The sequence below is a fragment of the Antechinus flavipes genome, chromosome 2, assembly GCF_016432865.1.
Source record: "Antechinus flavipes isolate AdamAnt ecotype Samford, QLD, Australia chromosome 2, AdamAnt_v2, whole genome shotgun sequence".
NCBI lineage: Eukaryota > Metazoa > Chordata > Mammalia > Dasyuromorphia > Dasyuridae > Antechinus > Antechinus flavipes.
Window position 1 is genome coordinate 511,892,943 of NC_067399.1, and position 72,089 is coordinate 511,965,031.

At 33.8% G+C, this 72,089-nt stretch overlaps 1 protein-coding gene across 7 annotated transcripts; it reads right to left on the reverse strand.

Moving 5' to 3' along the window:
* Window positions 1–1,176: 1,176 nt before the first annotated feature.
* On the reverse strand, window positions 1,177–43,762 carry HNRNPC (heterogeneous nuclear ribonucleoprotein C). Of its 7 annotated transcripts, XM_051980402.1 has the most exons (10): window positions 43,615–43,762; window positions 38,799–38,957; window positions 38,435–38,460; window positions 20,115–20,388; window positions 18,243–18,357; window positions 17,559–17,606; window positions 2,783–2,943; window positions 2,031–2,144; window positions 1,642–1,802; window positions 1,177–1,542 (listed from the first exon to the last, which is right to left on the reverse strand). In XM_051980402.1, exons 4-10 carry the CDS (start codon window positions 20,353–20,355, stop codon window positions 1,459–1,461), a joined length of 924 nt encoding a protein of 307 aa, XP_051836362.1. In that variant the 5' UTR covers window positions 20,356–20,388; window positions 38,435–38,460; window positions 38,799–38,957; window positions 43,615–43,762; the 3' UTR covers window positions 1,177–1,458. The 7 variants fall into 7 exon arrangements, with proteins under 7 accessions (XP_051836362.1, XP_051836367.1, XP_051836365.1 ...); XM_051980407.1 differs by lacking the exon at window positions 38,799–38,957 and having other exon boundaries at window positions 1,642–1,799; window positions 18,282–18,357; XM_051980405.1 differs by lacking the exon at window positions 38,799–38,957 and having other exon boundaries at window positions 1,642–1,799.
* Between the last annotated feature and the right edge of the window lie 28,327 nt (window positions 43,763–72,089).

Genomic DNA, 72,089 nt, shown 5'->3' on the forward strand with positions numbered 1-72,089 from the left:
ATCAGTGAGCATTTTATGTATAATATTAAGCCAATCTATTTTGAGTTTTCCTTCACAAAATGATCCTGTCACCATTATTAGTAAATTGCAAGTATGAAAAAGACAAATGTACACGAAGATCAATATTCCTTGATTTAACAGGATCACCTACAAAGGAGAACATTGTAAATCAAGGACTTCTTTCTCCCTACCAATCAAGTGACACACCATTTTGTCCCTAGCTTTACTTTACTTTAGTCCTCTTAATCTCTTTTGCTGTATGGAGAAATTACTCTCTTCCTAAAGGAAATCAAGAGTAGACTTATAATCCTTAATAAACTTAATGATACCCCCCCCCCTTTCTCCTTTAGTATATATGATGATAATCTTATGCAAATTTCACTGTCCAATCTCAACCTTGTATCTTTTGGTTATTTACTGAGTGGTATTAAATTTACTGTAAAAATGAATTCTCAATATGCAATAAATAGTACACATTTGCAAAAAGATCCACATAACAAAAAATTCTAACGAGATGGTATATAAACTCTCTAAATTCCGTCAGCAAAGAACCCCCAACTCTGGGAAGAAGTTATCTACTCATTTGCAGCCTTCTGGGGGGAAAATAAATAAAGCAACAAATAACTGGCGTGTGCACCGGAGGGTATGAAGTGCTAAACCTTTAAGTAATAACGCCTAATAAAATTACAATAAGTTCAATAAACAATTATAAAACAGTGAAAAAATTTGTAATAAGAAAATCCAGGGGTTAGGGTCATGTTTTTCTTCTTCAAATTCCTGGTTTAATATTTTTTTATTTTGAGAAAAAAAAAGTTTCAAACATCAGGCTGTTGTTTCACATGAATAACCCACAATATCAACTTTAGAAAACAAAGTCTGTTTAAAAAAAAATATATAAGCACACACTAATTCCTCTTCTGAATGTACCTCTTTATGCATTTCTACTGACAACTGTCATTCACAAAAAAATAAAATAAAATAAAAACTGTTACATTTTTGTAGCCCCCCACATTATAATCCTAGGTAGGAGAAGACACTCAAAAGTTCTCCGGAACTGAATTAAATGAGATTGATTGCCTTTTCACTTTTGGAAGTAGCAATCAGTCTCAGGTTTGAATTGAATAGAGAACTGTGCTTACTCCCTGCATAACAAGAGATTCCTTTGGAGACAGCTGATAAAAACCATACATCCTTTTTATTGTTAAGTCATAAAGAGGTATCAAAATTAAAAGAGCAAAATTACAGGAGACTTAATATAACTACTAGGAGAATTGAAGGAAGTAGGAAAGGAACTAGGCGCAGGGCAGAATTAATGAACATGGGAAGGATAAAGTTGGGTACAACAGTGAACATGTGCTGGAAGATTCTAAGGGAAAGGATCTGGTGAAAAGTTTGATCAAAGACAAGCGCCTAGATAAAGAAATAATGGGACGAGAGTTCTAAAACCCCAACATGTGCTTAAGAGTCGTCCTCGCCATTGGCGCTGTCTCTGTCATCCTCTCCTTCTTCAGCTTCTTTTTCATCATCCTTGATCAACTCCAGCTACAAAACAGACAAAAAAGGACAGAGTTAGAAGCATTCCAGGTGTTCCTAGTACCCCCCCTTCCCCCGTATCTTTCTTTCCTTCCCCACAGTTTTCACCTGGTCATCCCCCCGATCTTCATTATCATCATCATCCAGTAGGTCCCCCTCCTCAGCAGAGTCATCTGCACCCCCCTCAGACTCCATCTTCACATTAGTCTCATCTTTCTTCAGGGAGCTGCTGCTCTGCTCCTCTTCTGACTTATCATTCTTCATCTCTACTGGGGATGAGAAGGACAAGTCTGTCTAGGGGGCAAGTAATGTCCACAGGATGTAGACAATCCCCAGATAATGATCATACAACTGCAGCACGAGTCTAAATCCTCCCACAAAAGTTCCCTTCCCAATTTCACAAAGTTTCATATCCCACTACTCCAGCATATACTTTCAACTACCTTTTGTGATGATAATAGTACCCAAAAACATCTGAGAGATAGAACACCATTTACCTGTTTGTTTGCTTTGTTCTTTCTCAATTTTTTCCAGGCTCTCCAATAAAGAATCCACTTTCTGTTTTATCTGGGTCAATTCCTTCTTAATTGTCTGAAGATCATCACCTTTCACTATAACCCCAAACAACAAACCATGAGGTTAGACTCAAAAAAGAAACTCAAAGTATTTATATAATATCATCCCCATAGGACTCTATAATTAGACACCAAATCATCATCAGTAGGCAAAGTCTGAGTTGGAATCAATTGAAATTTACATTAAGATAATGTGCTTTCTAATATCTAGCAACAGCACTTTCTCTCCTTATCAACCTCATTTTTATTTTATGGATTCTTGCTCCCCTTTTTTGTTCTCAAAAATACTATCACTTTCAGGACTTCAAAAGAATAAAAAAACCAAAAACACTTCTCTCAAAGCATTTAAAAATAAACACGATCATTTTTTCCCCTCTATACAAAATTTTTTAAAAATTAAACTGTGACCTCTCAGGGTGTAAGACTGTGGTAGGATTAGTTTTATTATTCTGTACTAGTATCTGTTTCAAAACATCCTGAGATGTAAAAACATCCTAATGTTGTAAAATAGATTAATGAATGAAGTAAGCACATGAAAGGAGTATCAAAATTACTTTTCTTGTCATCCGCTACAAACTGATTCTCCACCCCTTAAAATTTCTATTTCTAACAAAATTCAACATCCCAAGTAATTGAAATTAAGAAAGATATGGTTATCTGAAATTAAAACATACATTTGCCAGATTTAGATGAAGAGCCCCGCTGCCCACTCTTGGAATTAAAGCCACTTTTGCCTCTGCGGGAAGTGTTTCCTGACACACGTTGGCGTTTTGAGGGTACCACTGCACGAGCTATAGGAGGAGGAGGTGGTACACGTGCTGGATAGCTGTACATCCTGTAAGAAATAAATATGGTAAATTTCCATATTAATTTACTTTTTGTCTTCTCCATGGCTTTTCTGGGGCTTTCAGGAGACTTTTGTATTCTTCAAGCCCAGCAAAAATGAGTGAAAAAAAAAATTTCCATTTCTTATTTAATATAATACAATTCATAGACAAGGTACAAATCCAAATTAATTAGAACTTAAGTTTTCTAAAATCTTTTCATTACAGCAAATATTTATGCTAATTTCAGATATTTTAATTAAAATTTAATAAAATAAATCCTAAAGAGAAGGTATCAATGATTTCATCAGATAATGTAAAATACCCACTAAAATGGTCATTTAAATATGTGTATACTACACTATATACTAATTTGCATAAATGTAACATAACCTTTTCATTCAGAAGCAATTGCAGGTATTAACCAAATAGTAGTTATAAAGCCAGTTTGTGCAAAGTGGAAAGAGATTGGTCAACTAACCATCATTATCATATATCAACCACAGAGCATGTCAACTTCTATTAAGTTATTTACTATCATTTTTGAATGTCATCAGGCTTAAGGAATTTTAAACTAATTTTTAATTAACTAATTAATTAAGGCTGTGTTTATGGAGTGTTTTTACTTCAATGACCTAATACTCTGAGTTGTTGATGGAAGAAAATCTTAGTAAATGAACATTTTATAAATATCAGCTATCCTTCATTGCCAAAATGTACATCTTAAATTTTCTAAAGGGCAAAGAAAAGTACAGAAGTACCAGGGGCATCTAAGTGGCACAATGGTTAGAGCACCAGCCCTGAAGTCAGGAGGATGCGAGCTCAAATCTAGCCTCAAACACGTAACATTTCCTAGCTGTATGATCCTAGGCAAGTCACTTAAGCCTAATTGCCAGAGGAGGGGGAGGACGAAGAGGAAGAGGGGAAAATGAGGAAGAAAAGAAAAACAACAAGTACGTGTCAAAATGGTGACTTGCTGTTGCCCTTAAAACTTCTGATGAATTACGAAAAACACAGATGGGATCTTTTAAATTAATCATAAACAATTTATGGACCAGGAAGAATTGTTCAAAACTTGGTAATATTCTTAACTTCCTACTAGCCTGCTTTTCCCCTAAAATACCACAGAAGGCAAATATACCTCACAATAGGAATCAGAAAATTGGGGAGGGGAAAAGAGAAAAATAGAGGAGAAAGGGAAAGATAAAAAGTAGAGGAGGGAAGAGAGGATATTATGATTATGGAATCTTATGGAAAATTTGGCAAAAAAAATATGGCAAAAACAAATTTTGATTATTAAAAACATGGGAGTATTTTCAGAATCAAGTTAGTTGTCAGAGTAACCAAATAGACTATCTACAGGAAAGATCAAAATCAGTATCAAATTCAAAAGCATCAAGAAAACACTATAACACTACCACAACATAATCAATAAGCTACTGATAATAGTGAAATATAAAAGAAAAGTCATTGAGCTATTTCTTAAAAAGATTTATTGACATAAAACCAGAAACCAGTGGCCTATAAATCATCTCAGATGGAAAATTAACATAATTAACAAATTAAAAGATATTCTCAATTATGATTGTTTACAAATTTCCAAATTTCATGCTTTACTAAAAGCCTTTGACACAAAAACATGGCATTGGGGCCTTTTAAATATCATTTATCCTTTCATTAAAAGTACCTAAAGCCAAAAATTAGCATTATATATCATTTCCTCACTTATTAGATAGGAAAGTAAGTTTAAGAAAAAAAAAAAAAAAGAAATTAACCGCATAAAAGATAGTAAAGAAAAAAATAAACCAGTATCCATTTACTGGTTACATGATAGACTAATCAGTAAAGATAGTATTTGAGATAGTAGCTTCAAAAAAACTTTAATAACAGTCTGTTAAAGACTAGCAATAGAAAGCGAAATCCTACTTTACTAATTTCAAAATGGATAAAATATTTGAGAATATTTTACCAAAACCTAAAAAACTTGTCTTAAAAATTGCTTTTTATAGTTATGAGACATTACAGGAAAAGTGTTTTCCTGTTTATAACTTGTGAAAGAACAGTATGTTGTTTTTCAGTTTATAGTGTATTGTTGTTCAGTTTGTTTTCTCTGTGCCGGTTTTATCTACTGCTTTCCCTACTTCTCTAAATTTAAATAACTACTATTTCAGTGCTTACAATGCTTTTGCTATAGAGTAACCTTTCATTACATTTGTTAATCAGTTTGTTTTAATTATTCCCCAGTTGATGGGTACTTTGTTTCCAATTCTTTTATACAAAAAGTACTGTTTTGTTATGAAACTGATTGCTTTTGATTTTTTTGGGGGGGGAATGAATATATGTGCCAAGTAGTGGAATCTTGTGAGTTAAAGGATATGGAAATGGAAATTACACATTGATTTCTTTTGTCTTGATCTTTTCTCGTGCTTTTTTTCTATTATTTTTTTTAATCTTAATTTTTATTGCAATTGCCATTTTTTACTTCTCTATAGAGTATTTCTCATTTAATCCATACCAAGTAGCTCCAAAATTGATGTGGCTACATAGAATACACAGTAGCTATTTGGTGGTTGTTCTTTTTCCATATCAATGTATCTACTTCAAACTTTCTTTGGGTACATGTGTGCATGAACTTCCCCCATCCTCCCACTAAAAACCAGTATCATCTTTAGGGAATTGTCTGGCATGTACAATTCTGAATAAAAGAAAATTAACAAAAATTTCACATGCAAAAAAAATACTTCCTTGCAGATGGAACTTAGCCAGCCCAAGAATATGCTAAAAAAAGAAGGGAGCTTAAGTCACTTTTCAATAAGCCCAGAATTAGTGATCAATATATATTAGATAAGGAAATTACTGTAAAATCAAAATTACAGGCATAGTTTTTAACACCTATCAAATAATCTAACTAAAGGTGACATGATCTACAAAAAAAAAAAAAAAAAAAAAAAAAAAAAAAAAAAAAAACCAGGCAGCAAGATTGCAGACGATAGAGCAAAATGAATTCACATCTAGCCTCAAATACTCAACCCTTACTAGCTTTATGACCCAGGGGCAAGACACAGTCCTAATTGCCTCACACCAACCCCACCCCAACTGCTTCAATCAAAACAGCCATATATTTTCTATGAACTGATTAAAAAAAAAAAATCCCCGTACTACACCTGATTATACTGAAGAACTCATTCACTAAAGTATAAAAGTGATTAGCATTATGTCATACTGATGGCCCCAAGTGCCAGACCATCACACTGATATCATATTAATTATAAAAACATAAGGACATTTGAAATGTCACCATTATAATAAGGTTTTCGTAAATACAAGAACCAAAGTAGATAAAAGTAAATTTCAAGCAACCAAAAAAAGGCTTCTGTAGAAACTTGATTTAAGAAGCCACTTTAATATTAGTTTGTGAAGTTTCTTGCTTTATTTCTTTTTAAACAGATAAAAGAGGAATTAGAACAGAGCTTGTAAATATCTTTTAAATTAAAAAGGAAAAAGGTCCAAAGAATAGACAAAGATCAGAATGATTTACAACTCAATTCATATCCAATCAAGTGCCAACCCTTATTCCTTCTACCACCTGTACTCTTTAAGAATGTCCTTTTTTCCTCCATTCACATAACTACCAGCTCAGGCCTTTTATCTTTCATAAGAAACAACATTTCATAATGTTCATAAGAGAACATTAAAAGTCTCCTAATTGGTATTTCTACAAAAATAGTTTTTTCCTAAAGCTTCAAGTATGATCATGATCACAGCCCATAATTCATACCTCACATAAAACTTATCAATTCAGTAATTCTCTATTAACCTCCAGGATCAATAACTTGTTGGTACTTAAAGCTCTTCACAAAACAGGAATCCTTTTAATTTTCTAGTCTTTTTATAATCTTCTCCAATCAATTCAACAATCCTGATACAGTGGATGACTTGCTACTTTTCATATGACAATACCTTCCATTTTCATGTCATGACATTATATGGCTCTTCCTAACCAGTATGGTTAGAAACACACAGCTGAAGCACTACCTTTCATATGAGAGTCCTCTCTGAGACTTACATGGACTGATGCTAAGTGAAGTGAGCAGAACCAGGAGATCAATATACATAGCAAAAGCAAGATTACAGAATGATCAGTTCTGATGAATGTGACTTCTCAACATTGAGATGATCCAGGGCAGTTCCAATGATCTTGTGATGAAGAGAGCTATCTACACTCAGAGAGGACTGTGGGAACTGAGTGTAAATCACAACATAGCATTTTCATTTCTTTTGTTGTTGATTCATTGAATTTTATTTTCTTTTTCATTTTTTCCCTTTTTGATCTGATTTTTCTTGTGCAGCATGATAAATGTAGAAATGTGTTTAAACATATTTAACCTATTATAAGATTGCTGTCTTGGGGAAGGTAAGGGAGATTTTTTTCCCCCTTTTTTTAAAAAGCAATATATCATTTTCCTAAATACATGCAAACATAGTTTTCACATTCATCTTTTGCAAAGCCTTGTGTTACAGATCTCAAGATCTGTAACTGCAAGAACCCAAAGGTAATAGAAAGACCCATAGTTAATTTTTAAAAGGCTGTAACATTTCACTTAGTGAAAATCTTTAGCAAAAATATAATCCTATGATTGAGAAGAGATAAGGCTATTTCCTACCATTTATTCAAAAGGGTTTCTAGAATTTTTATCTTTAGTAATTAGGTTGTTTCCTTTTCTTTTTTATAAACTTTTCTACCCTTTCCAAAAGTGTCAAATTTTATTCTTTCTGATCCATATATTTCTTCAAATGGAAAACATTAACTGTTCTATCTTTCTTAAGCAATGGGGAACAAAAAGGGCTTCTGAAATCATGAAGATGTGGATTCAAATTCTGTCTGACATAATGGCTGTGACTTTACCAAAGTCAACCTCTGGGCATAACCCTCCCCCCCCCCCACTGAAATCACAAAATATTACAAGATCCTGAGCTACACTGATTGAAAAGAGCTCATTCCACTAATAAAATCATAGCTCTAGTTATTTTCTAGATTCTGATGTCAAAATACCATCTATTTTCTCAATTACAATGACTTAATGTACATTGTTATAAAACGGACTAATAACTCTTGGATTTGTAACAAGTTAGTATCACTTCCATAACATTAAATAGTCATGTGATTCAATAGATTACATAGTGTGATTTATAAGAATATCACATTTAGGCTTTGAAAATTGGGATTTAATACCTGATAATACCCCACTTAACTCCCTAATTCTCTCGTTCTACTTCTTCATCAAGAAAAGGAAGTGTCAATTGATACACAAGTTATATATTAATATACTATACTACTATATATATATGTAGTATATACTATTATATATTATGTTAATATACCCAATACTAATAGGAACTTTTATTAATTTCAGGATGGTATGGAAAATTTTCATTGGTCCAAAAATCAAAATAGGGTTAAAAAAAAATTAAGTTTACATGGCAAACTAACAATACAAATATAAGTCCTACTATGAATAAGGTTAGTTACTTGTATGATTCACAGATTCACAATTTTCAGTTAAAATAATAATAAAATTGAGCTATAAGAGTGCATAGTGCTTTATATCCTCAAGTAACTGTGTGTGATGCTCTTATTTTAGAAAAAAGAAAACTGAAGTTGATAAGATTAAGCAGACTGCCAAGAGGATCAAAAAGTAATAATTTTCTTTAATTTACACTTACCCATCCAAGAACTCACCACACACACACATCAAAAGAGAAACATCATCCATTTTTCATGGATAGGGGAAGAATAAATAACCAGAGGATAGAGGCAATTTTTAAAAATGAGGAGATGATTTCAATTACATGAAAATGCAAAGCTTTTGCTTAGTCAAAACTTACACATTTTGTTAAGAAGGGAACTGACCAATTAGGAAAAAACCTTATACCAAATATCTATGATAAGAACTTGATGTCTAAGACAAAATGAACAACGAATAGGACTGTAAAATCAAAAGCCATTGTTGTTCAGTCATGTCCAACTCTTCATGATCCTATTTGTTGTTTTCTTGACAAGCATACTGGAATGTTTTGCCATTTTCTTCTCCAATTCACTTATAATTAAATAATTATTTGAAGTAGTAATTTTTTTTTTTAACTGAAGCATTTGGAGTCAAGTGATTTGTCCAGGGTCATACATCCAGGAAGTGTTAAATGATTGAGTCCAGATTTCAGGGCTGGTGCTCTATCCACTGCACCATCTAGCTACCACTTAAAGTAATTATTTCATTTAACCAGATCTTACAATTTCAAAACCAAAAATGAAATAGCATGCTTGTGGATAGCAAAGAATTGGAAGCATTATAGATACCCACTACTTTGTGGATAATATCTAAATAAAACATACATAAATGTAGTATAAGAAATGACAAACATGATGAAATCAGAAGCATAAAATGATGTAAAGTACAACTAATAAGAGCCTCTACATACACCCCCCTACACAAATTTAATGCTGCAAAGAACAAGCATAGCTTGATAAATTTATAAGAAGATACTCCCCCAAACTCACCCTTTTAAAGGTGCACAAACATTACAAACTGAATATTAATCAGTTATGCCAATTCCCATTTTCTCTCTTGTTCTTTTTTCCTTTAAAAAATCCTATTTATTAGGGCTGCTAGGTGGCTCAGTCAATCACTTAACACTTCGTGGCTGTATGACCCTGGGCAAGTCACTTAACTACCAACTGCGTCAGGGGGAAAAAAAACCACTTTGTTATATGACACAGTTCTCTGGGAGAAACAAGGAAGATACTAGGGAAACACATCGGGGTGGAAAAAAAAAAATCAGAAAAAAACTTTTAAAATGCCTTGTGTCAGAATAAGTCCCTGAAACTGTATAATAATAATCTAATATCAAGTCACCCCAAGAAGAAATTCAAATCATGTTGGAATAGTCTCTGAAACAGTGTATATAAAGTATCAAGTCAGTCCAAGAAGAAATTCAAATACCTTGGAGTTTAGCTGAAAAGAAAATTTAAAGATGATATCATAGTGAAAGAGCACTTCCATATCCTTCAAGATTTTCCTGAACTAATTTTTATTTAAGAGTACTGCATATATGAGAGAAATCCAGTACAAAAATGATTACTGATCCCTAAAGATACCACTAATTAAGTATTACTTTTAACTTCACAGCTGAGAAAATAGAAATTCAAAGGGGTTAAATTCCCAAAGTCAAAAAGATTTTATTAGAAAGTATTGTTCTAAATTCTCTTCTAAGTCTCCCTGACTTAGAGGTTCAATATTTTGGTAGGATCCCTTCTGGTCCTACTTTTGCAAAGATATTATACAAAATGGGAATTGGCTTTTAAATGTTTTGAGTACATTAATGATTATTTCAATCCCCCTTACCCCTCCCCCCAATTTAAGTACTTTAAATAATCTGTTTCTGGTTCTATTAATGTAGGAACTTTTTTTTTTTTAAACAAATAATCTATCATTGTCAGTTTTACTGGCACAGGATTGGGAAAATAATTTCTAACATTCTTCCTTCATTTGTTGTGAATGCTCCTTTTCCAGTTTTGATAGTAACTACAACATTTTTTTAAAGACCATTTAAAAGAAAAAGACCTCTGATCAGTGAAACATTCCACCAATTCCAGAAACAATATTGAACAACTCATCACTCATCTGATAAGAGAAATCAAGGACTAAATGAAGATATACATTTTTGGAAATAGCTAATGTGGAAATCTGTATTGTTACTTGTATGTAAAATTGTCACGTTCCCAACTCAATGCCCAATTTTTAAAGGTCATCTTAAACATTAATAGGATGAAAGAAGTAAGAATATAGCAACTATTTTTAAAATGAGGAATACTGAAGAAACTGTCATCAAGGAAAATATGTTGAAAGATGAACTGGTTACAAAGGAAGAAATTAGATGACAAGTTTCAATAGCTCCACTGATCTTACTACAATGTCAAGAAAGTACCCAATATCCAGAACACTGGGTAGCTCTTTTCCACAAATTTCTAGCTTAACCCAACTGATGAGATCACAGATTTTCCTAGGCTTAGATCTGATTACTTAAACCATTCCAATTATGGTGTGATGGTAGTACGCATAAGACATCTGTTAAAAGCTTATTGCTTTCCTTCAATTACATTTAATTAATGCCATTGTTTGACCCATTTCTATATGTGTTTTGCCTATAAATCTTGAGGACAAAATGTTGGCATAATTTAATCTATATTGCTTAGGGCAAAAAATTTTGAGACTGATTATGGTAATGATTGGCCTCTAGGGTGTTACCATATCTTTTGCCATTGTATTTCACCTATTTGAATTAGGATAAGCAGTTTCAACAATATCATCCAAAGATTAATATCTAGTTGCTACCTTCTATCTTATATAATTACTGTTCAATTCTTTCTTATGGTCAACCCATTATTATGGTTCCAAAATTCATTTTATTTTTCTATTTTATCATATATGAACACTGGGTTATGGTAAAAATAATGCTCGTGTTGTTCCCCTTGTGATTAAAAACAGGATTTTAAGGTTAGAAAGGACCTCAACAGCTATCTACTCCAACCTATACACAGACATATTATACCTGTTTATGTAATCATCTAACCTCTGTTTGAAGACATCCAAAGAGACTGAACTCACAACCTCTTATACTGAATTCCACCATTCTTATGTACTCATTCCACTTTCTGTTTTAAGTTTTTCCTGACTTGAAATATATAAATTAATTTAATCCATAGTTTTTGGTGACGCTTTCTGGACTCTAAAAGAACTTATCAGCTAGCACTCCTTCAAATATTTGAACAAAAATGAATGATATATAATTACAATAATCAAGTTTATCCATAAAGTTTTATCTCTTTTCAAAGATTAGGGGTGTAGAATATCATATATACTATCAGACTTAGTTTGCCAGTTAGGTTTGCTAAACTGCCTTTCCTTAATAAAAATAATTCTTTTTTTTTTTTTTTTTTTAATAAAATGGATGAAGCTTCATTAAGAAAGGGACCTATTTGGAAATGAAAAATACTTCTCAAAATTTAAGAAAATTTAAAGGATGAGCACTGAATAGAGGGCCTACAATCTCAGATATGTAAATTAAATCATTATAACTTGCTTGGGACTCAGTTAAACTCATCTATAATCATTAAAATGGGAGCTACAAAACAAAAAGTTAAAAAGTTCGAGAATACTCTTTACTGTTATAGAGGATCAGGAAGGACTTTGTGAATAACACCATAGTATTATGACCCATTCTCTGGTAGCATGAAAAAAGCAGCTTAAAGGTAGGAGAGGAAAAACATGTTTGGGAATAGAGCAGTCAGATTTCGCACTGAATATGTGTTGGAAGTACAATGACAGAAGTATCTTGGGAAATATGTAAATAAATGAGTCAGAGAATCTAACTTCAAATCCTGACAATTACCAATTGGTATGACCTTGGGTCAATTTTCATTGCTAAAATAAGGCCAATTTGGTTTTGGGCTAGGCATCTGCTACAAGAGCTTTGTGGGGTTTTTTTTTTTTCCTCTACTATAGAGGAAGAAAAAGAAGTTAAAGAGTTAAGAGGAAGCATTGAAGCAACTATTTTGTTTTTATTTTCTTTTACACTTAAAAAAAATTTCTCATATATTCAAGGAGAAAAAATAAGCTGCATATAATAGAGCTAAATAGTTTTGTGTATAATTCTCTATTATACAATATAAATAAAGAAATGCTTATCTTATTTGGTGGTGATTAAAAAATTATTTTAAAATATTAAAAATTAAAAATGAAGGAATTGATCCCATCCAGTTCTAAACTCTTGTATGACTAATTTATACCCTTGCCCCAGACAAAATAATCACTTTTTTCAAAGTAGGAGTATTTTCAGATCTATTTGTAGCATGAAAGATGAAGCAGAGATAAGGGAAAAACTAGAATAGTAGCAATAAGAACAAAGAAAAAGGGGGAAGATGTTGTAAGAGCATTATCAACTAGACTTGATTAGATAAGGCGAAAGAAGAATTTTGAAGATTACAAAAATGATGAATAATGATGTCTCAGTCTATACAGCAAATGAATTTGGAATGAGGAGGCATTTTAGAGCAAATAGTTCTGTTTTGGACATATTGAATGTGAAATAGGATACACAGATAGAAAAATCCCACAGGCAACTAGAGATGATGTTACTTCTAAAGAAGGGATCTATACTTATCATTTGGTCTAGTAGTTTTCAAAAAGGTTGGTTCAGTAAGAGGTGGGGGAAGATTCCCAAAACTCCTTTAGGGGACCCATGAGGACAAAACTACTTTTATAATAAAAACTGATATAATCCACATTGCTAAAAGTTTTCTTTTTGGGGGAGTAAGGGGAGAAGTCAGAATTCTTCTGAAATTTCAATCCTGAAGACTTCAATCCAAGTTCCTACCCTTTCAGAGATGGAGAGAAATGGGAGTTGACTTACCCAAAAAGCTACAAAAGACAGAAGTGAAACTTAGAATTCCTGACATTTAATTTACTATAATTTATGCAGCCTACCTAGCCTTAATCATTGAATGGGTAATTACCTCAGTCAAAATAAGAGCTATTAAAAGATCTTAGCTTAAGTCCAAAGTCTCCCACTGCATCCAGAGCCATCCCCAGTTGTCTTCATATGGCCGTTGGATCTGGAGGAAAATGTGTACAGTCCTCGCTCACTTAAATCCAATTCACTTACATATGACAGCACGTGGCATGATCCTCTTTAAGAATGAAAGTCAAACAATAACTACATGTACAGATTCCTTGATCTCACTATTGTGTTAGGAAACCTAATGTTCATAGGGTACACCCTTTTTAACCAGAAGGCAACAGATGAAAAGCATCTATTTTACTAAATTACTGCATCTGTTGAATTTGATTCTTAAAACTACTTTCAGAATAGAAAATTCTTCCCACATCATGCAAGCAACAAACTAGTACTGTTTGTAAATCCTTCACTGAATATACTAACAAAGAAAATTCAAATCTACTGTTAACATTTGTATTAGTTTAACAGTGGGAATTTAAAGGTAATGTTTCACCAGTTATTAATTAGTTGCTGAATTTTTTTTGTAGTTAAAGGTGTAGTATAAGGAATGGGAGGGAGAATTGCTTTTCATTCTAAACTATTTTAGTTTTTTTTTTTTATTTTAGTCTTTCATTTAAAAGAAAAAAAACAAATGCATAACTTTCTAACAAGCTCTTTTCCCCCATACATCCTTCTACATATGGGTTAATTACACAATACTATGGAATTATTGAACTACCTTTATTTTTTTGAATAGAAAAGAAAAGACTAATAGTTAACAAAATTAAGATAAACTACAAGGAAATGTCTGTAAATAGTCTGTAAAAAACTAAAGTACTTAAATTTAACTGAATTGCCTTGGCACAAGTGAAAAAAAAATAAACTCTCTCTAAACAAAGATGCTATAGTTTGAGTTACATTAGAAAAATAAAACATATTTGTATTATTTTAAAAGACACTTATGCTATCTCCTAAGCAGGGACAGACTCTATTCTCAGTGTTCAAAGTCCATTGCTTTGTGAAAACTGTTACCAATTTTTAATTTATATAATTTTATTCATTTGGTATAGCTTTCAAATTACAATTTCTTTTTCTTAATAAAATTCATTTCACCTAAAAAAAAAAAAAAAAAAAGCTAAAATACTGCCTTCTCAAGGCAAAGCAAAGGTATCATGTTGCACATTAGTAGTGCTTTAATCAAGGTCATAAGACACACCTGAGGTTCAAAATCCCACTTCAAGCACTACCTAATTCAAATATGAGAAAAACATTTCAACTTTCTCTTTCCTCAACTGCCTTATCTGCCAGGGATGGAAATAACACCAAGTGACTATCTCACAGAATTGTTTTAAGGAGCCAACAAGATAGTGTATAGTGTATGTAAAAACAATGCAATTCAAAAGCACCATACATGTCAGACTATTATTATTAACTTAAAACTCAATTCATAAAATATTTGCTATTTTAGTTTTTCTTCTAAATCAACTGTTGTCTTTCAATGGACATGTTTGGTAAAGAAGAGAGCTAGATCTCAAGAAGTTGGCAGTGTGACCTCCACGGGGGTCTACCCTACAACCCTACTCTAGAACTACAACTATAGGAGCAAGTCACCAAATTACTAATAGCTTGATAGAAATAATATGTAAGATTTCTTATGGTTGAAAAGAACAAGAAACCAAATGGTAGATAATTGTTTTCAAGATACATTCATGTCATGGGGAAACAAGATCAAAGATAAACAACTTGCCACAATAATATTAATGATTTCAATTATTTCAAATGGTGATTAAGTATTTTGGAACTTTTATTCTTATCCTTTGACCACTTACCTATTAGAGAATTGCATTTAGCCCCTTTATTTCTTTTCATTAAATGTCTAATGTTGATTATCAAATACTTATCCAAAATGTAACAAATTTTTACCATTCAAATACTTCCCCCCTTCCTATGGTACTATGCTTTTGTTGTATAGAAACTTTTTTATTTCATATAATCCAAGGTAACTGTTTTACCTTTCATAACTGTCCCTATCTTTTGCAAACAGGGACATCTCTCAGATCCTATAGCTTTGAATTGCTATAGTATGATCTTTAATATTAAGATCATCTATTTATTTCCAGTATATTGTAGAATGGTATAAAATGCTGGTCTAAGCTAATGTCAGAAGGGTTGTACACACTAGTCCATTATTGATGGATTCTGTATAACCATTCTGGAAATCAATCTGAAATTATGCACTGATATTGATAACTTTGCTGGGTAATTTTCTTCTTTAGATTTAAAAAAATTTATTTGTTGAAAAATAGCTTTCTGTAAAGGAGGATATTAGTAAAAATTCTTGTGATAAAAAGAAAAAATATCAATTAAAATTTGAGAAAAAGAAAAATATATAAAGGAAAGGTGATGGAAAAAGGACTGAAACTAAGAAAATGGTTAAGTATGGCTGAATGGATATAAACTGGGCCCTAGGCCAGTTTCTATTCTATTTCTGATACAGAATGACCTAACAGTTCAGTGCTGTAGGACAAACTACAAAAGGGGCTGAGCCAGATTAAAATGTAATTAGGAAATATTTAATTTACAGTTTTCCAAGTCAATATTGCAGCCCAGGGATACCTTTCTACTTGAGTTTGATTGACACCACTGCTCCAGGCAATTCTAACATTCTAAGTTCTAGAAAAGATATTGATCTGCATTTTTAGAAGTTTACTCATTCAGGCATCTCTAATGTCAATGAAAGAAAAAGTCTAATACCATCATTAAGATAAAAGGCAAACTAATTTGCAAGGTGATAAAGGTATCAACATACTTCTTTAAGGAAAATAAAACCCTCAAATACTAAAAAATGCAAAGTTTTTCTCAACCAAAAAATTAATAGACCAAGTTCCTAGTACCTGGACTACTACTATGCTACTTTTAAGTAGTCAAAAGGATGCTAAATGATCATGAATATGATCTGGAACAACTAGATTCCAAACTGGCAATGCAAACTTTGTTATGAAATAAAAGATACTTAATTGCAAGAAAATTTATCTCTTAACCCATTAACTTTCACTTCTTCTAAAGCAAAGAATTTAATCTATTAATTAAAATAATGGTGTAGGTATTATGTTGCACTTCAAACAATTTGTTTTATTTCCTTTTCTGTAACTGAAGAATAAATATTTAGCCAGAGACCAAATTTCTTCTCACTAGAGCAGTCTATTATGTATGAGGATCCACACATGGTAGAAGGCTTAGTTGCTGCTTGGAGGTACAAATATCATTCTTAGCATATCCACTATTCAAATACCTTTAATAGATAATTCTTGACCTCTTCCTCATACCTTTGTCTTCATAGTTTATATGAATTATCATAATCTGGCCATACCTAGGTTCAACCTATTATTTCTTAAATTCATTGTGTATATTCCATTCATATCTTCTACTGTTTCCTAATTTATATCCTCTATCTTGGTCCATTTCACATGTTAGTCTGGATTTCTACACCAACCCCCATTAGTCCATGAACTCAAGAGATACAGACCTTTGTCATCTTATCTCTTAGTGCTTAATCCAAGTGTTGACTACATATTCCAACTGTGATTATAGCAACTTCGAGTTACTTCTTCCACAAATAACAATTTAAACAATTCTGACTTAGTAACTTTAGTTTTAGGTAAGTGCCTGAGGTATATTCAGAAGTCAGTGTTCCTTTTTCAAGTACTATTTCAGAATACTGTCAATGAGGAAGCATTTAGTTAAGTACCTTAAAAAAATTAAAGGAAGGAGAAAGTAATTGAAGGACTATCGTACTAACATATTCTAATCTCATTTTTACCACTGACTGCATCATTACAGCCTCACTTTGGTTTGATTGTTAATATAAAGATAATATGAATTTACAAGTGAACATACAGTACTACACAAAATCAAGAACACACACCATAGCAATCAATTAAACTGACAGTTTTGGTTTTTCACTTGAAAGCACATCATAGGTAATGACTTTTAAAAATGTTTTGTTTTAGCATCTCAAGAGGCAGATTAATCTAAAAACTTGATTCATTCTTCAGAAGGAGAATAAAACCCATACCTGTCATAATAATCTCGTTGAAAATCATAATCCAGGTCAAAGGAAGAGCTGAAAGACAAATCCCAAAAAAGACTGTCAGTGTGGAGCTGTTACCACAGTATCACAATAGCAGACTGGATGAAATAAGGCCAAAAGACAGCAAATGGCTCAATTCATACTCCTAAATCACTCATACAATCAATCCCTTAAACAAAAGTTTCTTGCCTATAAATGAATTCTTCAAAACTTTGGGGGGAGGAGGTAAAGGGGTTGTTACAATATGCCTTCTCTAGCTAGGGAAAAATTTAGTGAAATGCTAGTTTCAGGTATACATTCAGATAATAAATTAGACCCCAAAAGTCATAGAAATACTTTCACTAGTATTTACCCCCATCTACATTAAAAAATAGTCCTTTACCATTTTCTAAAGAGTTATTTCCTGAAAAGCTAAAGTATAACCCTAATGCTAAGTTTCATTTATACTGCAGACACTAAAATGCTAATGGAAAAAGACTGAAGGAATCATAATTCTTGGGTGTAAAGTAAAAAAGGAGGGTTAGAAAGACATTCTAAGATACATTCAAGCTAATTTGTACCAAAAATAAACATTAAACTTCATTTAGCCCTCCCCCTTCCAGAAAACAGATAGAGAAGAAAATGTCCATGGACGGACGCAATGCATTTATAAATAATAAAGTTCCGGACCTGAGTAGAGGGGACGGAGAAGGGTGTTCTGGTACTGACCCGTACATCTCCGCTGCAGACCGCTTCACACCTGCTTTTCCTCGGTTCACTTTTGGCTCTGCAGCCAGATTAATATCTGAAAAGAATCATAAATCTGAATGATAACTCCATCAAGAGGGTAAAAAATCATCTATTGAGAGAAAAACTTTCTTTCTAAAAGGTAATTTTCTTGGTGGAATCAGTCACTTTCATATACTACCCACAGAGAGCAGCTAGATGACGTTGGAGTCAAGAGGACCCAAGTTCAAATCTGGTCTTACGACAAGTACTACTAATTGTGACCTGGGACAAATCACTCTACTGCCTCACAAAAAAACAAAAAACCACATACAACTCCCAAATTTCTCAATATTATAGTAGTCTTCAAAAGGTATGCATTTACTAAGTAGCTGAATATATATCAGTACTGAACTAATAAGGGGAATATGTAAAAAGGTCTGAACATATAATAATATTATATATCAGTACTGAACTAATAAGGGGAATATGTAAAAAGGTCTGAACATATAATAATATATACAGAAGAGAGATGGTCTTTCTTTCCTTTTATCACACTTCTATCCCTCAATATAGTGCTTTGCACATAGGAGACAATTAAAGCCAAAAATAATTTTAAAAGTAGATTATTCTCTACACCTTTTACCTTTCCTCACTCTGGTACTCAATGATCTTCCTCATCATGGAAGAAAACAAACTGATAAAAAGTAATGCAATATTTTAATGATTTAATGTATAATTATCCACTGGACATATTTTTGTTCTAAAGGAGACCTTTAGATAGATGGTTACATTTAACTGGGGGGAAAAAAAAGGATATCGTTTCAGTTATCATTATGAAACATTTTTGGCCAATAGTGGCTAATCTCTTAAACATAATTGCCTATCTGGAAGGTCAAACACTATGGAGCCTGACTGAGTCTTGAACAGTTTAAAAGTTTATGAGGGGCAGTTAGTTGGTGAAGTAGATAGAGCACCACCCTAAAATGAGGAGTACCTGAGTTCAAATATGTCCTCAATTAGCACTTCTTAGCTGTGTGACCCTGGGCAAGTCACTTAACCCCAATTGCCTACACACACACACACACACACACACACACACACACACACACACACACACACGACAGTTTATTAAGTATACTAATTGCTTAATTAGTTGCTGTCTACCTTCAGACACCATGGTAAAATTTGACTTTAAATAACCTCTTTGATCTAGGTACCAAATATCTTATATTACAGGCAGTCCAGTATAACATGCTGGTAAAAGATCACAATTCTGAGTGCTACCCTCCTCTATTTAAAATAATCTAAATTATATATCTCTATTCTATCACTATCCATTAATACCACCCACATTCAGTCTTTAACACTAAGCAGAATTTAGCTCATCTTTAGTTCAAAATTCAACAATTTTCTAAGCAATAGAGCCCTCCATGGGGAGTCACTATCCAAACAAGAGCAGAGACAGAAAACTGTTTTGTGCAATTTTAAGTATTCTTGTTATATTCTGCATATTGTGAAATTAGAGAAAATTTAACTAACTACAAGAAATAAGTTGGCTCAAATTTTTTTTCTTTACCAAACCATTTGAGATTGTACAACACACAAAATAAATTTACTTTGCTACTTGACCTACTACATATTTTTAAAAAATTTACAAGGATAATCTTTTCCTTCCTCCTCCTACTGACCTAGCATGACCTCAGAGCATTAGATAAATTCACAATGTATACCATACTATTATCACACATAATATTTTTCAATGACTTGCACTAGCAAAAATGGCTATGGGTATGTATAAGTTCCAAGATCAATTAAAAACTTATTAAAACTTACCTAGCACCTGGCCAGCAATCATTCTGCCATCCTCTCCTGCCACAGCAGCACGGGCATTTCGTTCATTAACATACTGAACAAAGGCAAAACCCTTATGAACAGAGCAGCCTACAATCTTGCCATACTTTGAGAAGATGGCCTCAACATCAGTCTTCTTAACAACCAGAGTATTGAGATTCCCAATGAAGACACGGGAGTTCATGGAACGGGGGTCAGTCTTGTTGGTGACATTGCTGGCCATGGTGTTTGATGACAAAAGTCAAACAGCCACAAGCTATCAAATCAGGAAGAAGAAGAGTTATTCAGAAGAACAAGTTAAAAAAAAAAACCCTAAATAACCCTTCCTATCCCAAAGGATGATAACATTTCACTCCTAACCCCAGCAAGTGCTGCCTTAAAAGATTTTAGTAGCAATAAATAGATCAGGAACATTCAAACTAAGTACAGGCCCTGATCATCCCAACATTTCATCAACAGTCTCCTTATTGATATGCCCGCCAAAAAAATAAAAAAACATTGTTCAGATTTTTTTTTTTTGGCTCTTGGGCATTAATTTTTCTCTATTTTAAAGTTCTCAAATGAGTCTGTTTCCCTAAGGTTTTTTTTTTTCCCCTTGCAAATTAGCAACTTATCTATACTCAAACTATCCATTTCTCTTTGTGCTTTCTTTGACCGACAAATGCTAACCTAACCATTTCCTATTGTTTAAAATAGTTCTTAGTATATTCTGCTTTTCTAAATACAGAAACTCTCAGCTCTTATCCCCAAGAAACCCCAGCTTTCCCTCCAGGGATGAATACCCATAATACACCTGAAAGCTATTCATAAGGTAGCATTTGTTCAATTATTAACACCTATTTCTATTTATATACAATCACTTCTAAAACACACTATAGATATCTTATGTAATAATCAGCATGTCCATATCGTCAATTCTTTGTAGAGTTCATTGACTATTTCTTAACCTATCTATATAAATCACCTAGTACACATGTATAGAACTTGATAAATAATTGATGATGATGATGATAAACTAGCTAGCTGAACACTGCATAAATTAAAAGAAAGTAAAACTAAGAAAATAGGAATTCCTTTAAACTAATGATTCCTTTAAGAGTCAACTCCATTCAGTTAATTAGCTGACACTACTAGTAGTCTATACATACATGTTAGCTTTGTACAATTTTGGAACAAAAGTCTATAAATATACTGGATTCTATTCTGTGGTAGATGAGGGAATAGCCATTACATTTAAGAACATTCAAGCCCTTTCCATATTTCTTAACTAAGCCACCTTAGATCCTTAAAATGAACCCTGCTCTATGTGCAGAGCAGTTTACATACAAATTCTTACTTTAGATGTTCAGAAAAACCTCAAATCATTAAATCATTGGGAAAGTATCTGACACTCAATTTAGCTGCCTAAGGCTGCTCCAACAGATTTTAAACAATTGATACCATCATGATACTAATACTGTTTTAAATAGTCAGCTTCATAAACTTTTATCCCCTCCCTTCTAAGTTTTCTTATTCAAAAACACTCTATTCTAATTTAGTTTCATCAGTTCAGCATATTAGATGACCTTCATAAATGTTTACAAAAATGGTAACTCAACTACTTCGATAGAAGAGAAATAAGATTAAGTCTCTACATTAAAAATAAACAACAAAAAAAAAAAAAATCAACAACAAAATACTAATGCAAGCCTTACTAAAAAACAAACAAACAAAACACTAATACAAGCCTTACTAAGAGGTAGATTTGCTAGCCTGCTATCATTCAATCCTGAGTGGGGACAGGAGCTTCCTTAAGTAAAGCCACCACCAAGAACTCACAACTACTCTCTTACACAAAAAAACTACATGAGGCAATGGAAGCAGAAAAGTGAGATCTTTTATCAGAATATATCTAGGACCAACAGGTTCTCCTTTTCTTTCCCAATTACACCTTCAATATTCTATGGTAAAATATAAAATAGCATTCCCAAAAAAATAACTTGAAAATATAATCCACTAAATCCTATCAATCACAACATAAACTTGTAGTTAACAAAAATTGAGGACTAAAGCATGGTTCACAAAAATCTCAAAATAAACAGTAAATGAAGTATTTAATGCAACACCATTTAAAAGTAGGTTAGCTCCTTAAAAGTAAGTATTATTTCATTATAATTTGTATCCCCTTTCCCAACAGCTAGCACTGAGTAGATGTTCAATAACTGCTTCTAAGATTTGAGTATCTTAAAATAAAATAGTAACTGAAAATTTAAATTAGAATGACTCTCAAACTGGATCAAAATTCATTTAAAAAAAAAAAAATCTCGTCAAAGACAGTGATATAATTTCAGGCTTGGTGCACTGTCCCTAAAGAAACTAAGAAATTTTCCCTATCTCAACGATCTGCCCCGCATCTCTCTTCACAATTCCCAGAAGCAAATGAATCAAAATTATCTTCCATTTGTGTTCCTGGAGACCCCCAAAATAGTGCCATTCATTACCTTCTGAGATTGCCCTAAGAAAGCCATCAAGGCAATCTATAACCTCAATTTCCCTAAATTCTAGAATTGCAATGGGAATCACTGAATTTTAAGAATAGGATAGAAAATAGTTCTCAACAGCCTATAAATCACGAGGTATACCTTTTTTCAAAGTGATATATAAGAACAAATGGGAGACTACTGAAAGACACTACCAGTCAACACGATGAAATATGCAGAGCACCATATAACCACACATCAAACTGAAACTACAAAATTAAAGTAATTCTTTAAAAACTTTGACATTTAAAAATTTATTGAAAATTAAAAAAAAAATTTTAAATATTTTAAAAATTTGAAATATAAGCAAACTTATAAATTTTAATTTACATAATTCAGGAACACACTTTATTGTATAAAGTAAGCCACAGAATATTTAAGAATTGAGGAAATGGGCTGGCTCTGGTCAAGTACTAAGTAAAATATTCTAATTTAATTATTCACAACCATTTCTTAGGTTTGATGCTCAAAGTTTATTTTAATAGGAGTCCTAAGAAAAAGACTGAAATGTGAAAATGGAAAGGGGAAATGGTTAGGATCATTTATAAAGTCCTTGTTAATGTATTCCAACAGCCACACTTCACATGGGGGAAATTATTGCAAATTATTCCTTAACAATGTTTAACTAAAATTTACCTTTTCATCCAGAGTAATTTAGCAGTTTCTGCCTGGAAGAAGGAAAACTGGATAGTTCCTTTAATTTGTGTCAGCACTGTTGTTATAAATATACATGGAAAATAAGGCAACATCATCAAAAATAAAAAAATAAAATCACTGTTTGCTCCCTATTTGTGTTTTTTAGTGAACACTATCACGGACTGGGGGAAAAAACTCAAGGCCTATCATTAACAGTACCATAAGATTTCAATTACTCACAACATTCAAGAAAAATGTCAGGCTTAATTATCAGATTACATAAGTTTAAGTTCCAAAACATTGCTAATTAAACAGCTTTAATACAAATCTTTCAAAAATGTCATGTCTTGTGCAAAAATGTTTGTGGGAGCCCTTTTTGTAGCGACAAGAAACTGGAAACTAAATGAATGCCCATTAGTTGGAGAATGGTTGGATAAGATATGGTATATGAATGCTACGGAATATGATTATTCCTTAAGAAATTATAAGGAGGATGATGTCAGAAAAGCCTGGAGAGACATACATGAATTGATGCCAAGTGATGTGAGAACCTGATCATTAGATGATCAATTCTAAGGGATGTGGCTCTCTTCAACAATGACATGATTCAAATCAGTTTCAATGGTCTTGTGACTAAGAGAGCCATTTGCACCCAGAGAAGAAGAGGCCTGGGGGACTGAGTGTGGATTACAACATAGTATTTTCACTTTTTGTTGTTTGCTTCCATTGTCTGTCTTTTCTCTTTTTTCCCCTTTTGATCTGATTTTTCTTGTGCAGCATGATAATTGTGGAAATATGTATAGAAGAAATGCACATGTTTAACACATATTGGATTACTTGTCATCTAGGGGAAGCGGTAGGGAGTAAGGGAGAGGCTAACAATTTGGAACACAAGGTTTTGCAAGGGTGAATGTTGAAAATTAGCTATTCATATGTTTTGAAAATAAAAAGCTTTTAACAAAAAAAAGTCATGTCTCATTGACTTCAATACAATATACTGAACACAATTTAATATTTTCTTGATGACTCAGGACCCATCATTATAAGCTATTTTTTTTTTTTTGTGCAAAATCCTTACAAGATATAGGACTATTAAACATTGCCCCTAAAATCGCTGTTTACTTCATTTTTTGCCCTTCACTGTGAGGCAGTGACATCTGTGTGCATCAACCAATATACTTTCCTATTTCTAGAGTATAAGAATAAGAAAACAATATTAACCCTTTAGATGCAACATACTGAGAACTCTCCTTTGAGACAAATAAATGAAATATATATTAAAAATTATACTCCTTTTTTCCCTTTTATGTGTGAAGATACAAAAGAAACTGAGTTGTAATCAATCCATTATTTTGAACACTGAATGTAACTCCTCTCTAAAGGAAATATGTCCTGAATAATCTTTAAAGTTCTCCTATGACTATTCAGACAAAGAGAGAAAGACAGAGGGGGAAGGGGGAGAGAGGGAGGAAGAAGAGGGAAGAATGAGGGGGAGGGGGAGAAAGAGAGAGAGAGAGAAATTAAAAGAGAAGGGTTACATTTATTAAGAAAATCTTCAAGTTGTCTCCATTAAGTTCCTTAAAGGAATGATTTTTCTGTCTCCAGGACTTAGCAAATTATTTCTCATTTGCCTAATAAATACTGGTTAACTTATTTTCCTTAGAGACTATTTGTTCTCTACGTCACTCAGTCATTTCTTCCCTATTTGTTCCAATTTGTCATTTATGATAAATCCAGATCATAAGCCCTCCCTCTCCATATGTAGTCACCAATAGAATGGAGAATGTTCCTTGTGGTCAGAGACTGTCTAGTTTATTTGTATTCCCAGAGTTAAGTACACAGCAAATTTAATAAAATAAATAATAAATGATTAATAATAAATTTAACAAATCCCTTTTCACCTTTGTGAAACAAGTTAGGAAAAGCAACAACTTCTGGCTGGGGCTAATCTTGGTTATTAACAACATTTTTTTTTTTTCCCATCACATGCAACATCTTACAGCAAATGTCTTTAAAATAAAGCTCACTGAAAAGGATTCAAAATCCTTTAGCAAAATGTACATTTGTCATGAAAGAAATTCAATTCAAACTACAAATCAAAGACTGACTCTGATGATAAGCTTTTTAAGGTACACATATTGGCTAATGACACTACAGCTAGGATATTGCAGCCATCTCTTATATGGGATACAGTACTGAAAAATTTGTTTTAACTAACCATACTTAAAAAAAAAAAAAAAAAAAAAAAAAAAAAACTTACGGTGCATATGCAGACAGACAAGCCAGGGAACTTTTAGCATTACTTCTAACAGTAATAAAAAAGGAACGTCAGTGAATTGCCCAAAGGAAAATGGGAATTGATTGATGGGCAAAAATAGGCTAAAGAACAAATACAAAAACTGAATCATGGGCTATAAGCTGCTTTAAAAGCATCAGAGCCATAAATACAGAACAGGAATGACAGTTGAATAAAAAAAATTAACAGAAATAGACTACAGATTGATGTGTTTTCGTTAAAGTCTCTAGCATAATAAATCTCCAAAATTTATGGAGACATGGACCAGAATTACAATATGAGAATTTATGGATAAAACCTTTACCACCCACATTGATTAGTAGACCATAGATACATGCAAGTATTTGTTTGGTTTTTTTTTTTAATTTTTATAATGCAATTAATTTCAAAAGGACCAGCTAGGAAACATTAAATAGTAAATACATTTGGGGGGAGGGGCAAAGATTAGACATATAAATTATGTTATAAAAATTAAGTTTTAGAATAGGAATAGGATAATGGCTCACAGCTAAAATCCAAGCAATAATGCCGTAAGATATGGTGAGCCTAAGGATATGTGTACACACCTATCACATGCTTATAGGAACAGTAAATGATAGCTACTATATTCCTTGGCAAATGGCTATGTCCCATGTAATTTCATCCTTATAGGAAAGATTTTACCTTTTCCAAAGCTTTCAAAAGTCATCATAAAAACCATAATTCAAGAAAATCTAGGTTGGGGGTTAAGGTAAAGGGAGATAGGAAAAATTATAACTGAACAAACTGCAACATTTGGTCTAAGGAAATAATACTAGGTATCTCCAAATATATGTGGTCTATGAAACAAGACATTTAACTGTATAGTTAGAAGGCAAAGGCATCCTGTTGCTGGGAATAACAGCATTTGGCTTCAAATCTCAATCTGCAATTTTTACCAGAGCACTGATGAAGTCACATTACTTCCTTAAGCTTCACTGCCATAAATAAAAAGAAATATCACTTTAGCATTACTACGTGCCATGACACTACTATAACATAGCTGATTAAAGTTCTTTATAAAACCTTGAGCAATAGAAATTTAATTAAATTAGAATTAATTAAATTTAATTAGAACCAGTGGGTATTAATTAATAAGTTCTGTAAACTACAATTTTCTATAATCAGAAGTGACCAAAAATAGAATTGTTTTGTCTTACAAGGTTTTAAGTTCCTTGTTATTGGAAGTGTTTTAAGAGAAGTTAAAGAAATGTGTAGATGGAATTATACAAAGTGAGAACTAAGATTACATATTTGCTAAAGCCAATTCTTTGAATTATGGCCTATGAATGTAATAGAATACTAGTGTTCTATATGAAATGACGAACAGGCAGATTTCAGAAGACAAAGTCTTTTGCAAACATTTATATGACCTGATGCTGAGTGAAGTGAGAAGAATCAGGGAAACATCATACATAACTATAGCAAGATTATGTGGTGATCAATTGTGATGGACTTGGGGTGCAAAAAGCCGTCCACATCCAGAGATAGAACTTTGAAGACTGAATGTACAATGAAGTATAGTATTTTGTTTGCTTTTTCTTTTTCTTCTCTTTTGGTCTGATTTTTCTTGTATAACAAATATGGAAATATGTTCAAAAGGACTGTATGTGTTTAACCAGTATCAGATTGTTTGTTGTCTTAGGGAGGGGGAAAGTTAGGAAAGGGAGAAACATTTGGAACACAACATCTTACAAAAATGAATGTTGTAAACTATATATTGTATCAGATCCGTTACATAGTATATTTCGTAATAGGCTCATGAGTTTTAAGGACAGTAAGTCATCTTTTATCAAAAATTCTGGAATGAAAGTATATGATAGGATGGGCAATGAATCTTCAGAGGAGAAAATTCCTACCTATACTACTTACTATCTAGGTGTGAGCCTCAATTTCTGTTTCTTTAAAAAAAAAGGGGGGGGGGGGAGAGGAAGGCATAAGATAAGAATTTGATCTAAATAACTTTAGTTTCCTTGCAGCATGAAATCTACTACCCTTGTTTCCAAAAAGTTCTAGAATTCAAGTCTTCCCAGATAATCAAGAGGAACAATCTGAACATGTTCAAATTACTTTTATCATATAAATTCTGAATTTTAAAAAGTAGTTGACTAAGAAATTAAGTATCTAAAAAGAGAATATTTGCAAACTTCAGTGAAGTAAATGCCACACTACCTGAATTCTTCAAGATCTATGCTAAGTACTGGAAATACTAACCTCCCTTTCCTTCTCTTTTTCCCATTCCTTCTGAGGAAGACAACATGAAAACTATATACAAAAACCAGATATATCTAGGTTATAATGAAAATTATCAAAGGGAAAGGACTGGCATTAATGCCAACTGAGAAAGGCTTCCTGTATAATAGATTATTCTTATTAGTTATGCCTCAAAGGATGTCAGAGAATACACATGGTAAAATGGAGAGGTACAGGCAAGCCAGTGAAAATGCCCAGAGAAGCAACATATGGATACTGAGAAGAGGCAAGAGACTGATATCATTGCAGTGAAAAGGATTAGGGCAGGCATAAGGTATATTAATATTGTAAAAGGTAGGAGAACGCCTACTGCAAGACGTTAAAAGCCAATGAGGATTTCACATTTGATCTTAAAAGTGAAAGGAAGTCACTAGAGTTTACTCAACAAGGGTATATGATCAGATCTGTACTTTAGAAAGATCACTTTTGACAGATAATTGGAGAATTGTACTGGAATAGGCAGGGAGACAAACCAGAAGACTATATAGTCCAGAAATACATTTATTAGAACATGAACTAGACAGGAGCATATACCTTTTCATTATCTATGAGGTATATCGAAGGTAACTAATGACAGGATTTAGCTAATTTTAAGATAAAGGGATGATGAAAAGAAATTAATTGGTTATGAAACCTAGATTGTAAATTTATGAGACAGAGTATAGAAATACCTTTTGACAGTAATAAGAGAAATCAAAAGGGATTAATCAGACTTGGACAAGTCATGTTTCAAGATGTTTATATAATACTCAGTTTTGAGATGCTAAATAGTCAGAAGAGTGAAAATCAGGAACACTAAAGATCCAAGAATCATCTACATAAAGTTGAATTCCATGTGAGCTGATAGGATCTAAAAGATGGGAAAAAATTTGACAAAAAAAGATCATAAGGTGAAACTGAAAACAGAGCCCTGTGGGGATGCTCCCAGTTAGTAGATGTGACCCAGATCAAGATCCAGCAAAAATCAGGAAGGAATGGTCAAAAATGCAGGAAATGAAGTGCCACAAATCTTACAAGTATCAAAGAGAAGAGACTTATCAAGTTTCAAAGGATACAGAGGACAAAAAAGAGAAAAGGCCATTAAATCTGACAGTTTGCTAAGTTTAAAGATAAATTTCAGTTGAATAATAATTAACAGAATTAAAGAGAATGAGAAAAGTACATAGAGCTCAATTGCATACAACCATGTCAGGAAGTTTCACCATAAAAGGAAAAAAATTCATAATATGAAAAACCATCAAGAATGGATGAATCAAAAACTTTTTTTTTTGAAGATGGGGCAATATGGAAGTATCCAATATAAAACAGGGAAGAAAATGAAAACTACTGAGTAGAAATAATTTGCTATAGTAGTTTGCCTTATTAAGTTCCACCTCAAGCCAGTTCCAATGTGAAGACAGCCATCTGTACCCAGAGAGGAAAATGGGGAGTGTGGATCAGAATTGCATTATTTTCATTCTTTTTGTTTGCTTGCATTTTGTTTTCTTTCTCTTTTTTTCCTTTTTGATCAGATTTTCATTGTGCAGCTTAATTGTGCAAATATGTATAGAAGAACTGCACATGTTTAACATATATTAGATTACTTGCCATTTAAGGGAGGGATTATTTTCACCTGTGTCTTAGTGAATCAATTTAGAAGGTGTAATAATTGCCTTTCTGTACTAAGTAACAGTTTCTGATAGGATAGGGGGGCAATGGATTTAAGAGAATGTAGAGTTGAACTGGTTTACTAAAAGGTTAAGACGGGGAAGGAAATTACAGAGGCAATAGATGGGCAAAGTTCAAATATGGCCACAGACACAACACTTCTTAGCTGTGTGACCCTGGCCAAGTAATTGCTTTGCAAAAAATAAAAATAAAAAGCAAATAAATATATAGCCAGTTCAAGAGGTGATAGGCTGAAGGATATAGGAATCAAGAGTTTTGAGGTTGAAAGGAAAAGAGTCTGGTGGGTAATAAAGACAATAGCAACCAGAATCTTAACTGACTATTCAATAAAAATTAAATAAACCTTCAAGAAGAAATGTTACTGAGTGATAAGACACACAAGTGTGCAGGACTGGAAAATATGGACTGTGAAGCCATGTCACCAGGAAGCAGCAAGGTCTCATTAAATGAAAAATGAAAAGGAAAATACTTAAGATCAAAAGCTAGTTTGTCCCATATGCAGTGTGCATTCCAGAAACCACTGGGGCAAGAGAGGGAGGGAGGTGGGGCAGAGGGCAAGAGAGCCTTTAAAATGGGACATCGAGTTAAATAATGAGGGAATAGAAATGAGAGCAAGATTGGTGGACAACTAAGAATCAGTTTTGAATAAAGGTAGCTAGAAGTGCAAAATTACTGGGATGGGCAGAAAGTGATGATTAGGTAGGTAAACAGGGAATTGCAGAAATGGCTAATAACATAAGACAGAAAATTTCAGTGGCAGGATGGCTAGTTCAGTGTGGTTCTACCATACAAATTTCTTTTAATATGTTTTTAAGAAAATGTATTTGTTTTAACTCTTTTTCAAGTTATTCTGAATACAATTTGTATAATGCAATGGATAGGTTTTGAAGTCTTTGAGGAGCTGGATTCATATCCCACTTGTCTCTATTTTCTGTGTGACCTGGGGGAAGTCATTTCTGTTAGCCTAAGTTTCCTCATTTGTATATAAGGGATTGTAAGCTTATATCACTTTTGAGGTCTTTTTCAGCTCTACATCTATGATGTTCTGAAAATTCTAGGAATGTTAATAACATATTCTCAATTATTAGATGCAAACTTAAAAGCCCATGCCAGTCAAAGATAACTGATCAATACCCAAAGTATAAACAGAGTCCAAAACAACTTTCTCAGCCTTTTCTAGTTTTTCAGTTACAAAGTTTTTATCTTACTATAGAAAAGAGTTTGCAAGCATTTAAAGTACCTACGTGCCAGGAATTAAGGATACAACAATTACAAAAGTGTCTGTCATTGAGGAACTTACTTTTCTACTTGGGGAATCCAAAAGGGTTTAATAATATTAGTAGATCAGGATTTCAGAGCTTGGTAACCAGGTACAAACAAGATATATATTCATTAAGTGGGAGATAACCAAGAAGGAAGGCACTCATGGATTACAAACTGGACTACTTAAGCAAAAAAGAAAAGATGAAAACAAGAACCTTCTTAAGATCATATTTCTAATGAAAACATGACAATATTTTTTCTCCACTTTAGATTCCCACAAGCTAGCATTTCTCATTTGTCTTATTCCAAAAAATTAGCAGAAAGCATACACAGTAACATGATTTCTAACAGCTTTTTCAAATTTTTACAATTAAAAAATACTTGCAAAACAAATGACTTTCCTTAGACAATAACTTATACAATGCATCTTGGATTTCCAATACTTTCACTTGGACATAAAGTTTCCCCCACATTTATTTCTATATACTATCTAGTGAAAAAATTTGATCAAAATATCAAAATACCTGGTTTCTTACTTTGTAAGTCAGAAGTACGTGCTAAAAAATATCTACACTGGAAAATGTTAAGTTAAAAAAACAAAACAAAAAACAGAAAACCTAATCTGTTCTCCAAACCAGAAGTACAGAGCTCAGCATCAAAGTCACTAGGTAATAAAAACATAAGCTACAATAAAGTAAAGTAAAAATACTAAATAGATTTCAATCATGATTGGCCTTCTTCTTTGGTAAGAGGAAGGAAAAGGGCAGTGGTAGTATCTGCAAGTATTAATTTACCTGTGGTATTTTATGTATATTTTTTGCCCAGTGACTGAACTGATACACAACAATTTTTTAAAACTATCAATATTTATTTTCACTTGAAAACCAGAAGACAAAAGTTGTTCCTAAATGAAAAGATAACTCAAGAAGTTGGTATCATGCACCCTAAGGCAACATAGTTTTCCATTTCATGGAAACCTTTTAACAATTTTGAAAATATTTGCAGATTAATACATCTACATTTGTTATAGGAATTATCAAGATCTGACATAAACCTCTAAATTAAGTCACGATACCTTGATTTCAATGCAAAGGTGAGCACATGGAAAGACTATACTTTCTGTTAATCTGTTAATAATATATATATATATATATATATATGTGTGTATATATATATATATATATATAATATATATACATATACACACAAATAATACTGGAAAACATAGGTAGATATCAAGAAAGAGACCTAACAAAATCCACAGATTACTCAGAAGCTACAAGCTGGTTTAACATGAATACTTCTTTCAAGAGTTGAAAAATATTAAGATGTGCTGAGCACTGATATCACAAATATCTGTCACAGATACCTGAATTTTCAAAATATGTATCACCAGATGGCAGCAAAGAGTTAAGAATGAGAAAAAACTTAACTGATTTGGGGTTGCAAAAAACATAAGCTCTTAAAATTCTTCAATTCCATTTTGGCTTTACTAGAGACTAGGCAGATAAAATACAATGACAAAATAGGCAAATCCTAAAGAAGTTAAAAAAAAAAAAAAGAATCCTAAGTAAAGGATCAGCTTAAGTGCTTCTTTTGTTATGTCCCAATCATCTTTGTCCCCCCTCCCTCCTTTTATTATGATGATGGACAAAGAAAAAGCAAAATGCAAGTGCAGGTAAGTGGTTCATTTGGCTGTATTTTCCAGGCCCATATTACTTCTAACTACAAGAAGTGGAAGGAAAACAAAACAGATGCTGGTTTAGAGCAAACTTCAAAAGTTAGATGCTTTTGTTACTTAAAACAGTCTTTCTTATACAGCTTATCCCAGATGCTCAGATACACCAGGGGAAATTAAGTTCTTAGACACGAGTTTAAAAAATTGATAGAACAGGTTCCATGCCGTCTAGCCTATTCTCTAAAGAGAATTAAGAGTGAAAATTAATGTTTACAATGAAAATAAAAACAAGAAGGGAAAATTATCTAAAACTTATAAAATGACCAAGAACACTACAATTGTAAAGTAGAAAATCCAAGGTCTGTAATCTTTATTATTACCACTGTAAGGAAGACAATATATGCATTATTAAATTTCAAAGCAAATTTCAACAGGCTTAGTTAGGGAGCTGTATTTGTATAGTTACTGTATATGATATCTAGACCTCCTAAATGTGACTATGTAACATTTGTTTTTCTTCCTTTTATCCCAAATTAGTATCCCAAATACAAAAAAAGTATTTAAAAAAACTTTAAATTCCTAAAACTATAGAAGACTACACATACACTGAAATGGTTATTAGAACAATAGACACAGGTCTTGAATCATTAATAGCTGCAAAGTTATTTCTCCTTTGATGAAAAACCATCTAGTCATTAATAGAAATACATTATTTAGGTGTTTTCCTGTTAACAGATTATGTTACAGCACTGATCCCTTGGATTCTTAGAATAAAATAGGGAAGGAATTAAATTAAACCTAAATAGATGTCTTTAAGTATCTTCCTGTCACTAAACTCATAAAGCTTTCTAAAACTCAGATGGTTCATTCATATCAAAAGATAATTTTTTAAAGGTACTGTCGAGTCAGAATTGCATATAAATAGAAATAAAAGAATTTTAACATCTATCTAGGTCTTTTGTGTTAAAGGAGCTATTTCAGGACCCCATATGTAGTGGAAGGAAAAGGTATAGAAAAACTTATCTTTTTAAGTAGGCTACAGTTTATCTTCCTTTCCACAAATTTGTTCTTCTGGCTCTATTAAAGAATTCAGTTCTACCAAATTTGTTTTCTCCTTCTAATATGTATCATTAACCTATGACTTCGGCAAATTCACTCCACAAGGTTATCCCTGTCAACTTCCATTAAGTCCTGCCCCCGTTATCCCCTTCTGAAATCTCCAAACTTAATTAAAATCAAACAATTGTTTGGTGTTGACTCCTACCAATTTAGAAGGATTTTACAACAATGAAAAACGTGCTAGATCTTCTCTGTCACTTTTTAATATGATGCTCTTAAACATAGAAGCTTCCTAATTGTTTCCTGCTATTATTTGGCCTAATCAGTCAGATTTTTATCACTCTACCTTTAAACCTTGTTCCCAATATTGTATACTAAAATAAAATATTCCAATATCCAGGAATGAAAATTCACTTACTCATCAAGAGATTTTGTTAGTCAAGCAACATAAAAGAATCTGAGGATATATCATTAGTCATCAATGCATTATTTTTATTACCTTAGGCAAATTTCTGGACTCCAGTTTCCTTCTCAGTAAAAGTGAGGCAGAAATGGGGACAGGTTAAGACTAGACAACCTCTAAGCCCCCTTCCAGTCCTAAATCAATCCAATAACCTACCTAACCTAGCTATACTGAAAAGACTACACAAAAATTTCATCTTATAGTGGCTAGAGTACTAGGATCTGGGAGTTATACAACCAAACCTAACTCTCAGTAGTTTTGGAACTTTGAGCAAGGTTCAAGTTTCTAAATATATAAAATATAGGAAAGCACTTTCTTCACAGCATAGTTATGAGGACTGAATGAGAATGTTACATAAAATGCCTTCTAAACCTCAAGAGTTATATTTAAAACAGGTTTGTTTTTTGTTTTTTTTCTTCAGGATAGTACACACAAAAGGCATTATTTTCTTTAAACTGTTCATTTCAAAACCATTATGTATCACTAACAAAGTAAAATAATATTTTCTTCCCTTTCTGATCTGATTTTTCTTGTGTAGCATGATAAATATGGAAATCTTTAAAAGAATTGTACATGTTTAACCTATATTGAATTACTTGCTGTCTAAGGGAGAGAAATGAAGGGCTAAGAGGAAGAAAAATTCAGAACACAAGGTTTTACAAAGGTAACCATAAAATTATCTTTCCATGTATTTTGAAAATAAAAAGCTCTTATTTAAAAAAATTACAAGAAAACAAAAAGACCCACAGAATTTCATTCCTCTAGCCTTAGGGTATAAATACATATTTAACTTTTTAAAAGATTCCATGGTGTCTTGTAGCTCTAATAAATTCCCCCCAAAAATAAATGGTTTAAAGCAGTTAACAGAAATTAAATATCTTTTTAGCAAGCATATTTCTCTACCTATTAAAGATAAGAATGCTCAGATTATTATCTTTATTTGCAATATAATCCTTTCTAGCCTAGCCTTGGATGATGTCTATACAAACATGACATGGTTATAAAAAGTGCCAGAAAATGCATGTTACTTTGTTTGCCTTGAGCTGATACTAAGGAAATAATTCTATTAAGTTAAATTGAAATCCTTAAGTTAAAATTCCTACGTTCTTAAGATTCAGACCAGAAACTGTCTTATCTCAATCACCACCAATCAAAGACTTCTAGCATACTGGATCAATTCTTACTTCAACAAAAGAGTTCCAGATTAAACTATTAATTTAATCCCCAAGAAAAAAATCTTGGAGAAGCATTTAAGAGAATCAGACTAGCTTTCTTTAGTAAAGCTTTAACTCAGCATTGATCCAGGTGCTACTAACCATCACTCAGGCTAGAGCTGGGTATGGAACTCAACTATCAACTAATCATGTGACTGTTTCCCTATTGCTATAAAGCTACACTTTTGAAACCTATGAATAAGGCCTTGTCAGCAAATAGGATTATCTATACCTTGTGGCAAATTGCTTTCACTTATGTTTTCTATTACATCAATTATAAACTTTTAAAGTTCTTTGTTCATATGACCATCTGCTTAGCTGTCCTAAAATAGGCTTAACCAGGTGGCTGATACATTTTAAAACAAAACTATAGACAAGTTTTGTCTCAGTCTCAGACAAAATGTAAAAAACATTACCAACTAAACTACATAAAGCATAAAGCTGGAGGGCTATTTATCTAGAAGTGTAGTTTTAAGAAAACAAAGAAAATTAATGGCTTTCCAACCTTTTCCTTGGTGAAATATCTAGTCTATTCATTTTTTTAACCAAATAATCAAAGGCATTATTAACAAACTGACAACCCAATATTACATTAATATAAAAAATGTTAGAACACCCTGCACAAAAGGTCTTTAAAGGCTTCTCTGGGGAGATTATCACACAAGGTAAAAAAGCATGAATGGATAGATCTGTTTATTTTTACTGATGAGATCGGAAATCTGTGCAAATATATAATCACTATTGTCTGATATACCTTCATAACAATGTACAAATTTCTTTTGATCATTTTGCTTTGAGGTTAAATACTCTATCATTCCCCTCCATTAGGATGGCCAAAATTAAAACTTAGTAAATAATATAAAATACCATAAAAGTTTCTGGAATAGTTGGCAAGAAACTCAACGCAGATTCTTTCTTCCTTTATTTACAAGCCAGAAATAGACTATTATTACTACCTCTAAACACTTCCAATGAATTTATCAAGTTTAGAACCAACAATTCCCCAGAGTCGGCCACTGTCACCTAGCCAATTTGTTCCTCACTATAATTTTATACACAAAATGATGCCAGCACCTTATCCAAAGGCAGCATATAAAAATTCTAGCCCCAGGATCCATGTTTTTAAAGGTGCTTAAGGAGATCACGCACCTGAAGGAGATGGTCTGTATAAACAGTTATCAATCAGGACTAGAGATTTGTTGTCTTCCTAATGATCATACTCCAATCCCTTTCTCATAAACTTCTTAAACTCAAAGATGCCTTTTACTGCTTTATCCCATCTCATCTTTTCTCTGTTGCTCCGGTTTATTTTAATCATATTTCACTGGTATAAAGTTATGAGTGCTTTATGATTTTGTTTTGGTCTTTTGAAAGGGGGAAAAAAAGCAAAATTTATTAAAAATAGAACCAGGTGATAATTTGCCAAGTGTTATAACCTCCTGTAGTATAGGTTTCTAACAATAATCAGTTAGGGAATTTCATTGCTATTGAACATCCAACACTTCTTGCTATTTAAATAAATTTGTACTTTTTAATGTCCAAAACGCTACAGCCTCATTATTGTACTTATTGGCGGCACCCTCATTTTTAAATATATAATTTTTATGAATGTCTAATCTCAGAAAGGCCTGTCTCATTATTCTAAAATGGGACCTAAATTGAGCACAAAAATCACAGTCAGACAGCTTCTTCCTTTGAATGGCTATAAACACTAAATTTTCCCCCCTACTTACAGGGATTAAGTTACTCAAATGCTTAAGATATTTTCATTTACAAATTATTTTGGTTATAACTCTATTTTGTTTAGGTTGTTATTTTAAATTTTGAGGTGTTTTGAATAATAAAATTATAATAAAGAGTTCACAATAAATTACAAGATTCAAAATAAGTGAAAATCATGTATTTCATATCAAATGTCTCACATTATACTATCAACTAAATTTATAGTCAAAATAATTTGAATTAATTTGGATAAAAAATTCTAAATTAGTGAGGAATTTGAGTTTTAATTAAAGAAATGCAGCTTTCCCCATCTACCACACAAGGAACAGAAAACTTTAAAGTCTTTTACAAATCTAAAATTTTTTAATTTTAAATGCACTGTATTAGCTATTAAGAGGTCTCTTTGGGTCTTTAATTAGCATATTAATAAGATTTTTAATTGTATTAATTGATGTTTCTAAAAAGTATTTAAAAAATTCTCTTAGATGTTACAAATTATACTAAAAATTTAAGGATACTGCTTAAATATCCTTTTTTAATTCTAAAGGCAAAGTTCAACTCTGTTTTTCCCCAATTATCCCAATACAAATTCCTAAATTAATAAATCTTACTGGATTTATAAGCTTCAAAATAGAAATGAGGGTGACCTTTCCTAGAGAAAAGTCTTTTGAGTTCCAAAGTGAAGGCATAACAACCTAAATGTTATTTCCACAAGACATCTATTATCAGGACACTTGAACTTGGGAGTATTTCCTAGTCTTTTCAATGAAACCAACTGGACCTCACACCTCTTACCATCACCCAGGATGGGTTTGCATCTGTTCCGAAGAACCCCTTTCTTTGGCTCCAGGTGATCCTGGCTGCTGCTGCTCCAGACTGGGAATCCATGGTGTTGCAGCTTGTAGTTTGTGAGGGGTAGTGTACATGAAGAGCAGGAGGGGATTTCAAGGGGCATAGGAAGAAGATGGCTTTCGGGGAAAATGCCATCACCACCATAGGTGATCAGAAGTACCACACACATTTTATTGCAGCACAGTTTAAAAATGTAACAAATGAAAGATTAAAAATAAAAAATAAAAATAAAAAAAATTAAAAATACAGACGTCCAGAGATGCTCTAAAACAGTTAAGTTATAGATCAGGAAAAATTAGGTCACAGACTTAAGCAGCCAGTCAAATTCTTTGAGTGTGGGGAAAGGGATGGGGGTGAGGGTGGGGTTGGGAGAGAAAAGGTTTATGGGATCAATCCACTTAAAAATGCTAATGCCTCAGCTCTCTCTCCAATATTGCAAAACTCCCAAGTCAATCAGGAGGCAGGAGAAATGCTCAGGAACATTCAGAAAAACTCGATTTAATCCGGTTAAAAATCAGCAGTGCCATTATCATCATCATCATCACCACCATCATAAGTATAATAAATAATAATAATAATAATAATAGTAACTAGTAACAACAATAAAAAGGAAATCAGCGGAAAGTCAGGAAAAATGAAAAAAAAAATTGGAATAACTTACTGTAGCTGAAGATCAAAAAAATCTCACTGTAAAAAAACAAAAATAAAAATAGCCCAGATTAGAAAAACGGGAGGTGCAAAAATGTCAAGTCAGTAAAGTTTATTTCTTTTCTTTCCAAAAGCAGTTTCCACAAAAACCGCAAGGGTATAAAGTTCTCAGTAGCAGACAAGCAAAGCCCTTTTCACATCATCATTTCAATCTTAAAAATACATGAGGAAGTAGAGAGGTCAGTTTATGAGAGGCTAAAAGGCTCCTCCTCCTCTAACCCAACTGCTGCAGAAAAAAAATAGAAATAGAAATTTTAAAAATTACATCTTAAATCCAGGTCTCGTTTTTGAAAACAAATTTAAAAAAAAACACCTACAAGTTTGCCGCAGTGCGCGCCAAGTTGCATCATTATGTTTAAAATTTCTTTACAAAATCAGGCTTTTGGATGGGAGTGTGTGTGTTTTGGAAGGGCAGGGAGGGGGTTAAAAATCAAAGCTGAGCTCCAGTGAGTAGGGATGGGGTTCGCCTTGCTGCCCTGTGAAAGGAGAAGGGACAGATTGAGTCAAAGTTCCTCAGAAATGCTGTGCCCTAAAAAAACCCCCAAGACAGAAGCACTTGACTGTTGGAAAGAAGTTTTAAATTCAACTCCAACCCCACTTTGGCAAATATAAATAACTATCCCACTGGATAGATATGATAAAGATGAGCTTCAATCATCTTCATTACCTGTCTTTCATAATTCTTAAACAGGAAGGTAATCAGAATAAATCAAGAAAATACTGGGGCAAAAGAATATACCTTGAAGAGACTCTCAAAAAAGATCATTTGTAAACATGGATGTTTGTCATAAACAAAGTTAGGGAAAACTGGCCATGAATGGAGAAATGATTATATACTAAAATAAAGGTTTTTATTAAGACTATATTTTCAAGTTACTTCATTACAAAGAAATATCAAAGAAAAGCTCATCTTTAAGTCTTAAGACATCAAGAAGTCAGAATATACTAACTCTACAAACAGTATTAAGGCATGCACAATGGAACTCCACAGGCTAAAAAGGAATCATCAATTTATTGACAATGGGGGGAGGGAAATCCCATAGGGTAATTGAATAAAATGCATGAAACTTTTGTGCCTTCACATAAAATAGCACTTGGTACCAATACCAGAGACAAATTAACAGGCTTGTTGAACCACTAGTTACTATGTTAGTATCCCAGGATTAACTATGAATCATACAGCATTATGGTAGATTATGGTTCACTAAAGATATTACTTCCTCTCAGGGTATTGTGGCTATAAAAAAGAAAGAAAAAAACAGCTACCTCACCTCCTATGAAAATGACATAGAACACTGACCCAGTACTCCACATTTATCAGTGAACTTAAAAGTAGATTTTCTATTATATACAACAAAAGATTATTTTCCAAATCAAATTTTAATTAACATAAATAAAACCAAGAAATTCATTTAGGCCAAGAACCTAATGCCAATTTTGAGTTTGTAATGCCCAAAATAAAATTGCATGACTTGTAATTTTAAGTTTTACTCTACACATGCAAGATAAAAATTAAAAGGTATATAGACCAGATCCAGAGTCAGATGAATAATCCTTCCAGGAAGTTGTGAAGATGTAAATTTTATTATATTAATTCTTTAATTATAGTTTTCAAATAATAGTTTTAGTTTTAAACACTGAGAGGCCAAATAAAAAACTACTTGGAGCCAGTGCTTACAATTTGAACCGTCAACTTCAAGACCCTTTTGCAATGGTATCCCTTTTCTCAGAAACTAAAAAAGAGCAAGAGGAATATTATAAAGAGAAATAATATTCAACACTAATGCTTATTCAGGCTTAAGTTCGATTTTGTTAAATTGATGAATTACAAAAGGGGGGGGGGGGGATCAAGAAAATTTGGTATTCCTTTAAGGCAGCTTTATAAATATATCTTGATCTATACATGTATGCCAAAAATTTCATAGCCAATCAAATATTTCCACATATCTTACTAAAGAAAATTCTTTGGGCCAATTTTATAGTTTTAGTTGTATTTTTAGAGGGATAAAGAAATGGAAAAGGGAAGATGAACATCTTATTTCATTAAATCTATTTTTAGACACCAGGTATAATAAGAATACCACAAATCTGTTGGGGGATAGGGGACAGTTTTTCAAAATAGTTCCATCTTGTCCCAAAGCCATTTCTATATCTGGGGCCTAAGTCTATTACTCTAATATTCCCAATATAAAATAACAACACAAAAGAGTTAGGCATGATCAAACAATATTATATCTCAAAAACAAATCTTTAAGAAAATTTATTTAAAATAGCCTAGTTATTCAAAAGATTTCTTTAAGACACTCTCATTTATTTATAAATAGAGGGTGGGTGAGTGGTTGAGGTTTTTTTTTTTTTTTTTAATTCAGGAACATCATTTAAAAAACTGAAAACAAAAGCAATCTTGGCCCTGGATAAACTGAGAAAATGAACCCCACTCTTACATATAGAGATATAATATTTTTTCACAGTGTAGCTATGATTGGTTTTGATGAACATAAATCCCTTTTTAAAAAATCTTTTGTACAAATAAAAGGGCTATCACACATTACACATGTTAAAGATCATCTAATTCTTATTTCACTTTAGATGAACTGAGGTTCAGAAAGGTTATTAATAATTTGACTAAATTCAAACATCTAGTTAATGGTAGAGCTACTAACAAGCCAGTGTTCTTTATTTGTACCACACTGCCTCCCCACGGAATGTTAATTCCTAAGTTTTCTTCTCACAATGAGTCTTAACAAGGAAAAACATTCATTCAATTCTTTTATATAAATCAAGACCTAAAACTTTTCATTTTTCAAATGTGACACTATAAAATCTGGTGACATATAACAAACTTCTGTTATAAGCTTTAACTAATAGCTACATAGAAAAAAGTTATTAAGTATTATATTCTAGTCTTTTTTACCTTGCAGAAGTAACAACTTCTAGAAGAGGAGTAAAATAATGTCAAGAACACTAAATGTTCTTCAGCTCCATCTGAAATTTGGGAGACTAGACTATTAGAATTCCTAAGATCTTTAGGGTGGTAGAAATGAGTCACAACATGTTGAGTATAACGTGCAGGCAACATACACACATACACACATACATACACACACACACACACACACACACACACACCCCTCTTCCTTTCTCATTTATTCCTTTAGCTGGGCACCACAATATTAAAATGATGCCTCTACCCCACATTGTAAAGTACATCTGAATATTAAGTTAAAAAAAAAAAAATCCACAAATCTACTGCCAGTCAGATAGTTCAAGGTGTATGTGATAATGCTAGGAGCCAGAAATGATCCACCAGTATCCCTGTAGTCAGAATTAAAAGTCCTCTAAAATTTTTATCTCCTAATTACTTCTGACAAATGCACCTAATTAAGTTTTTATGAAAGATGGGACACTTCCTATTACATTTTAACCTATGGAGTTTTCTCTTTCTAGAAAAAGTTTAATATTTGTGAATAAATTGCAATACTGTTTCCACTATTTTCTGTGTTCTGATAGCACAAAGGATTTTTATTAGTGTTCATAACAGGCAGCTGGGAGCCACAATGGACATTATGATAGTCCTGCAATCAGGATGGCATGAGTTCAAATCCTACCTCAGACACAAAGCTATTTGATCAAGTCATTTAATCTGTTTTCTACCTATAAAATAAGAATAACAGCACCTATCGCATAGTAAAGTATTTTGTAAATGTTGTTAGCATCATAGCCATCCAATACAGGTCCATTTGGCATAAAATTGCTTGTCTACTCTCACTTAAAAGATTTTTCCTTTGATCTTGAATTTATTTTGTCACCAGTGACCAAAAGTTAACAATACTAATTCTAGTGATATATATAATAAAAAGGATTTTCTGGATTCTATTTTAACTGCATTTTACCCTACTTGAAAATTAAAGATATCCATCCCCAAGAATGAATTTTTAGGAAACTTTTTACAGCTTCAATTTTTGAATAAATTAAGCTAAAAATCCTAATTTCATACATTAAACCCAAATTAATATTATTTTTAAAATCTCACTGACGATTTATATGCCGAAAATACAGTTTGTAAGTTTCCAGCTTCCTTCCACTGGGTACTTTTGGAAGTGACTGTAAAGACCGACACGTTTTTTAATAGTACTAACTGCATAACAAAACCATATTACTTAAATTTTTTACTTTTCTTCAGGTCTCCATTAATGACTTAGTATGATTTTGGCAATTCATACTGTAAGCCTCAATTTCCTCATCTAAGAAATGCAGTAATACCTACCTCACAGCAAAGCTTCACTAACTATGATTTGTAACCTGCAGACAAAAAATAGTAAATAACCTAGGATTTCAATTAATTGAGTATTTCCCCAACAAATGCAATTTAAGCTCAATACTGCAAAAGCCACCTTTTCTGTTGTAGAGGAGAGAAAAAAATATTTTAAGTTAGTATTCTGCAACTGCTATTTTGATTACGTGTATAAAAGGCACACTACCGGCAAAATTCATTATCTTTCTCCAGGCACACTCCACGCATCTGCTAATCCCCACCCGTCTACAGGTCTTCAGAATTTAAGGGACCTGAATGGAACTGAGTATCTCCAGGGTAACCCGCCCCCTTTCCAATCTTTAATTAGGGAGAAAAGGAGAAGAGGAATAAAGCTACTGAAAGCAAAAATATCAGCATCACGAACAAGTTCATACATATTATGAGCATCTCCCACCCTCCCTCCCCACTACTTTCTTCATCTCGTGGTCTTTCCCTAGAGCCGACACTGTCGTATACAGGGGAGGCGGCCGGCAGCCGTTACCACGGGGGGGAGGGGGTATGTGGGGGGAGGGGAGACCAGACCAACATAAGGGAAAAGATGGTTATTTTCTACTCCTGGGTGCCGTTATATAGCACATGCTGACGGGATGTCTCGAACTACGTTTAACCCACGACAGACCTAAGACCAATTCGAATCCCTTTACCCCCAAACCTCAAAAACTCAAGCCGCGCCAGTGAAAAGTCAGTCTGGGCCGCGCTATTATCATGGAGGGAATCGTTCTGCGCCTCTTCCCCCAGGTTCCCTCCCCCTCCCCTCCCCCGCCCTGCTTTTCCCTAGGGGTCTCAGTGACTCTCCCGGGCCGACTCTCACCACTCACCCGGTGGGGAGAGGGAGAAAATGTTGGCTTCTATATCTCCACCTCCCCGGTCCGACACCGGTAAAGAAACGGATTACTGCTCCAGACTGTCTCTTCAGCCGCTACTACTACTTCTCCGTCCCCGTCTCCTCACAAAATGGCCCCCGCGTCTCGTCCACCGACACCGCGAAAACCGAGACCTCCGCCCCAGTCCTGACGACCTTTCTATTGGCTGGTTCTGATCTCAGTCTTTACTCCTGATTAGGCCGTTCTACTGCTATTCATAGGCTTATCCAATAAAAATCATGGATAGGTTACACAAAATTGAAATAATTCCCCACCACAGTGAGAAACTGGTTTTTCATTGGCTGAAGGTACTGTCACTTGTATTCAAAAAGGTGTTCATTGGTCAGTGGAGGAAACGAAGAAGCGACTGAGAGATTTGCCTTTGTATCCGCGCAGGACTTCACATCCGGGTATTCATTCGTTTTCAAAGTGAGCTCTGATTGGAGGTTGAGAAAGCTCCTCCTGACCCCCTTCCTCCTCAGCGCGCGAGTTCGAAGGCCCGCCCCATTTTCTGAATTCCCGCGGCGTTCTGGGGCAGTTGTGAGGGGTCTTAACTGGCCCCAAAGAATCGCTCTTTTTCCTCCCCTTCTTCCTGCGCCTTGCGCTGCAGAATGTGCACGCGCTTCCCGGCCGATGCCCAACCCAAGGCACAGGCTTGTGGCGGTGGGAAGAACCAGAGAAAAAGAAAACTTCGAGGGTCGCGTGTATACGAGAAAGGCATTGCTGTGAATGACGTGCCAACATGGGCCAAGCAATCTAGAAGCCCATGATTTCCCATGAGTCTGGGCTTCCATTTCTTCCCCTTACAACCACCGAGATGTCCGATTTCCCATAGCTCCCCACTTTATGTGCCCGCCTCTAGTCACGCCCCCCCAAAGCTGAACCTTCCCAAACTGCTGAAATAATATTCCTGATTCCCAAACACATATGCGTTTCTCCTGCTCAAAGATTTTTCCTACCTTCCCATTGCCACCACAATTAATTCCAAAATCCTACCTAAAGAGGACATTCGAGGGCCTCTAGAATCTGAAGGCTCTCCTGCTTTCCCCTCCTTATCTGCTCCGTGTACCCAATCTCTCCCCAAGTGCCTCGAACCTTGTGCTTTTTTGTGCGTTTGCCCATGTTGTACCTCTCGGAAATGTCTTCTGAAAACCATACCCAAAGCCCATTTTAAACAGGTCTTTCTTCTTTGACAAACTCAGTAGCATCCTAAAGATGGATCTTCTCTGAATTCCCAAAGCACTTTTGTTTATCTCGGATGATAACCGAGAGGTTGTGCATATACTTGTTCACAGCACTCCTTATTTCCTCTATTAAATTGTAAACTTCCTCAGAGCAAAGATCCCGACTTCTTTGATTTTTTGTATCTGCCACATTGTGCCAAACTATCTTTGTTTGCCTACAACATACATGCTAAAATGAATCAAAAAAAAAAAAAAAATGCACGCACCAAAACAAATGGGATGGGAAGAGGATAGGGACCTGTAAGACCTAATGATGTATTTTCTGTTTTTCCATTATGCCTTATTCATTTTATAGAGTCCCGAAGGATACAAAGATTACCTTTCATTTTACCATATTTATAGGCCATGGTATATAACAGCGATTAAAAAGCGTTTTTGACTTACCAAGGCGTGTGCAAAAAAACTCGGGTAACAAACTCTTACCCTGTCAAATATTGCACATACAATACAATCCCATAATTGTATTTCAATGCTAGCTCTTTTTGTAGTGACAAGAAATTGGAAATTGAGTGGATGCCCATCAGTTGGGGAATGACTGATAACTTATGGTATATGAAGGTAATGGAACATTATTGTTCTATCAGAAATGATGAGCCACTGATTTCAGAAAAGCCTGGAAAGACTTAAATGAACTGATGCTGAGTGAATTAAGCAGAATCAGCAGAATATTGTACTCAGTAACAGCAAGATTATGTGATGATTAACTGTGATGGACTTGGCTCTTCTGAGCAATTCAGTGATTCAAAACAGTTCCAAAATTTTGGGATAGAAAATGCCATCATCATCCAGAGAGAGAACTATAAGACTGAATGTGGATAAAAACATAGCATTTTCACATTTGTTTGCTTGCTTTTTCTTTCTTGCATAACATGACAACATGGCAAATATGTTTAAAAGATTGTACATGTTTAACCTATATTGCTTATTGTCTTGGGAGGGAGGATTTAAGGGAAGGAGGAAGAAAAATTTGCAACACAAAATCTTACAAAAATGAATATTGAAAACTATTTTTACATGGATTTGGAAAAATAAAATATCATCCAGAAAAACAAATGTCAATGCTAGTTTAGAAAATGTAATAACTGGGGAAAAAAGGGAAAGATATTTATCAGTCCTTAATGTAAAATTTTGCTTAATTTATATGTATCCTAATTCATTAGTAAAAGAGGGGAAAACACTGGAATGGTTTTTTCAGGACTCTTTAGAAAGAGTACTTTTCCCTCCAATAAAATGCCTTACTATCATCAATAAAACAAAATTCATCTGGTGACCAAACTTCTATTGATGAGCTTCTCTGAAGTTAAACTGGTTCAAGGACAATAGAAATCTTTCTCCCTCTTTAAGGCCAATACATGAAATCATCTAGCTATTAAAGTGTGGAGAATTTTTAATATGAATTAATGAAGATGACACTCTCACTAATGAAATCACAATATTTTGATGTTTTGAAGATGCTGACAGAAGACTGCCACCTTCAAATCAATGTAATAATAAATATTAAGAGCCTACTACATGCCACACTCTATTCTAAGCACTGGGGATACAAACCCCAAGAAGGCAAAAGATAATTGATTTTCATGCAAGCAACTGTGTATTAACAAGATATAGACAAGATAAATTTGGGATAATCAACTTTTGGAATCTTTGCAAACTGCTAACTAATTAGAGTTGATCTTATCTTACAAGAAGATGTTTTGGGCAGAACCTGAAACAAGGTACTAAGTATAACTAATTAGTACAATGCTTGTGTTTACACCTTTACTCATTGGAGTTCACAGGTATGGGAGATTCACAAAATAAACTTTGTAACTTTGTGGATTCACACCTCCCTTAAAGCTCTTAGTGCCAGAGAGCACTATGGAAGAAAACCCATAATCCCATTCTCTCAGAAGATATAAGGCCAGTGAAGAGAGATCTATTCCAGAATAAATTCCACTTGGCTGGCTGGTCGCAGAAGAGAGTTCAGCTGCATTGGAGAGGAGCATTCTGGTGCAGACACAGAGCACTTTGGGAGATTTCAGCAGAATTACACCAGAAGCCCTCTCTCCGAGGCAAGACAGATTCAACTTGGTGCTGGCTCTGGAGGCTGAAGAAAGCAGAGGCAGAGGCTGAAGGACAAAACCCTTGAATTTGGAGATATTCGGAGGGCTCTAAGCTAACCGGGCTATATTAGAGACAATAAAAAATCTGAACTTTTATCACCTGGCTGCATTTGCGAACAAGATCACCACAATCAACAACTAGAAATAACAATAGGCAAGTGCAAGAATTAAGGATGATTAGTAAAGGATTCTTGTAGAAGAAAACATTTTATTTGGGACTTGAAGGAAGCCAGGAAATCTGGGAGGCAGCAATCATTTGAACATTTGAAGCTTGGGTAGTTGACAGGTACATTTCTTGTAATTAATAATAAAAAATAGCTAACATTTACATAGTACTTAAAATGTGCTGGGTGCCATACTAAATGCTTCATTATCTCATTTGATCCTTAAGACAATCCTGAAAGGTAGATGCTGTTATTACCTCCATTTTACAAATGAGGAAATTGATGAAAACAAGGATTAAGTGACTGGCCCAGTTTAACAGATACAATAAATATCTGAGACATTTGCCTCCAACCCAATGCTCTATCAACTGCACTACCTAACTGTCTATGAAGAATATAAAATATCCAGAAACATGTTTCTGAAATCACATCAAGTGCATAAACAAAACCAAAAGAATGAAATATGCCACTTATTACAACTGTGTAAGAGAAGTTAAAAAAAAAAAGAGAGAGAGAGACTAAATGGACAAAGAATCCTGATTGAAGATAGATTGGCTAGTTAAAAAGTTAGGACATTGCATATGTTCGAATTAAAGTAAATAGAAACTGTTAAGAAGTGTGCTTAATCAGTCATATTAATATTCAATATCAATTATCATAAATGTTTTTATAAAGAAAACAACTTTATAGAAAATCAAAGAAAATCTTTTTTTATAAAATTATAAAATTATTTAACAGTTTTTTGGTAGAATTACTTATTGACCATGTTCTTCTAGATTCTATAAGAGTCGTACCTTCAATTCAACAAACATTTGTCAAGTGTTCATAGGGCCACAGACTTAGAACTGGAAGGAATCTTAAAAGATCAATTTATCCTGTCTTCTAATTTTACATATAAAGAAACTGAGGTCTAGAGAGATTAAGTAACTAGTCCAAGATCACAAAAATAATAAATGGTTGGACAGGATTGGAATTCAGATACTCCAGCTCCAAGTGTATAGCTTTTTCCATTGTACTTGCTGCCTATTATGTGCATGGTAGGTACCATGCTAGATCTTAGGTATCCAAAAATGACAAACACAAAATCCTGTTCTCTATGATGGGATAATCTATCGTAGTAATAGGAATAAGACACCTAAAAAGGTATAATACACATTAGAATACAATAAAGTATATAAGAGAGATGGGAAGATCACTTCTAGCTATAGTAATGAGGAAAATCTCTGTGGGGTAGGGGAAAGGAAAAAGGTAGCACCTGAGCTGGACTTTGAAGAACGTTTTTTACAGAAGAAATACGGAGGGAATCTAGAGCTAACTTTTATTCTGGCAGCAGGACAAAGCCTCAAAAAAAAACTTACTTAAATCAATTTTGCAATTAGTAGTGCAATAATAATGAGATGATAACAACAAATTCATTTGTGAGAGGAAATTATAACTCATAGAATGTTCACATTAATAATAGAACCATTTGGTAGCTTATTTTAACCAATACTACCTAGAAGCTCAGTCATTTCTATGCTGCTAAAAGAGTACAAATTTCAAAATATAATAGAAAAAAATGTTTAATTGTACAGTCTTTTAAGTTTATATTTTTAATTTTGGAGTCCTCTAAATCAGAGGTTCTAAGTGAAATGATTGGATCCCTGTTTTATTTCAATTAGTATTAATCAATTCAGTGTGTTTTCATAGGGGTAATGATTGTAAGCAATTATTAATGATATACTTAACTACTACTTTGCATTTAGTCAGTTTAATCAACTGTATAAGAATGACATCAATGCATATTTTATATACATCATATGAAATAACTAATAAGATAGATTTTTTTTCTTATAGTAGACCTCAAACTTTAAAATCTACAAATTCACTGTTCTCTATTTATTTACTAATTATAAAGTTCATTTGCATAACCACAAGAAAATTGATGAGGGTATCTCCACTCTATTTTGGTTAATATGGCCAACTCAGCATGGGTAGGATGCTTTGGCATGATATGAAAAATCCTCCAATTTATTTTTGTATCTCTGGACCATCCTTTCTTGCCCAGCATGAGGAGAAAACCATCTTACGATCAACTAGTGGAGATGACCTCTGCTTTTTCCAGTCTGTGACTCCGGTACTGATAATTCATTTCTGGCCCTCTTGGAAGGTCAAGAGTCAAGATCTATCATATGAGATTCTGTACTTTCCTTTGCCTCTTTTGTGATCTGATACTGAGTCCTATAAAAGTAAAGCCCTGAGGATCGGGGAGCATCTCAAGATTGTGAGGAAAATCTAAGGTCCACTTGGAGGAATCCAAGTTCCTTTAAATAAAGTGCTATTGGCTCAGAGTTTTGCTTCAGTTTATTTATTTGTTTGTTTGTTTATTATGGTTTGAGTAATTTTGGACCCTACAATTCTTAAGCTTTCTTTTTTTCTTTCTTTTTTTAAATCAAAGTCTGGGGAAACCCTGAACACACACTCAGAATAATGTTTTAAATGCTTAAAGTAAAATACAAAGGCTTATAAAAGAAACCAATCATATTGAGATAGTTGTTGAAAATTTTAAAATAGGTTCATAGGATCCCTATTTAGAGCGCTTATTTTAAATTTTGAGCCCCCAAAACAATGCTCCATCTTCTTACCCATGACAGCTTTGAGGGGAATCTAGATTACAGACTAGTATAAACACCAGACAAGTGACAAATATATATACCATGACCATTTTATGATATAATTATTGAAAAGTTTCTGTTAATGACTCGTTGCAAAGTGGGAAGTTTTGCATTCTTTCCACAGATCTTGGGCAAGATATTTTAAATTTCCTGGGTTTCAGTTTCTCAACTGGCAAATGAGAGGATTTCACTAGATTTCCTCTGAGAAATTTGTTAATTTGTTAAATCCACAATTTGTCAAGCAGCTTAAAACTGTTGTGTCACCTATTAGTTATTAGAGGACACTGTTGTAGCATAGCAATGATTTTGTAGTCCCCTGATTTTAGGAAGGCTTCCGTTCTAACAAATCAGTAGTTCTAAATCTTCTGGCTTTGGAGTCTGCCTCAGGAAACTCCCACACCCATTCTCTCTGATTTCAGACAGAGGATTCCTCAGTCAAATAGCCTCTGGCCTCAGGATAGTCCCACATCTCAAAAACACCTAAAACAACAGATAATCTGTTGTCAATGATCAACAAATTCTAGAGACCACTCCTGGGCCATAAATTAGCATGTTAATGATAGAAAACTGGATATACATGTCTCTGTTTCTGTTTCCTTTCTAATTTCTTTCAGAATTTAGCCTACTTGTAATGGTGTTACAATTACAATAAAACTTTGCCCCTTGACTAAAAAATGGGTTCAAGCCTGCAAATTCTTTTGAGATGCATAGTGATACCAGCCTATGACCTCAAACTTTTGGGGTCCCCTTCTCAACCTCAACAAAACTATGAAAACAAAACCCATTCCTCTCAATAGCAGATTTTCCTCTAAAAAAGTTGAAAAGCAGTTTTCCATAGCTGTTTGCCCATTTAAAGTGAATTTTCTGTTCTTTAGGTCTGTCTTACACTAAAAAAATCCTCTTTTCTTTATTCCCCCAAAACCAATTGAATAGCTCACACTTTTCATTAGGCCACAAGAGAGCGAGATAATGGTTATGGACTTTCACCCTATTCTCTGTATAAATAGAGGAAGGGATTACAAAAATCCCCCTTTCTCCAAGTAGAAGATCTAATTTAATCTTTTTCCTTTCTCCAGTTTCTGAAGTCAATCAGAGGTAATTTGCATAATAGTTTACTTAACCAAGGGGAAAATTGAGGCCTGAAAAGAAAGTCTAACCTAATTTGGGAGTGTCTAGCTGTGGGATGTACCAACTCCTCCAGGAAACTTTCTACTTCTGTGCTGATGAGGGAATGAAAAAAGGAATGACTACAGACTTGCTAGAAGTTGACCAGGAATGGAGTGGAAAACAGAAATTCTAGTGCTGTTCCCAAAGCTAACAGAGGAAGATCCTTAAGATCGGACTGTCTTTTGTCTCCTTTTTTGTATCTCCAATGTATTATTAGCACTGGGCCTGGCATTTGCCTGTTATTTAACAGGCACTTAATAAATGTTGATTGATAGATTGTGAGGAAGTTATAAATCCCTGGTTAAAAACAAACAAACAAATAAATTAAAACAGCCCTGTGAAAGTCATTGACCTCAAGGACATGAAAAAGCTATATGATCACTGCCTCAACCTTTCAAATGAATTAGCATTCATCTAAATCAAGGAGCAAGAAAATTTTATTATCCTTGTTTCATTTTTACAAAGTATATTATGAGAATAATAAGAGCCTGAGTAACTAGGTGGGATTAGTTGAGAAGGCTTTGAAGTACTGATAAAATTATAATATTTCCTGAGGCAAGCAGGGAAGGGCATGGGTAAGGATCAATTCAGCCTATTCATCCCACCCCCTCATGAAATTTCAGGTAATCCTAACTTTCTGTATCCAATCAGAAAGCCAAGTTATGAAGTCAAACACCCCACCCCACCTCCCACTCCAGCTATAAATCTGTCTGTGACCCATGCTATCTTCCCTGAAGCTCTTTTGGGTGAGCCCACCACAGCATTTTGCCTTATGGGGTCTTTCTCCTAACTAAGGCTTTTTAAATTCCTCTGAGGATATAGCCATCCTGTTAGTGATGTACTCTCACATCATGGAATATTCCTTTTCTCCTGATTAATCCTGAATTCCACTTGTCTGTTCCATTGTTCTACCACTTTCCTTGCTAACTATATGTTCTCCCCAATCTATTTCATATTTACCACTCTTGGTGTCTATTTTACCTTTTCATTTTTCCCATAAATGTATCTTGTAAATAAAAATATGTTCTGAAAAGGGGAAAGCCATTGTGAATTCCTCACATGTGAATTCCTCCCAAACTCCAACATTTGGTGCGGTACCTCAGCTCCATCATTAGGTGATTAACCTCATCATTTGATGCCAGATCCTGTTGAGGTCTAGATTTGGGGTACCTAAATGAAATTAGGGTTTAGTTAAGGTCTAGTGGCAGGTTTGGGGTACAGGGAGTCAAGCAAAGCTCCCCTGCAACCCCCTTGGATTCGGCGCAAGGATACAGCGGTAAATGGGATCTAGTAGCAGCAGGAGTCCCCAATAAAAGCATTTATTTGCCCAAGAGCTAGATTGATAAAAGAGGTTTATTATTGGGTTTGGAAGTAAGGAGATAGGGAAGCTAAAGATAAGGAGGGAATGGGACAGAGGGTCCAGTGGACAGAGGATCCTCACATGGCTAGCATGTTTGGAATCTCTGCAAAGAGGGGTTCCCAGTGTGGCCTTTTTATAATAGGAGACTTAGCTCGAGGGGCTTTGGGGTGTAGCCCCAAAGTTGGTTCAGACCCGAAAGGGGCTGGGACAGGTCGGGATCTTCGATTGGAATTCAAAGGGACTAGGATTTGTGAGTCAAAGGGTAATTACATTCACTAGGAGGGGATGGGAATCTAGAAACTAATCTTTTCCACATCAATCCCAGACTCAGCACAAGTGCAGAGCATGTGTTACAGAAAGCCAAATTCAACCAGTTGAAAGAGAAAAAGGAGAAGAGTAATAATATAGAAGGCATTAAATACATTTAGCATGTATTGGACTACTTGCCATCTAGCGGAGGGGGTAAGGGGAAGGAGGGAATAATTTGGAATAGAAAGCTTTGCAAGGGTCAATGTTGAAAAATTATTTATGCATATGTTTTGTAAATAAAAAGCTTTAATAAATAAACAAACAAAAAACCAAATAAATAAAGGTGTTAAATTCAGAGGAAAGGAATTTACCTACATTGAAAGAGAGAGAAATTTGGCAATCCAAAAATTCCATATGCCAATCTTTTTTTTCCTTATCCGCTCTAGATTTTAAGCCCATGTTGGCAAAGAATATTTTATTCATCTCTCACTCAATTAAAACATCCACCACAGAGTTTTAAGCATTTGTCATTCAATTGGATCTGACTCTGTGGCACCATTGGATTTTCATGGCAAAGATAATGGAGTAGTTTGCCATTTCTTTCTCACTTTACAGATGAGGAAACTGAGGCAAACACTCTTAAGTGACTTGCCCAGGAAGACAAAGTCTTCCTGGAATTCTATCTACTGAGTCAATCACATAAGTGTCCCAGGTACACAATAGCTATTTGGTAAATTTGGCAATCCAAAGGATAAAAGGACATTAATCCATCAGTTAACAATGATTTCTTAAGTAGTCATTAGGAACCTGAGACTTTACCTCAGACTTTCTTCAGCTCTCTAGCACCATTTTATGTATTATCTTACCTCATTAGAAAGTTCGTTCCTTGTGGCAGAAACTGCTCCTTAGCTTTAGCAAACTAGCAAGAAGTTTAGCACAGTACCTAGTTAACAATAAATTTTTTATTTATTTATTAGTGCATATCTATATGATATGCATTATGCTAAGAGTTAGAGATATGTGTTGTTTTTATTAAAGGAAACAATCACTGCTCTTTTTTTTTTTAAGCTTTTTATTTTCAAAACATATGCATGGATAATTTTTCAACATTAATCCTTGCATAGCCTTGTGTTTCAGATTTTCCCCTCCTTCCCCCCAACCCCTCCCCTAGATGGCAAGCAATCCAATATATGTTATACATGTTAAAATATATATGTTAAATTCAATATGTGTAAACATATTGATACAATTCTCTTGTTGCACAAGAAAAATCAGATCAAAAAGGAAAGAAAATGAGTAAGAAAAGAAAATGCAAGTGAACAACATCAAAAAGAGTGAGAATGCTATGTGATCCACCCTCAGTTCCCACAGTCCTCTCTCTGGATGTAGATGGCTCTCTTCATCACAAGATCATTGGAATTGGTATCAATCATCTCACTGTTTATCCCTTTTCTTAAGGACTTATGTTCTATAATGGAGAAATATAATTTTATACTCCTCCATTAGAGTATATTATATAATCTTATTTTCAATTAGATTTTTTTGTCTATGAAGTAGACATTTTAATTTTAATTTCATGCAAATCAGAGATAACAATACAAGGATATTATTTTTAAACTAGTACAAGGATACTATTTTCTTTTCATATTAGTTGAATGTAAAGTGTCAACGATCTGTATGTATATAGACATCTAGTGGAAAACTATAAAATGATTTGGGATGTTTCTGGAAATGAGTGTCTCTTCTCTGTTTCCCTAATATTGGTTTAGGGTTTAATATTAGATTTAATATACAGAATACTGTATATTAAATATAGGAAGTTCCTTCATAAAGGTTTGCCATCTATAATATGGCTTTAGAAAGCTGCCAGAAAATGATAAACTCTAGTTGCAGAATAAGACATTTTCTGACAAGATTTGGGAGGTTGGGGTGGGAGAGTTTGAAAAAAAAAGTTGTGGAATACTTAGAGAAGTGAAATGCTTTACTCAAATAATACTACTTTGGAAAGGGGGATCAAATGTTCCAGAAGTCTAAACAATATTTAATGCATAATTTAATTCCAGGAAATATTCCTTCATGTAATTCATAACTGTGTATACCCTTTGATTCAGCAATACCATTGCTAATTTGTATCCCAAAGAGATCAAAGAAAAAGGAAAAGGAACTATATGTACAAAAAATATTAAAGTAACCCTTTTTTATGATTATGGCAAAGAATTGGAAATTGAGGAGGTGGCCATCAAATGGAGAATGGCTGAACAAGTGGTGATATATGATTGTGGTGACATACTACTGTCCTATGAAAATGATGAGTAGGTTAATCTGGGAGGACTTATATGAACTTATGTAAAGTGAAATAAACAGAACCAATAGAATAGTACATATTGTAATAGCAATATTGTATGTTGACTAACAATGAATGATTTAGTTATTCTGATAAATAAAATGATCCAAGACAATTCTGAAAGATTAATGATGAATAATGCTTTCCATCTCTAGAGGAAGGGACATTGAGTGCTGAATGAAGCATAATTTTTTTCTTTTCTAATTTTTTAAATTGATGTTTTATATGATTTCATATGTATAATTGAAATCACATTTCTTATCTTCTCAATGAGTCAGGTTGAGAGAGAATTTGGAACTCAAAGTTTTACAAAAAGAATGTTAAAAAAATAGTAAAAAAAATTTTTTAAAGATAATATTCACATAAAAAAGGTTGTTAACATAATGATAATTACTCATGGCATCTGAAAACCTCCTATCTTTTCATATTGCTGTTTTCTCTTGTTATCCCCTCTTTCCTTTGTCAACACATTCACATTTGGTTTAGTGCCAGATCTTTTCTCCTATCACACTCCAAATGATATAACCAGAAGTAAGCCTTGACAATATTATGAAAATATGGAAGCGAGAAAAAGTAAAAGCTTGTGAATTATAAGAAAGAGAATATAATTTAGAAAAATAAAGAAAAGATGTTTGGGACTTTTGATTATGAATTCTTTCCCCCCCCCCTCAGGCAATTGGAGTTAAGTGACTTGCCCAGGGTCACACAACTAGGAAGTATTAAGTGTCTGAGATCAAATTTGAACTCAGGTCCTCAAAGAGGGCTGGTATTCTATCCACTGTGCCACCTAACTGCCCTTAAATTATGTCTTCTTGATGTATAAGGATTTTTAATTATTTTTATTGATGATATCCATCCACTCCTTACCTCAGCCTTTTAGAATCTTAGTTTTGGGGCAGCTAGGTTATATAGTGCAAAGAGTACTAGTCCTGGAATCAGAACTACACAATCTCAGATCCTTAATAATTAAGACTTACTAGTTATGGTCAAATCACTTAATCCCACTTGTCTCGGCAGTAACAAAAAATCTCCAATTTCCTTCAAAATTCAATTTAAGCACAATCTTTACATGAAGCCTTTCTTAACTTAGCAGCTGCAAATCCTTTCCCAATAATGACTATATGAATTTTATATATGCTCTGTTATCTCTCTTAGATAAAAAGAGATATAATCAATAAACAAACACCTGATAAATGCTTACTAATTAATTAATTGATTGAGTCACAATGCTTAGAGTTTTATGGCATAGAAAACTAAATAAGATGTAGCCTTTCCCCTCTTGGAGCTTATAGTCTAGTAAGGAAAGATAAGATAAATACATAAATAACAATAATGGAAAAAATAGTCCATGTTGAATGATTTTTTCCTTAATTCCATTTCACTTACTAATTCTTTCATTCAACAAATACTTATTAAGTTACTTCCATGTATAATAAACTAATGTAGGTACTAAGGAAGATATAAAACAAACAAAATATTGATTCTGATCTCAAAGGCTTACAACCTAATAAAGGTAATGAGACAGGAATTATAATTTCATAAAGAGATACAAAGGCCTGTGATTTCAGATAAGGAGGGGTTATTCATTATTGGATTAGAGTAGAGAGAGGACATCTTAGAGGTGAAATAATAGTTGTTATAACATTATCCAGTACTCATTTCTCAACTTCTTATATTCTGGTTTTCAATAGAAACTGATTTCCCCCAAGATAACTAGTGTTTGGAGGTTTTTTAAATAGTATTTTTTTTCCAAGTACATGTAAAAACAATTTTTAACATTCATTTTTTAAAGAATTTTGAGTTCCCTTGGACAAGATGACTTATTCAACGTTGTAAAACTTGTAAATATTGATGACACCTAGGTCTTTGATCCTTAATCCAGAGATTTTATATAATAGTTATATGAATTTGTTTAAGTGTTTTATGGTAGAGCATGATTATATTCGTAATTTGTTTCTATCAATAAAATAAGACATTTTATATATATATATATATATAAAGAATTTTGAGTTCCCATAAGAATTCAAGCCACTCTCTAATTGATAAATGGAAAAAGGATATGGACAGACAATTTTCAGAAGAAGAAATTGAAACCATTTCTAGTCATACGAAAAGGTACTCTAAATCATTGTTGATCAGCGAAATGCAAATTAAAATAACTCTGAGATACCACTACACACCTCTCAGATTGGCTAAGGTGAAAGGAAAAGATAATGATGAATGTTGGAGGGATGTGGGAAAACTGGGACACTAATACATTATTGGTGGAACTGTGAACTGATTCAACTATTCTGGGGAAAAATTTGGAACTATGCTCAAAGGACTATCAAACTATGCATACATACCCTTTGATTCAACTATGTTTTTACTGGGCTTATATCCAAAGAGATCTTAAAGGAGGGAAAGGGACCCACATGGGCAAAAATGTTTGTGGCGGCCTTTTTTGTAGTGGCAAAATCTGGAAATTGAGTGGATGCCCATCAATTGGACAATGGCTGAATAAATTGTGATATATGAATGTTATAGAATATTATTGTTCTGTAAGAAATGACCAGCAGGATGATTTCAGAGAAGCCTGGAGAGAGTTACACGAACTGATGCTAAATGAAATGAACAGAACCAAGAGATCACTGTACACAGCAGTAAGATTATACGATGATCAGTTGTGATGGATGTGGCTCTTTTCAACAATCATTCTGGTCACAATGATCTTGTGATGAAGAGAACTATTCTCCCTTTTGGTCTCTGAATGTGGATATTTTCCAACATGAGTCCTTTGGAATTGTTTTGCATCATTTCATTGCTGAGAAGACCAGTCATTCAATAGCTGATCATTATACAGTGTTGCTGTTATTGTGTATAGTATTCTCCTGGTTCTGCTTACTTCACCTTTCATCAGTTAATGGAAGTACTTGTTTTCAAGATCTTTTGAAATCAGCCTACTCATCCTTTTCTATAGTATGTTAGTATTCCATTACATTAATAAACCACAACTTGTTCTGCCCAATTGAGGGCATCTCCTCAATTGCTAATTTTTTGCCACCACAAAAAAGTGCTATAACTATTTTTGTACATGTAGGCTTCTCTCTCTCTCTTTTTAAAATAATCTTTTTGGGATATAGACCCCAAAGCAAGCAGTAACAATGCTGGATCAAAGGATACACACAGCTTGATTGCCCTTCAGTCACATTTCCAAATTGCTCTCCAGAATGGTTAGATCAGTCCACAACCCCACCAATATTAGTGCCCCAATTTTCCAATATCCTTTTCAACATTTGTCATCTTCCTTTTCTGTATTATAAGCCAATTTGAAAGGTATGAAGGCATACCTCAGAGTTGTTTTAATTTGCACATTTCTTGAGCAGAACCAGGAGATCATTATACACTTCGATAACGATATTGTATGAGGACATATTTTGATGGAAGTGGATTTCTTTGACAAAGAGACCTGAGTTTCAATTGATAAATGACGGACAAAAGCAGCTACACCCAAAGAAAGAACACTGGGAAACGAATGTGAACTATCTGCATTTTTGTTTTTCTTTCCGGGTTATTTATACCTTCTGAATCCAATTCTCCCTATGCAACAAGAGAACTGTTCGGTTCTGCAAACATATATTGTATCTAGGATATACTGCAACATATCCAACATATAAAAGACTGCTTGACATCTAGGGGAGGGGGTGGAGGGAGGGAGGGAAAAAAAAAATCGGAACAGAAACGAGTGTCAATATAAAGTAATTATTAAATAAAAATAAAAAAAACAAAAAGAGATTAAAAAATAAAAAGGGCATTATATGTAAAAAAAAATAACTGCTTATGAGCACAATCTCTTTTCTTCTATATTCAAAGATAGCACTTACAAGATCTTTCAAGTTAAAATAATCTTTAAAAGAACATCAACACAAAATAAAAAACATTGATTATAAAAAAAAATTTGCACATTTCTTTTATAATATGATTTAGATTTTTTAATATGACTATAGATAACTTTTATTTCTCCATCTGAAGACTGCTTATTCATATCCTTTGACCATTTACAATTGGGGAAACTAATGGTTTTATTAATCAATTGTTGATTTTTCTCAGTTCTTATTCCTAATCTCTGTGCAGCATTTAACACTGCTAATAACTCTACCTATATACCCTGTCCCCATTGAGTTTCTTTTTTTAAAAAATATTTCTCCCCCTCACCCCCAAGCAATTGGGGTTAAGTGACTTGCCCAAGGGTCACACAGCTAGGAAGTGTTAAGTATCTGAGATTAGATTTGAACTCAAGTCCTCCTGATTTCAAGGCTGATGCTCTATCCACTGAGCCACCTAGCTTCCCCTTAATATTCTTTTTATTTTTTTTTGTTGTTACATTTGAGTTACAATCTATTTTCCTTCCTCCCTCTCAGTCCCATACTAGAGAAAGCCAATATTTGATACAGATATAAATATGAAATTATACAATAAATACATAGATCTATATGTCAGTTTTTTTTTATTTGGAGGTGGATAGTACCTTCCTTCATAAGTCCCTTGTAGTTGATTTGAATATTTATGTAACTCAGAATAGCTTGTCATTCACACTTACTCTTTGATCAGTATTGGTTCTACTCTAGGTTCTACTCATTTCACTCTTCATTATTTCATGCAAGTCTTTCTATTTTTTCCTAAAATCACCCTGTTCATCATTTCTTATAATATAGTAGTATTCCATCAACTGGGTTTCTTGATACTATTCTTTCCTCGTTTTCCTTCTACTTGTATTTTGCAGGATTATTGTCTTTACCTCACCCATTACACCTCTATACACATTCAGTGATGTTAGAAATTCCCTGGGGTATATAGGGATTTCCAGGAAGACTAAGATCTCTGTTGTGAGGGCTTGCTTGTATCAAGCCCTTTTCAGGGCTGTGTGGAATGGAGAGATAAAATGAAGAACTTACAGGAATGTTTAAATTCTTTTTCTGAATTTTTTATTATTTCTATGTCTCTGTGACCTGCATAAATACATGTGTGCAAGCCAATATTTACTTAAAACTTTAGATATATTTACTTAACCAGAAATGATGACATTTATCCTTGTTCAATGTTATCAATATTTAGATCATTAAATGCCATTAGCTCAGTAATCTGAAGTTTGAAGGTCTGACTTCTCTCTTTCTCTCCTTGCAGTGGAATTGCTCATTCTCATGAGAATTTATTAATAAATAACTTTTCTGCTTTCTAGTTAGTGATCTCTGAATAGCCATTTTGGGTAAGGGTTTTCTACATCCCTCACAGGGCTGTTTGGTATTTACCTTCCACACAACTCTCTTCTGTGGCTCCGAGAAGCATGCCCAGCAGCCACATACTGGTCCCCGCAAATGGGTTAAACCAGGTTAAAGATAACTGACCATCCTCAAATCCATACATGAATAATAAGGGGGATGTTTACTCCAAGAACATAAAAACTTCCCTTGTCAGAATGGTGAATGAGAACAACTTGTTCCAGCAGCCATGAAGGCAGCTAAAGCAAGCACTATGGAGTTCTTAGAACTTGGTCAGATATCGGGCATCCCAAGCTGTCTCTAGTAGTCCTGACTTTTGTCCTGCTACTGAACTTTTATCACTCTGGAGCTGAGATTGAGGCTGACAATTTTGTGCAATTCTGCCTCACTTTACCCACAAATCAAGATATCACTCCAAGATGTCATTGGTTCTCTTCAAAAAAGGACAAATAACAACAACATAAAGTTTCTATGGGTTCATTATTACCTCTATGCAGATGGTGATAATCCCTCTATCTTCTCCTGATCTTTCTCCTAAAGTTTTATTGCTTTCTGTGCCCCTAGTCTCTTCTTTCTCTCTGCAGCATACAGCTTCCAAAGTGATCTTCCTAAAGCACAGTTCTCACCATGTAACTCTCTTATTCCAGAAGTTCCAAGTAGCTTCTGGACTTTTTCATATCTTTAGGATAAAATACTATTATAATTCTTACAAGTTGCTAAGTAAGTGGAATTGAGGAGACAGTGGTTAAATCTAGTTTAGCATTGATTTAATACTACAACAAATAATGGTTTCCTAGTGATATAATAATTAATGTGTATTCAGTATGGGATATATAAGGAGGAGGTCTCAGGGCCAGGAAGGACAAGCCCACTAGAAGACAAGCCCATTAGAACACAGAAGCCCACTAAAAGCTCTCAGAGCCTCAGCCAGGATTCATTCAAGAAGATTCACAAACCAGAGAAGGCAGCCTGAGCTCTCGGAACCAAGAAGAGAGATAGGCCTCTAAGAAAGCCAACCGGGCCCAAGGAAGGAATCAAGATTTGGAAGGAAACAATAAAGGATTTGGACTTTAATCCTTGGCTGCATTTGAGGGGATTACTGAACTGAAAAGAAAGGCTGCCTCCAGAAGCCCCCAAGAAACCTGTTCCCAGAGAACATTATATTTTAGAGAAGAACATTACAAAATACAATCTTCTTTGTTTGGCTTTTAAAATATTTCACAAATTGGCTTCAATCTACCTTACTTTCCAGGATACACACATATATACACAATACATTACATATTATATATATTTTCTAGAAGACATGTTGTAGGGTTCTCTTCTTTTCAAAAATATAATATTTCTCTGGGAGAGCAGGTTTCTCGGAGGGCTTCTGGGGGCGGCCTTAGGTTCGGTTCAAATCAATAATCACTAATCACTTCAAATGCAGCCAGCAGTTAAAAGTTCAAATCTTTTATTGTCTCCTTCAAAATAACCTGGTTAGCTTTCTTAGAGGCCTATCTCTCTGCTTGGTTCCAAGAGCTCTTGCAGCTTGTCCTTTGCCTCTGCCAGCTTCAGCCTCCAGCTCTTTCTAAATCTTGGTTCTGAATCTCCCGACTGAATTCTGGCTCTCAATCTCCTCCACTGACTTACTCCACTGACCTTCCACTGACTCCTGACTGAGGCTCTAAGAGCTTCTTATATATGATCTCTTAAAGGTGTGAACCGAAAGGTTGACTCCTCCTCTGAGAGAGTGGGATTGTGGGAGGTGTAACTTTGTGAATCTCCGGGACTTGTGAACTTTAATGTGTGAACTCTCAAAGTTGTAAACTTAAGTTCATAATCATTATTTCTATCAATTCCAGTGAGATAACAAATGTGAATTTTATGCATTTATATACTTTTTTGTGTAATATATAACATAATACATAATATAAGATTAATCTTTGATATATATAACAATATGGTATGGTATATACATGAGTGTGTATATATATGTGTGTGTGTGTGTGTGTGTGTGTGTGTGTATCTTACATATATACACATATTTTTATTTATCTTCCTCATTAGAATGTGAGCTCTCTGTTAGTAGATATTGTTTCACTTCTTGTATTTATATTTTCAGTTCATAGTACATCATCATGTGTAATAGGCACTTAATGAATGCTTTTTGCTTGATTTGTTGGTTCCACAATGTCTATATTCTAGCAAGCTGGCCTGTTTAATGCTCCTTGAGCATACATGCTTGACAGTTCATCTCCCATCTCCATGCCTTTGCACAAATTACCCCATACTTTAAATACACCATTTTCTCACTTCACCCAGTCTCTCCAAGCTCCTTTTAAAATGTAATTGGGAAATATTTAGAAAAAAAAGTAAAAAGACATAGGTAGTATTACATTTTAAAGTATATATGCAGCAACAGATTAAAGGCATGCCTTTTAAAGTTTGACACCCCTGCTCTAGGCGATTCTCTTAAGAGTTTAAGTGCCAGAGAAAGTGCCACCCTGTACTGTAGTAGTGGAGGGAGTTATCTCTTCCCAGAGTTCTGTATAACATTGAAATCCTAGGTCCATATCCCTGTGAGAAATAAGTAGCCTTTGGCACCTGGGAGAGAAAGCAGGCATTTGACACTGGCTTTCACTCTTTCTTGGAATGCTCTCTCTCCACATCTCCACTCATATTTACTGGTTCCCTTTAACTCCCAACTCCCATCTATGTCTTCTGTCTGTTACAGCTTGTTTGTAAGTGTTTGTTTTCTTGTCTCTCTCATTAGATTATGTGCTCCTTGAGGATAGATAGGGATTACCTTTTTGCTGTAAGTAGATATTACTTCACTTCTTATATTTATATTTTTAGTTCATAGCACCGGGCCCCATATGTAGTAGGCACTTACTAAATGCTGAGCACAGTACTTGGCACACGGAATACACTTTATGGACACTTATCCATGTTGCTTAAATTAGTTACTGATACCTCAGGTCTGCAAATAGTACCTGTCAGTCAATCCATAAGCATTTATTAAGAACCTATTCTGCTAAGCTGAGGATATTAAGAAAGGCAAAGTATAGTCCCTGGCTCACAGGGATCTCACATTCTAATGGTATATATGAGAAAGTCCAAAGGAGTTAAAAGTACCAAATTGATGAGGTCCTGAATGGTGTGTTGGACCAAGAGAAACTAAAGAATTGATCCCTGAGGCAAGCAAGCAGAAGACACTGAGAGAGATCAGTTTAGCTCCATGGTCCCACTCTCTGGGGAGGTTGTCCAATCTGAAATCCAACACTCTATAGGGGTCTCAAGCAGTCTGACCTTGCCATGCCCTGTCAAAAATCCCAGTCATGTCCAGGAGGACATATAGTATTTATGGGCCATCCTATGGCAGCTGCCCTCCTTTGGGTCAGTCCACCATGGCACTCTGCCTCATGGTGTCTTTTCCCTTCCCCCTCCTCCATGCTATGTGGTATCCCTCAACTCCATCATGCTTCCTAATCCCACTTCTCCGTCTTACAGCTAACTAACTTTTTTTGTGGCTTTTATTTTTTTTTATTAACCTCTTCCTTATTTATTAGAATAAATATAGGAAGAATTTATACCAATGATTAAAAACACAGACTGATGTAAAATTTTAGTCATATTTCATTCACAAAATTCCATTAAACTTATCAAGATTAATGGGTGTTTACTTTTTTATTATAGCTTTTTATTTACAAGATATATGCATGGGTAATTTTTCAGCATTGACAATTGCACATCATTTTGTTCCAACTTTTCCCCTCCTTCCCTTCATCCCCTCCCCCAGATGGCAGGTAGACAAATACATGTTAAATATGTTAAAGTATATGTTAAATACAATATATGTATACATCTCCCTACAGTTATTTTGCTGCACAAGAAGAATCAGACTTTGAAATAGTGTACAATTAACCTGTGAAGGAAATAAAAAATGCAGACAGACAAAAATAGAGGGATTGGGAATTCTCTGTAGTGGTTCATAGTCATCTCCCAGGGTTCTTTCGCTGGGTATAGCTGGTTCAATTCATTATTGCTCTATTGGAACTGATTTGGTTCATCTCATTGCTGGAGAGGGCCACGTCCATCAGAATCTATCATCATATAGTATTGTTCTAACTAACTTTTTTAGGTTAAGTCCCTTTCAGGATTTAGCCTGCCCCAACTTCAGGTGGTGCTCCCTCTCTACTATAGGGTAATTGTGAGTTTTACTTCACTCTTGTGAGTTTCTTTCACAAGAAAGAGCACTTGTCTTTCCTATGCTCTCCCACTCTATTTCTTATTTACCACTCCCAGTGTCCATTATATCTCTTCATTTTGTCTGTAGCCTCTTCCCCTAAATAAAACTACCTTTTGCCAAAGAGAATGACCACTGTGAATTCTTCACATGACTTACCTGCAACTTTGGGTGCCTGCCATCATCTATCTATGTCTCCATCACCCACATCCTTTTGGTGCCAAACCCACATCAGAATGACATGTGGGTTAGGAGCAACATTTGTCAATGTCAGGTGCCATGGACCAGATAACTTATGGTCAATGGCAGGATGGAAAAATTCTGCTATTTTAACAAGAGATTAGGGATGGCAAATATAGAACCTAACTGCCTTTATTAAGAAACTTCCTATTATTTCTTGCATTTTTCTTCTTTTGCTTTCTTTTCATTCTTCTTTCAATTCTTCCTCTGTATTCTTTTTTATTTTCTCTTCTTCTCCCTTTTCCCATCTAGAAATAGCCTAAATTTGGTTTCTTGTAGATTAAATCCTCTTTAATGTAGCTGCCATCTGTTATCCTTCTGGCTCTGAAGTACAAGGTTTCATCCTCTAGTAGGTTTTCATTAAAGTAATCGCTCTCCCTCTGTTCTTTCTCTCTGAACCACATACAAAATGGTTTTCAATTGACAACTAACAATTCACCGTTATGGCCACGTTCTTTGGGTGCTTACTATTGTGATGCAGGTTGACCTTATTGGTAAACATTGAAAATTTTAAATCTCTTTTTCACAAATCTCTATCTCTATATCTGTCTATCTGTCTATCTATCTCTCCATCTGTCTGTCTATCTATATCATGACTTCTTTCCTCTCTGATTAAAGCCATGAGAAAAAACTGCTTCTATATGAATACTGCATCACTTTGCTACTTTCTTAAATTATTGTTGGCTATCTAATTTATGTCTACCTCAGAGCTTTTAAAACTTCACACTATCTGGCCTCAATCTATCTTTCCACTTTCTTTGAATATTATTCTTCCTCCTTCATTCTGTAGCATAAATAGACTTTCTCTATGTTTTCACAATGTTCCCCTCTCCCATTGAAGTACCTTTGTGCAAGCACTTTCCTCTTCCAGGAATGCATTACCTTTACTTCAGAATCCTTTCTCCTTGAAGATGCAAGTTGGATAACTATACCTTCTATATGAAGCTTTTTCCTGCTCTCCCTCTCCAAATACCTTGCTATTTAATAGTCTTGCATAAATATGTTTTGAATGTATTGCCTTTATGTTTATGGTACATATATCTATAATGTACTTGTAGTTTTTCCCATTAGTATGTGAACTCCTTAGGAACAAGGATTGTTTAATTTTTTGTACTTATATGTATTTATTGTCTTTCCTATTAAAAAATAAACTTGTTGTGAATAGGGATCATTCAATTCTTTGCATCCCTAACTTCTAGCACAGTGCCTGGTGGGTCAGAAAGTTAAAAGGCACTTATTAAGTGCCTGCTATTTACCAGGAAATACATTAGATACTGGGAATACAAAAAAAAAAAAAAAAAGAAAAAGAAAATTTGATTTATCCTTATTCACTACAAATTTATTTTTTAACATGGCAAACAAGAAGTACATATATAATTATATACAGAATAAATATGAATAGAACGCAAGCATAAAATCTCTGCCCAAAATCATGGATGCTTCAGTCTATCGGGTAAATTTATGGTAGTGGTGAAGACATGGAAAGTTATTAGATATAAAATAATACTGACCTGAAGATACTAAGATTACAAAGGTAAATCATCAAGATTGTACATTTTTTAAGCCAGTGAGAAGGAATATAAGGTAGGCCATGAAAAGCCTTTTTCTTTCATTTGCATTCCAACAAAGAAAGATAAAAGGAAAAGAAAAGGCTTAAATGGATATGCAATGAATTTCAGAGCTAGATGAAAAGAATATTTGTATTTAACATTTATTTGAATCTATAGCTGTGAAAAATTGCTATCATGGCAGATATTAAACTTTGTTATACCATATGATTTAATACATTTAATAATATAATTTAATATGATTTAATCTCTCACTGTAGTTATTGGTAGGATTGTATAATATCTAACAGTTAAAAAAAAAAAATCATTCAAAAGAGGAGAATCCTTGTTAGGTGAGGTGACTAGACTCAGTACATAGGTTATTGATTCCTGTAGAAATTCCCCATTTTCAGAATCAAATATAGGTATGACTATAACTCAGAAAGTTTCTGTACTTCTAGGACAGAGCTGACCTTGCTTATAAGTGGAATAGAGTTGTTTGATACAACTTCAAGGAAGAAGCAGAATAGCTTTACCCCTCTATCCAGATTCCAAACATATACACTCCTATACACACATACACACACACACACACACACACACACACACACACACACATATACATCCCTACCTCCTGAACTTTCTGAAAAGCAAATTTTCTGTATCTTCTGGATTCCTTCCTGGTTTATCCTTGAAATTTCTTTAAGAGGAACAAAGTTTTTCATTCTTTAATCAGTTACATTAAAATTTAAAATGCAAATGCTCCTAGGAAGATTAATATAATTCACATCTGTAACAACTATAGCTCTCATTTACATAGAACTTTAAGGTTTTCAAAACACTTTCCACAAAGCAGTAACCTACCCTAAGAAAATATTATCTTTATTTATCACTCCTTTCTTTCCAATAAGGTGTTAAATTCCCTTGATAAAGTAAATTCTCTAACAAATTGTAAACTTACCTTGAACTGTGTTTTTTTGACATTGCTCTTTTTTTTCCTGGCATTGACTAGATCTACAATTTTGGGAGGAGTTGCAACATCACTGAGGATCAGTGTGTTGACACTACTTTGAAGAGTCAACAAAGCTTCTCTTTGGGCTCCATCTTATAAGAAAATAAACCATTGCAGAGAAAGTCTGTGTATAAAACAAGACTCACTTCCCTGAAGAAAAACCAATGAAATTACATACATCTCCAGAACATTGAAGATAGAGACACAAATGAACATAGAGATGCAGATAAATAAAATCAGACAAAGACATGCTCTAGGACCTGGAAGGAGATCAACACAGCCATGTATACCCCCAGGAGAAATGAGGCGGTTGCTCATCTGAGTAATGGGAGTAGAGTTACAAAGGGAAAGCTGGTTTTTACTAAGCAAAGAATCAGAATGTGGAGGAGAGTCCTTTGCAAAGGTTACTGAATATGCAAAACTTCACATAACAAATTCAGAAAATATCAGTAACTAACATCTATGTAAGTAATCTCTTCATCTATAATCTTTTTTGTAAACTTATGTTAGGACAAAGTAGATGTGCTGGTAATCTTGAAAGGTCATGGTTTTGACTTCAAGGTATTAATTGTACATGCAATAAATTTTCCCTTTGCATTGATTTAATGTGAAATGTTAGTTTATTTGTACAGAGGGTAACAGATTGCATGTTTTCCATAATATATGATATGGGAGATATGAAATCCTCTGAATCTTAGCTTACCCTACATTCATTCTTTTGGGAGCTTTGTGTCAGAGACAGCCCATATGTTGACATATTCTTGGCCTTTTGCAAAAATCGTGTTCAGACCAGTATTTGTGAACAAACCCTTTCTACATAAGTAGAGTTGCCTTTGAAGAAATTTTACAGTCTTAGACATTCTCTTATGAGCTTCCTTGTAATCTTTTTTTAGATAAATATCATAGCAGAATGAGAAAGGAATTGGATTTGCCATTAGAGGATAGTAAAAGTCCAGGAACTATGTGACCCTAAATAAGTCAGTATTTGTCTTCACTTTAATTTCTCCACCAATAGAATAGGAATTTTAATTCTTATACTATCTACCTTATAGGATTGTTTCGAGAATCAATCAATCAAGAAGACCTTATTAAGAGCCTGGTAGGTACTGGGGATATAAACACAAAAATAGAATTTCCCCTATCTTAAAGGAACTTACATTCTGTCAGGGAAGATGACATGTATATATATTAGTGGTATTCTAGGATGCTAAAGGGATCATATAGAAAATAAGACTTGACATAGTATCTTCAACCTTTTTTGTTTATGTTGTTTGCTTGTTTGTTTGGGGACTTTTGGCCATGGTTTTTTCCCTTATTTTTCTTACACGGCATGGCAAATGTGGAAATATGTTTAGAAGAATTGCATATGTTCAACCTATATCAGATTGCTTGCTGTCTTGGGGAAGGTGGAAATGGGAGAGGGAAGGAGAAAAATTTAGATCACAAAGTTCTGCAAAGGTGAATGTTGAAGACTATCTTTGCATGTATTTGGAAAAATATTACTGGGGAAAAATAACAAGGTTATTCTAGTAGTCCAGACAAGAGGTGATCAAATAAATGAAATATTATGTGACAAAGTCTTATAACTCTGAAAATGTTAATAAAAAATAAGCATTTTTTTAAATATATTTTTTTAAATTTTATTTAATAATAACTTTGTATTGACAGAATCCATGCCAGGGTAATTTTTTACAACATTATCCCTTGCACTTGCTTATGTTTCGTTTTTTCCCCTCCCTCCCTCCACACCCCCCAAGATGGCAAGCAGTCCTATATATGTTAAATATGTTGCAGTATATCCTAGATATAATACATATTTGCAGAACCAAACAGTTCTCCTGTTGCACAGGGAGAATTGGATTCAGAAGGTAAAAATAACTTGGGAAGAAAATCAAAAATGCAAATGGTTCACATTCGTTTCCTAGTGTTCCTTCTTTGGGTGTAGCTGTTTCTGTCCATCATTTATCCATTGAAACTCAGTTAGGTCTCTTTGTCAAAGAAATCCTCTTCCATCAGAATACATCCTCATACAATATCGTTGTCGAAGTGTATAATGATCTCCTGGTTCTGCTCATTTCACTTAGCATCAGTTCATATAAGTCTTTCCAATCCTCTCTGTATTTATCCTGCTGGTCATTTCTTACAGAACAATAATATTCCATAACATTCATATACCACAATTTACCCAGCCATTCTCCAATTGATGGGCATCCATTCAATTTCCAGTTTCTAGCCACTACAAACAGGGCTGCTACCAAAATAAGCATATTTTTAAAAAAATGTACACCTTTGTCAGTAAAGGAGGTATTTTCAGGTTTTCTTTTAATCTATATATTTTGTGAAGTTCAGTCTCTCCATTGCGATCTACAAAGAGTTAATTTCTAATGTGATTAAATGAGGCTAGATCAGATCACCTCTTCCAGAGCCTGGCACACAACAAAACTCCTTGTCTATTTGAGATTAGATAGCTGGAAGAAACCAGAAGAAATAACTGAGCAAAGACTGCAGAACAGACACCTGATGTAAGTTGCTAATTTGCATACCTGTATTTGAATTTTCCATTTTCCTGCAGTGTAGTTTTTCAGTAGTGCAGTAGAGATTTATTCATTTGTTCATTCATTCAACTCTGCTTTACCTCTCTTTGCTAAACTATAGTTTTTCTGTCAATCTACAGCCACCTCCAAGTTTAGACTATATAGATCATGACTTTTGTGTCTTAAACTAATACAAACCTAATTTATGAAAATCAATTTAATAATTTGTAATGAGATTATTTCATTCCAGTAGGGGAAAAAACACAGCACTTTGAAGAGGAGAAAGTTGGCAGGTTATGCCTGCAGTAATCCAAGGAACTTAGAAAATGTTCATCTAACCAAATGTCCATTTTCCTAAGGTCATGAATGTTCCCTTCTTCACTGTCTGAGGTAGCAGTTCTTCATCAATGTAAGGCACACTGATGAAGGATATTGTAACTAGCCCAGTAAATCTCTTGATCCTCACTTTAAAAATATAATCCTTAGGTAAATGTTTGACATGAGACTGAAGGAAATGGCCAAACTCTAAGTTTCTTAATTTTTTATCTATGTAATAAGAATTTGAATCTTGGAAGAATTGGCTAATAGCCTCTGTGACAGATGGCTTCGGATTATTTGGGAAGGCAATCAGTAGCAGCTCTCTGGTTATCCTTTGTACTAAAAGAAAAATCAAAACAAAGCACTCACAAAAAAAAGTCTATCTATATCTATATATGTATGTAGTTCTGTATCTCTATATAAATATCAGTAGCCACTGTTATGAGAAATTTTCATGTAGCAACTCTGAATTCTAATCAGATCTAATTCTCCTATTCACAGCCAAATTTTTTTTTGCTTCTATCCTTACACTCTCCTATTTATCTGTAGTTAATTTATATTAGATCTAATTACCTAGTCAAGGGAAGGCTATGTGGTACACAGTTATCTCTTAAACACAATATTCTACCCCACTCTAAGTTTGAATTGTCTGTTTTAGAAGAGAATTCTTGCTGGTTAATTTTTTTTATAACTATCACCCAAGAACAAAAAGGATAGGGATTTCTCCTTAAAGACGAGTTTTTGAATCATAGCCTTTCCTTCATTCTATTCTCTTGTGCTACTCCTTTTATCTTGCCCACTTTAACTAAGATTGACAACAACTCATTTTTTGAAAACTTTAAAATTTATAGTATAATAGCTAACATTTGTATAGTTCTTTAAGGTTTGCAAAATATTTGACTTATCTCATTTGAGACTTACAATCCAGGACAGATATTGGTACTATTGTTATTCCCATTTTACAGAAAAGGAAACTAAAGTTCAGAGGAGGTAAGTGATCTACTCCTAGTCACATAGCTGACATTTATTGGAATCTAAGAGCTGGAGCCAGATCTCCTTCCTCTCAATCCAATATGCTTTTCACTTTACCACCCTTCTCACAGTAGTCCAAAGCACACACAATTAAATGAGCAGTGGAATTTGAGTCAGGATGACAAAAATGAGGGAACAAATAAATATAAATGAGAGGACATGTTTATGTTAGCTTGCCATAGATTTAAAGATTTAAACATTTCTTTCCAGGAATAGACTATTTGCTGTTACTTATTTCTTCTAATCCAAAGTTCCTTTTTCTAAAATCTGTAGATTCTATCACCCATGGGATTTAATCTATGTTATTATTTCACCCTCTGGTGATTTTCTTTGGCCTTTTTGTGATTCCCCAGAAAAGCAAGATTTTTTCCTACTTGGGACCAAGTCTATTTACTTTTTTTTTTCCTAATTCAAACTTCTGTCCTGTCAATCACCTGCTTCATTAACTCTATGAGGTTCCATTGAGATTTGTCCCCATACAAATCCTGTTTTCTTTAAAGTTTGGGGGGGTTTTAATCTGCTGTACTCCTCATAAAGGGATTCTCAGCTTAACATTTATGAACTTGTTTTAAACAAAATATGGTAAATAGTAATTTTTTCCAATTACATGTAAATATAGCTTTCAACATTAATTTTTTTTTAAATTTTGAGTTTCATATTTTTCTTTCTCCCTCCCAATTTCCCTCCCCAAAATAGCAAGCAACCTGATATAGGTTATATATGAGCAATCATGTTAAACATATTTCCACATCAATCATGTTGTAAAAGAAGAAACAGAACAAAATAAAAAAGCAAAAACCAAACCAAACCAAAACAAACAATTAACAATACTATGATTTGATCTGTATTCAGACTCAAAAGTTAATGAGTCTTTTGGAATTATCTTGAATCACTGTATTATTGAGAAGAATTAGTTTATCATTGGCATAATGTTGCTGTTACTGTGTAAAATGTACTCCTGGTTCTGCTTATTT

Excerpts from the sequence above, each read along its gene's own strand:
- HNRNPC (XM_051980404.1), bottom strand. The coding sequence starts at position 20,355 with ATGGCCAGCAATGTCACCAACAAGACTGACCCCCGTTCCATGAACTCC. Across the intron at positions 17,607-18,242 it reads TCTCCGTCCCCTCTACTCAG|CTCTTCCTTTGACCTGGATT; the intron begins GTCCGGAACTTT and ends TTTGTCTTTCAG. Across the intron at positions 1,803-2,030 it reads AGAACAAAGCAAACAAACAG|TAGAGATGAAGAATGATAAG; the intron begins GTAAATGGTGTT and ends TCTCATCCCCAG.